The following is a 59,004-nucleotide window of genomic DNA, read 5'->3' as shown; positions in this document are numbered from 1 at the left end:
GGTGTTGCAGATATAATTTTAGGAATGAAGATTTCTATAAAATCTGATGAACTTGTCTTATCTTAATCACATTATGTTAAGAAAGTTCTTGAGAAATTCAAGAAATATGATGACAGTCCAATGAGAACACTTGTAGATGTAAATTTACATATAACTAAGAATAAAGGGTAAGGAATATTTCAATTGGAGTATTCAATAATAATAGGCAATTTTATGTATCTAATGAACTGTACAAGACCGGACATAGCATATTCTGTCAGCAAGTTGAGTATATACACTAGTAATCAAGGAGAAGACAACTAGAAGGCATTAGTTAGGGTTTTGAAGTATACCATAAACTATGGGTTGCACTACACTTGGTATCCAGCTGTACTAGAATAATATAGTGATGCTAATTAGATATCTAACACAAAAAACACCAAATCCACGAGTGGATATGTCTTCAACCTTGGTGGTGCAGCTATATCTTGGAAGTCTTTTAAACAAACATGCATTGCTAGATCCATAATAAAATAAGAATTTACTGCATTGGACAAAACAGAAGAAGAACCAAAGTGACTTCGTCATTTCCTGAAGGATATGCTAATGTGGATGAAACATGTGCCTTTTATTTGTGTACATTGTGATAGCAAATCAACTATTGGTAGGGCACAAAGTCATATGTACAACGGTAGGTCTTAACATATACGACGTAAACATAATACCATGAGGTAGTCGCTTTCTAATGGAATTATTTCCATTAACTTCATAATGTTGAAAGAGAATACAGCGGATCTGTTAACCAAAGGCTTAAGTAGAGAGCAAATAACTTCTTATCGAGGAGAATAGGGTTAAAGTCTATGGCCTAAAAGTCTCCAAGATGGCAACCCAACCTAACTGATTAAAGACCCCAAAATCTAGGTTCAAAGGGACAACCGAATCGTGGAGACTAGTTTTATCATTATGGAGATTACATTTCTCACACATTCCTATGATGAAATAATAATGCTTGTAGGTGATATTCAAGGTAAACTTTGCTTTTAATGATTCTTATATCTTGGAAAACCAAGTGGGGTATAGTAAGATATTCTTAATAAAAGTTATCTATATGAGTGTGAAGTAGGGATGGCAATGGGGCGGGGCCAAAGGATGGGGTTTTTGCCCCAGCCCAACATGGATTTTTCTTGCCCTATCCCCACCCCTTAAGGCCCCGCGAAACCCTGTCTCATCTCGTAAAACTCTATATCTTGTTAATTTTCCCTACAACTATTACCATTTTTTCAATAATGAAAATATACTTGAAATTATAAATAAATTTCTCCTATCAAATCAAACTAATTTTTATCAAAAATTGAATAATATTATCTAAATGTTTAACAAGACAATATCACAATAAAAATCTCATAGTATGACACAATAAAATAATCCAAACTCCTAATACATAACAAAATAAAAATTGTCTAGTTCTTCAAAAAGAATCTCTACTTTCTTTCATCATTGTGACACCACTTTCTTCTTCATCATCATAATCATTCAAGATATTTTGGAATGTATCTTCAATTCAATCTACGGTAGATGAAGAGCCTAAAAAAAAGGTAAAATAAATTCAATCAAACTATTGAAAAATATAATAAAGAATGCAGCAACAGAAATCATTGTAAAATTAAACTAATAAATTTAATTACCATTAATTTCAACCCATAACCAATTTTGAGCACACATTAATGCCTCCACAGTCTTTCGATGAAGTTTACTGCGATGTGGACTTAACAATCAACCACTTGTGCTAAATGATGACTCTGAGGCAATAGTTGACACTGGAATGGCAAGGATATCCCTTGCAGTACGTTGCAAAGTAGGATACTTTGGCCCGTTAGATTTTCATCATGCCAAAATATCAAAATCCACAATTCTTGGCATTAAATCATCCTCAAGGTAATGGTTCAACCCCAATTTAATAATCTCACCCCTTTTTTCTGATTAAGATATCTTTCAAAATCCATAAGGGAGTCATCAACTTGCGAATCCTCTCCCACACAAGGGTTACAAGTACCTTCCCTACCCATTCTCCCAAAACTGTAGTCACGAATTATTTCATAACAAATATCTCTAACCCTTTGAATTTCATTATCAGTTTCATCGTCATAAATTATTGGAAATTAATATTCTAACAATTCAATCTTATATCTTGGGTCTAAAATGGTTGTCATGGCCATAACACCATGAATCACATTCCAATAACAATCAAATTTTTCCAACATTTTAAATGCCATACTCCTAATCACATCACTTGTGATTGTAAACCAAGAATTCAAAGCTATTGTTTATTTCACACACCTTAGGAAAGAAAAGATTAGCTGTAGGGTATGAGGTACTTGAGAATAGCTCTGTAACCTTGTGTAACACTGCCAACCTCTCACATATATTACTTGCCATCTCTCATTCTTCCTCTGTTGGAATGCACTTATAAGATGACTCACATATGTTCAATTGATAAAAGACATTTTGATACTTTATATCAATAGAAAGCATGAGATAGGTAGAGTTCTAACGAGTTTTACAATCAAGGGCTAGTTCTTTGGTACATTCAACATGTGCTTGTCGGGCTGTCTCTTCAAACTTTTGCCTTCTCTTTGTTGATGCAGTCCAAAATCTCACACTTTCTCGAATCTTTTCAATGCACGATCCAATAACATCCTGAACAATCAAATTAAGAACATGTGCCGCACAACACATATTCAACATTGATCCACGCATAATAAGTACACCACATTGAAGCTTATCTAAGATAATTTTGATAACTACACCATTGGTACTACAATTGTCCATAGTCATAGTAGATAACTTCCTATCAATATTCCACTCCAACAAATTATCTAGAATGACACTAGAAAACACTTCTTTTGTATATGGAGATGGCATATAAATAAATCATAAATGAGAAATTAAAATAATTAGAACCAACAATGATATAAGTTCATAAAACATTTGAAAAGACTTTAATTAAAATAAGCTGATGATATTTTTGTTTAAATAGTAGTGTTTTACGGTATTAAAAAATTACAATTTAACCCTTATTAATGCAGAGTAGGGATGGAGTGAGGTGGGTCTAAAAAGTGTAAACCCATCCCCACCCTGCCCCATGGTGCGGGTCTAAAATCTCGCCCCATCCCCGCCCACCACCTTTGCGGAGCGGGAAAAACCCGCAAGGGGCAAAGCGGGGATTGTCGGGGCGAGCGAGGCAGGGCAAAATTGTCATCCCTAATGTGAAATAGGCCGCTTCCATGAGAGTTTTAAGGTTGAATTATCTAAAGCACTTCATGAATTTACCGGGATATGTTCAGGGCCGAAATGAACAAAACCATAAGAACGAAATATGTTCGAAAAATAAGCTGTGTGAATTCTATTGTCTTGGTATACACAAATGGCTGACAATTCAAAAACATTGTGTTCACTAATTAGCTAGTATATTCGATAGTCTTTCACAAAGGAAGGTTCAAAGCCAAAAGCCATTTCTTCCAATACAATAACTTTTCTTTTACTCTCTATGTGTCTGCATTCTCATTTGCATTGTGTTTTATCAATTTCTATTTGTTGGATATATTTCAACATTGTTAACGGTTATGTTAGGAGCAGTGCCCTTAAATCCTATTGTATGATGCTATGTATGTTATTATATATGACATTATGTATGACTTAATGTTGTGTTTAATAAATTTGTTTTATTATTATCTAAAAATAATGGCAACATGAATATTGAGATATTATCATATAGTCCATTAGATGCATATTATGTGATTTATGTGATTTAGTCACAAAAGATATAAATCACAAGTTCTTTGTAAACTCAGAATTTTAGTTCGTAGTCGGTGATGAAATTGGGTATTTCATCTGCGAAAACTATAACATATCAACTACGATGATTTGTCTTGATCATGAAAATTGAGATTTTTAGTTGGTATGTTGATATATTTTAAGAGTTAAAACATATTGAACTGGACCGCTGTGAGATTTATTATTATTCTAACGACTATCAAATGAATGATAAACTCACGACTTATATTTACATGAACTCTTAATCCTGAGAGGATAATGGACCTGATCATGAAGTGTAGGTTGTTTTGATATATCAGGAGTAAGATCTATAGTTACGGTCAAAACCTCAATATGTTGGGTAACCACATTTAGTGTTGATGGAACATATATTCTCAAGATGGAATTCATAGTCCCTTAACGGAGATACAAAATATTCTCTTGAGATAAGTTTAATGGGTTCAGTTATTCAGAGAGTTAAGCCTAACCACTTTAATAAGGAGTTACTAAAGTATATATTTATGGAATTGGATTTCATAAATATATGATGAATAATTTAAGGGATTAAACCGGGTACTCAAGGAATTAAGATGTAGTAATCTACAAAGTGGCAGTCTACATTCATGACTTTGTATTACTATGAATATTTTATGAAAGGGTTGCATGTATAATAAAGTTTTGGGATATAATTTATAAATAAGGCCTAGAGTGCAACTATATTTATATAGTAGTATTGGATATAGTTAATGGTAACTTTGGATTTGTCAAGAGTTGACAGAAAAGCCCAAGGCCCATTAGAGCTAGTGTCTTATTGGTCCATTTTTGGTCTCACTCCAATCCACACACTTAAGCTCAATTGGAAATGCCCAAAAGGCCAGCCCAATTAGATAATCAGTTAGATACAAATAAAGAAATATACAGAAATTTCTGAAGTGAACAACAAAAACACTATTGTGAAAAGGTGTGTAAGGAGTGTTAAACATTCTCCTTTTGAAAACTGATTGAGAGACCACACATCTTGGGTGTTAGTGGAATTGGAGTGAAGATTGAAAGTGTTCCCAAGTGCTTCTAATCTTCGGTTTTGAAATTCACCGCTCCAAGGTACGTTCTCTTATTCTTAAATTCTGAAACTTATATAATACATGTTAACATTTATGAATGAAGTAGATTCGTTATTTTTCCGCTATGTATGTTTTGTATGCGATATAAACATGTTATTATTATTAGTAGGCAAAATAGTAATTTTAGTAATAAGTTACTAACAACTTTATGGCCTATAATCAGATCCCTGTGAAACACAAGAATCCTAAGTTAAAATGGGACTGGCGGCGGGGCAATGTTTTGTGTATTTTCCAAACCAAGCCTAAATGCCAAAACTCTTCATAATGGGCTTTAGTAGTGAGTAGGCTCTCGAAGCCCATCTTAATAACGCAACCACTTTCCTCCTTCTTCTTCGTTTCGTCCGACCCCATCGAAAAAAAAAAAAACACAGACCAGTGTGCGTGTTTTTTAACAGAGAAGAGAAAAGAAGCCCTAGACGAGAACTGAACATAACAAAGTTCATACGTTTTTGAAATTGGATAGTTCGCTCGCTCTAGTAGATTGATTGTGTGTGTCACACTGTCTTGGCCTGTGATGGAGACCTCTAAAGAACAAGAACAAGAAGAAGAACAAGAAGAAGGACATGTATTCCTCGATCGCACCTCTCGACCAACGAGAGGGAAGAGAATGACGAAGCTGCTCGACGAGGAAATTGAAGAAGACGAGCTTTTCTGGAACCAAGAGGCTCTTAAAGATGTACTCTTCTCTCTCTCTCTCGCTCTCAATTTTGTTTCTAACATAGTTAACTTGGAAATTAACTACGTTATATATGTGATTTGCAGGAAGAGAATGATGTTAATTATGAAGAAGAGCAAGAGGTTGCTGATGAGTTTGATAGTGACTTTGATGAAGATGTGAGAGCTTCCTTATACTTTCTTTCTTAACAATTTTACTTTTTTTTTTTTTTTTTTTTTTTCTGTAATGCTAAATTAAGCTGTACATAACCCCAAATTTTAAGCTAATTAAACCAAAAATGAGCTTAGTTTAGTTTAACAGACTAGAATATAGCTTCTGGGCATGAGCATAAATTACTTAGAGGCGAGTCTAAAGGGCTCTTGTTTAGAAATTGAACAGTCTAAAATGTAGTCATCTTGCTAAAGATTTTTTTTTGCTATCATGTTATTTAGGAGCCTGAGCCAGATGAAGAAGTAGAAAACGATGCTGAGGACAGGTTTAGTTTCTATTGGCTAAAGCAAATGATGTTTTAAGATACTATCAATTTGGGAGTGTTTCTAAATGTTGGGTTTTCTTATAGGACGCGTCCAAAGAAGAGACTAATATTCCCCGGAAAGACTCTAGCGAAGAGGAAAAAGAAAAAGAAAGACCTCTCGAAGTTAGAAGCCGATCCCAATGATGAAAAACCAGCTCAAAAGTCTGGCTCCCGTGAACACCATGATGGCCCTGATGACAATGAAGGAGAGAGGACGATCAGGAAATCTACTAGAACTTCGGTCATTGTTAGGCAAGCTGAGAGAGATGCAATACGCGCAGCTCTGCAAGCAACAATGAAGGTCAGTTGTCTGTCCTATTATAGCATTCCTTGCTGGACATACTTCCGGCTATGATTGAAGACTTGCTTGTTGTTTAAATGGAGTGATGAATAAGAAGTTCACTTTAATTTTGAAGAAATAAAAGGCTGTTTGTGGAGACTTAAACTTATACTATCACCACTGGCATCTCATATTGATAAAATCATTTAAAAATTTATGATATAATGTATCTTGGGGATATCCTTTTTGAAGTTGAGCAAATTCAATTATTTAACTATCTCAAATGCATGTCTGAGAAAGAATTTTTTATTTATTTTTCCGTTCTCACTTTGCAAAAACCCTAATTGATTTTTAGTACTTGAATAGGTTTATTTTAAGATTCTCATGGAAGAGCTGGGCCATATTCTTGAATATGTTATTCTAACCCTTAGTGGCATTGCTCACTGCTTCCTTAGTTCATTTGATTTGTTAAGACTTTGCTACTTTTAAAATTTTCATGGGTAGCATTTTCAAATCTAAAGACATGCAATCATTTAAGTTGGAATGAATTTTCAGCCAATAAAAAGGAAAAAGGAAGGAGAGGAGAAGAAGATGACCCAAGAAGAGATGCTCTTGGAAGCAGCTCAAACAGGTTTTTACTCTTAATACTCAGTTTTAGGAGATGATTTGTGGATTGCTGGAAACTTTTTACTTATATGTTATGAATTTGTGAAGCTTTTACTTTCTGTATGATCTATACTTGAATGGTATTGGTTATAATTTTGCAGAAATCATGAACTTGAGGAATTTGGAGCGTGTTTTAGCAAGGGAGGAAGAAGTTAAGAAAAGAGCAATTGTGCATAAAGCTGTCTACAGTGGCCCACAGATACGATATTTTTCAAAGGATGGTAAGCTTTCCTTCATAATTTAATTTACATATTGGTTTAGACAACAAATTGAGTGCACAAAGTTTTAGTTTGCTGCAAAATTAATTCAAGTTGGATTAAATTAATGTTGATCTATAAATTCTGTACAGGTTCTTCATATTTAGAATTCAGTAAAGGATTGTCATTTCTGTCAGAGATTTCTACAACACCTGTTCCTTGTAAGTTACCTTTATGTGCTTGTCTTCATTTAACGTCATGGTGAAAACGCTTTCTTTTTATAAATATATTTATGCAAATGATTTTATACGCTCTCTTCCTTTTAGAGCCTAATTTTTTCTCTTTGTATTCTTTAGGTAAGTTTGTGTATGCATCTTGTGGTCATGACCTTTCCTTTTTTCAATAATACTGGTACCTCATTATTATTATTATTATTTTAAAAAGAGTATCTTTATGCAAAATTTGATTGTATACAAATCATTCCCATACAAGATTGCCAATGGTTGACAGTGCTGTTTTCTTTTTCTTTCTTTTTTCTCAAATATTAAGCCATTCAGTCTCTGCTATTTTTATGCATGTTAAGCTTTGTCCCTGCCACTAGCAATAAATTATCTCCTTGTGTCAGTCGCCTCCCTAAGCCAGGGATTGAAGATAAACCTTTAGACCCCTGTGCCATGATCTTAAAAGTGGATCTATTGTCCTGCTAAATTGCATAGTTAATCTTTAGACACCCTGCTCCTCATAATGATCCACAAGAGTGCACTTGCCAAATTCAGCTGTAGATCAGTCTTGTTTTTATGTAAATGATGCTACCTGAAGTTTCTATCGTCATTTGAGATACTGCTGCTATATTTCTGCCCAACTGTGTATTAGTACTACAAACGAAGTTTAGAACTTCTAAAGCTCTCTGATATGATTCACATATACCTTTGACTTTGCACCTGCTTTTTATTAAAGAAACAAAGTTGCATAGCTTACTGTAGTCTAAGTGAGTTGTCTATTAGGATGAAGATCACAAAGATTCAGTTCACAATGGCTCTTTAAGAGCTTTAATATTAATATATTATCTTTAAACCTGGAGTTTTAGAAAGGCCTTTGTTTAATGTTGTGCATATGGAGATAAAGGAATGTGCGTTGTTTTGAGGGGAAGGAGTTACCCTTATCAAAGTTGAAGTTCTCTTTTTTGAAGGCTTTATACAGATGGACTTTAGCTACGATTTCATTCTCCTCGAACTTGTTACAGTTCCTGGATAACAACAATTTTAGATCATTTTTTCAGTTTTTTCTTCATCATCTTTTTCGTTTGTCACTTCCTTTGTATACTTCCTGTGTTCAGGGGTATGCCCTTTCTTGCTCTTTTTTTGGCAAAACTCTGGCTTCTTAAGTTGCAGATACTTTGAAGGTAAAGATTTACCCTGATTTATCCCAAAAAAAGAAAAAGAAAAAGAAAGATAAACATTTACCCTGTTTTATGGTAACCTTACTATATTAAGGGTTCCAACTTTTCATCCTCCTTTTCTTTGTCCTTAGTTTCTCTCTCTTTCCTTCGCTTCCCCGTCCCCCCCCCCCCCCTCCCATCTCTTGCCTCATTGTCTTCTTCCTAAAAAAGTATTAATCCTCAAGCTTAAGTTTAATAAGGTGAAACGAAAAATAACTTGTGTCTTTGCGCTTAAAAGCACACTTAGATGCATTTCACATTCTTTGGTGGCAGTTAGGGACTTCTTGATCGTATTCTATGGCTATGCTTTTGATTTATGTATTCTAATTAAATTTCTTTCCAGATCCGGAGAAGGCTGTATGTGCAGTTACTGGTTTGCCTGCCAGGTAAGAGCTGAATTTCTGATAGGGTGGTCAGCGATTTCCTAAAGATATTTCTGTAGGAAATAACATTCAAATGCAAAGCCTAAAAATGTTGCTGATTTCTTTACAAGTACAACTGGAGAACATATGGTTTAGAATGATGTTCTATTGTGCATGGTTAACCCTTGAAATGGTAATATAGTTTTTACAAGAAAAAAATCATTAATAAAATGACTTGATAAGGGAGATTGTCAATTTTTGTCATTGGCAATTGACTTTCTGTTTTTCTCTCAAATATTTTTGCTAAATGACATGAACCTGCAGCTTTGATTGTCCATGGATTAAATGGTAAAAAATAATGAGGTTAGGACTAGATCAAAAGGAAATATTTTTGAGTTGTAGGGTTTGTTTGAGTATAGTGGAGAGGGATAGATTACAAAGCTGGGTGATAGCTTTGAAGTTGTGGATGATCAAGGTTGCTCAATGACATTAATTGTGAGGCATAGACATGGCATAGGTTTGTGGAAGACTATTTGAAGTGGGTGGCACGCTCTCAGAATTTTATTAATAGAAAGTCATTTGACATTGGGGATGTTAGTAAGGTTTTTCTTTGGAATGATGTATGGTGGACTAAGGTGCTACTTCAAACACTTTTTCTTAATATATTTTCCATATCTATAAACAAAGAAGAAGTGGTGTCTCATTCTTTGGGACTGATAAGTATGGTGTCACACTGGAACTAGAGGTTCTTTCTGATTGGTTCAGAAGTGGGAAGTAGAATTAGTAGATGCTCTTATTCAACCTGTAAATGAGCAAGTGAATAGAGTTAATATATATATGCGCACACGCGCATGTGTCTGTGTGTGTTAACTTGATGATGCCCTATTAAATTGATTACTTTTATTGATTTTGACCTTTGATACGGAAGTTGTTTGACAATGGTTCCTTAGTACTCTGCCACCGTACTTCTTAATGAATTGTCATTTCATGCTATAGGTATCGTGATCCAAAGACAGAGCTGCCTTATGCTACAAAAGAAGCATTCAAAATCATTCGTGAACGGTATGGCTTCCATTGCCTCCTTTAGTAGCCTTTGTTTACATTTTATTTAAGAAATTTGTCATACAGTTTCGGCCAAAAAGCTTGCACCTATGTGTTATTTACAATTTTTATTTCCCTCCATGTCTATCATCATATTGGGTACTAATATATATGCTAAATAGTAACAGCAGGGCCACCTTAGTATTCAATATTTTTTCACTAATATTTTGATAAGTAATTAATAGTACTTTCAAAGCACCCAATTAGTTGAGTTGGGTTGATTTAAGCTTAGCCAAGAACGAATAGCACTTCCAAAATGTAAATGGGAGAATGGAGACAGCTGATCAACCCTTGTGTCCTTTCCTATCAAGATGTGGTTAAAACTACACTGTTATTTCATGAATGTATATATATGTACTGCATGTTTTCCCAGACAGTTTGAAATATGACTAATGCATGCTATGGTGTTTGCAGAGTATTTTTCAATAGGGAAATGTTAATGGATACACCAAGGGCAATGGTTTAGAAAATATTTTTAGAAACTTTTTATAGGAAAAGAAAAAAGTAACTAACTTTTTTGACAGTTTTTTATATTTCTCATAAAAGTGGTATTAAAACTTTTCTAAAATGGTCCATTAACAGATGCCTTAAGGGCTCCGGGTTACCAGACCCTTTTTAATATTGACTTTGAACATCCCTCCCCCCTCCCTCCCAAAAATTTATTAAAAAAAAAAAAAAAAAAAAAAAACCCCAAAAAAGTGTTACTTTTATTATATGCATTTTTCTTTTCTTTTTCTTGTCTTAAAAAAAATTTATTATATAAAAAAATTATTTTACTGTCTTTTTTCATTGAATTCTTACCTGATTGATCCTTATTTTTTCTTGACTTCTTCAATGGGTGATTTTGTAGCTATGCTGATGAGAATAGTGGAGTCCAAAAGGAAATGGACATGGGAGATTTATTTGATTCACTTTCCGGGACAGGGTTTTCTGCTAAGCGTAAGAGATCAGTGACACCAAATAAAAGTGAAGTATCATATATGCGATACTTTGCTCGTTTCCGCAGAATTCCTGCCATTGAAAGCGAAGAAGATTCAGAATAGTTACTGTGGTAATTTAAAATGTTTCTTTTCTTATTTAATATTTTCATGTTCATTATAGAAGTATTACTCCACATGGTATGTAATTTTGTGAAAATAACTCCTGCAAGCTATAAGCTATTATAGAAGTACAACCCTTGAAGTTAAATTAATCTTTCACTTAGCTAGATGCAAATTGTTTTGGTATGCAAAATGGCCATGGAAAAATGTTATGTTGCTTACAAGATAAAAAAGGAGGTTTCCTAACCTTGTGTTTAGTAGGAGGTAAAGGTGAAGACATTTTTTTACCCTTGTTTGTTTGTTGAAATTGATTGCTATGGGGGCACCCCTCTTAACAGATTCCTTCCCCCAATCCACCCACTTTTAGACTGGCAGACAATGGTGGGCCTTGATACATTATCCTCTTGCTAATCCTACTTACAAAACCGTAGCATAAAAATATGCACATGTTATCTATAGCTGCTAGCATTTATAGAAGTTTCTTAGATATGTCATGTGAATCTTGAGAGGTTTGGAGTGAGTGCAGAGTTACCCTTAAAGTGTCGGTTACTGAGTTTACCTATTGGAAGGAGATTCCATAGAGCTCTCTTGCTTATAGTTGATAATTAATAGGTTCTAAGCTCTCCCAGTTTGATCTTGTTCATATAGTTCTTTCATTTTTGTTTTATGCACATTGTCCCCAAATACAAAAGAGAGGAAAACTGAATCAATTGCTTGTAATACTATCATTTCTGTAGACTGAGGCATAATTGATATGGTACCTTGATAATACGTGCCATCTGCAAGATCATGGTAGAGCTCTACAACAGAGTATGTGCCAAACTTCCCAATGAGTATCAGTTGTAAGTATTCTATTTTTTATTCAAAGTAAATGTGATTTATATCATACAGGAAGCTCGTAGTATGTTGTAATATACTGATACGCCCTTTCCCTGAACAGCTTTCTCTGCAGGAAGTTTGGCATTTATGGTGCTGTGCCACAAGTTTTTGATCAGATGAAATGAAGTTGTCACAGCAGGGAGAATTCTGCACCAGAATTGCAGTCACCTACAACAGGATTCATTTAATGTATAAGCTTTGGATATGACATCTTCCAAAGGACTCCGTTTCTTGAAACGCAGTGTTCAGTCACACCTGGATGAGTCTTGGCTTCACTTCCTTTTACCATGGTTTTTGAATCTTAGATATATTGGTTTTGTCAACAATTGGATATTGCTAAATGGTTCCCCGAGGGCCTGATTATGATAACTTGCACTAGGTGTGAAGCCAAGACTAAAACTCAGTACATTCCAAAATATACTAAAATTCTGTACATTATGATCTCTCCTTCTCCTTTCCTCTCTCCTCTCCCCCATTTCCTTTCATCCAAACTTATGGTAAGGGAAGGGTTTAAAATTTCTTTCCTCCAATGTAATATCTAGTTGCAGGCTTTGCCCAATTAGCAAGAAAATAGTACTATACTTCATGGTCCTTACTAATGGCCGAGTAATATAAATATGACAATGGGCCATGTGTATAACATTTCCTATGGTCAATCCTCTATATAGAGCAAAATGGCTTCACGCGTCCTACTGCTTAGTGCTTAAGGCTAACATGAATGCTCTAATATAAAGTATCTCATAACCATACTTTCCCATGTTGTAAGACTAGGCACGCAATTCCTATGAGAAAGCTGGCTGGTTTCTGTCTCCAGATCCAAATGGTCAGTTCTCAACATAACCAACTACAGAGCTGATCAAGTGGTTCTCTTCAATAATCCCTTTTATCAACAGCTATTTGGACTTTAAAGGACATGGAAATCCAGAATTGAAGAAAGATTTAAAAATATGTCCGATGAAAAATAGCCTGGAATTCTCTCCCTACCAGGTCAGTGGTCAATCAAAGATTCACCATAGAAGACATAAGCTTCCCCTTATGTCAAAAACATATAGAAACAACACTCCATCTTTTCAACTCCTGCCCAATTGCACAAATACTATCGTCCCAATTGCAATGGCTCATAGTATTACTCCATCTAGAAGGTCAATCTGCAAGTTCTGGGGCCAGTTTCATCCTCAGCTTCACAAAAAAAGCTTTCAATATTTCCATGGAGGAAGCTTAATTCTTTATCATCTTTGCCTATATTAGTGATATGAAATTAAAGAAAAAAGAAAAAGAAAGTATAGGCTATGGAAGCCAAAAAGGAAAAATGGAAAGAAAAAAAAAAGTGGCATTTATTACACACACCTTATATTACACACCCTCAAAATGCACACAAATAAGTGTATTGTGATTTCATCTCACGATTTGCATTTTGAGTGTTTTATGTGATAGTGTTTTCTGCAACTTTAAGTCATGATTTGCATTTTGAGTGTGTGTGAGTGTATATAATAACGTGAGTGAAATACAAAAAATGCTAAAGCCTAAATGTACAGCAAATTTTATTACATAAAACTTACAAATTGGTGTAATAGAGATTTTTCGTAATTGGTGACACATTAATTTATACTTATAGAGATTGAACTCTATAAAACCCTAAAATCCAAGTTTTATACCCTCAAATCCCAAAATTTTTAGTACGGGTTTTAATCAGGAAGAGGGGGGGACCCCAAATATAGCATCCTTTTTCAGGCTTCTCATCTGTAAAACATGCTTAATCGCTCTTTGATTGTTCTGGACTGTATGATTGAAGAACACCCTGGACTTTGTATTGTTGAGGCTCTGTCGAGACCAATTACAGTACTTTTGGATGCAGTTAATAATGGCAGTAGTGTTACTTCTCGTTGCTTTGGAGAATAGAATGATGTCGTCCGCATACATAACATGGGTGATGGGTGGTGCACAGACACTAGCTTTTTCAAGGAGCCTTGGCAAGACTTCCGGTCCGATGATGAATAGATAAGGTGATAGGGGGTCTCCTTGCCTAAGCCCTCTATTGGGCTTAAACTAGTCATATTTGCCCTTATTGACAAGCAGCTCAAAGGAAACTAGGGAGACACAGGACATAATCCAACCTATGAATGTTCTATTAAAGCCCATCTTACTAAGAACAGCCTAAAGGAAATCCCAATTTACTCAATCATATGCCTTTTGGAGATCAATTTTAATTGCCATCTACCCAGCTTTTATCTTCCTTACTTTGAAACCGTGGATCAGCTCTTAGACTATCACTTGATTTTTCGCAATCCAGCGGCTCGGGATAAAAGTTGATTGGCACGAAGATATGAACTTCGGGAGGATAGGCCTAATTCTAGTCACTAAGATCTTGAAAATAATCTCATAAATCACGTTACATAAACTAATAAGCCTATAATTGTTGAAAGAGGACAGATTAGGTACCTTTGGTATGAGGATGATAAGTGAGCTGTTAACCTCTTTTGGCATGGATCCGTTGGTAAAGAAGGAAGTAACTACTGCTATAACGTCCTCCCTTACAATAGGCCAGTAGCTTTTGTAGAAAGTGATTGGGAAGCCATCGGGCCCCGGTGCCTTTAGTTCTGGCATGTGAAACAATGTTGACTTGATCTCCTTAGGGGTAGGAATCTTACACAGAACTCTATTCTCTTCTTCCGAGACGATTGCTGATATTAGTCTTCCAATTGGGCCGGGAAGCTAACATCTACGATAGTGAAGAGATTCTTGAACTTCTCCTAGAAGTGTTGTTTGATTAGGCAAGTGTTTGTGATCCAACTTCCACCATTCGCTCTAATAGCATCAATGTTGTTCTGTTTTCTCCTAATAATTGTTGAAGGCTGGAAAAAATTTGTATTCTTATCCCTTTCCTTTAGTCAGAGTTCTCTAGATTTCTGATGCCAAAGGACCTTGCTTTGTAACAGCCATTCTCTCAATTCTGCTTGGAGCATAGCCTCGGTATTGCCATTCCACTCCGATAGCTCAGAATTTTGAAGGCCAGCAATCTTATGTATAAGGGAGTTGATTCTTGTTTGGCAGAGACCAAAAACTTCTTTGTTTCACTTGTGGAGAGCCTTCTAGGTTGCCTTTTGCTTTTTACACAACCTTGTGAAGTATGACCCCCCTAACATCCTCATTCTACGCATTATCAATGACAGAGTAGTATCTGGGATTAGGGATCCATGCTGCTTCGAAACGAAAGGGTCTATAAGTGAATGTATACTTAGGGCAGTATTATGGAGGAGTGGGGTGTGATATGAACATAAGGCACTGAGGTGTGAGATACAGGCCTTGGGGAAGGCTAGTCTCTAAGTAATGCTAGCTATACCCATATCCAGTCTCCTTTTGATTGCCGCACTTCCCCACTTACCTTTTGCCCATGTGAATTTGTTTCCTGAGATTAACCCTAAAACAATAGCATTGAATTCAAACATCAACTCTCTTAGATGATTGATTAAGAAGGGGGCACTTGGTAATCACTCCTCTCCTTTCTTCCTGGCTTAAAGTGTAATTAAAGTCGCCAAAGCAAACCTATGAGCATTGAACAAATTCCAGGAATGCTGATAGGTTCATCCAAGTTTTAGCTTTTTTGGGAGCATAAGATGGGTCACAAAAACCCACTAATACCCAATTGCACACGGGGTTTGAGACTTTGATGGCGATGAGGTTTTTATGTATTCCAAGACATTGACAATCCGATTAGACTTCCACATCACGTTTAGGCCGCTAGCAGCCCCTTTCACGCTAATCACGATTCTATTCGAAAACCTTAACTTTTCCATGACATCTTTCATCCTGCTATTAGTTGCTTTAGTTTCACAAAGGAAAATGATATCGGGCGTTGTGCCTTTTATTTGAGCCTTAAAGGCTTGGACTATCAAGGCGTTGCAGATGCTTCGACAATTCTAGTAAAGGGCCTTTAGCCTTACTTCCCCTGTCGAGCATTACCTTGTGCACGTCAAAACCCCTAATACGCACCGTGACAACTAGAGCATCAACATGAAGTTGGGCAATGCCAATTAGGTCTTCGTCAGAAAAACCCATGACCAGACTGGGTCTTGTCTTGGCCCTCTTGTAGAGGTCTTCTCGGCTGAAGTTGGTAATTGGGGGAGACACGGACATCACCCCTATTGATGTGGCTAACATCTGTTCAGGTTTGACGAGGATAACATGAATAGTCCCCAAGGGAGGCTGTGGTGCTTGCCCTCCCTAGTATCCCTGATGCGGGGCTTCTCTTTGTGCCGAGTTCTCGTTCGTGAACTCTCCCAGTTTTCCTTCCTTAAGTAGATGGTTCAAGTACAACCGTACGTTTTTGCACTCCTCAGTGGTATGGCCCTTATCCTGATGATATTGGCAATACACTGACTGATTTCTTCGGGTTGGGTCTCCACCCATCTTGTGTGGCCAAGTGAAGTAAGGCTCGTTCCGGATCTTTTGTAGTATTTGGTGGATTGGGACCCTAAACACAGAGTTGACCGATTGGACCTTGCTCGGCTGACCCTAATTACGAAAGTTTGCCTTGGGCCAATTTCCCAATGTCTTACTGAAGCGGTTATCCTTTCTGTCGTGGAAGCCCTTTGCCTTTTCCTTAATTTGTGCTCGGTCATCTTCCACCCTCTTATCCTCGTCTATTCGGTCCATCAACTGTTTCATGGTCTAAGCAGGTTTCAATGGTGAGGGACTCCTATAGATCGGACTCGGTGGGTAGCCCGCTCTTGAAGGTGCGTACAGTAACGTCCTCAAAGTCCCTGTCCAATTTGTTGTACAGTTCCCAATACCTATCCTAGTAGGTCTTTAAGGTTTCTCCCTCTCTCATCGACAGCGGTAGCAGGAAGTCTAATGTCCTCGGCACTCTATTGCATGTAACCTCGCACCAAAAGCTCTGGTGAGCTCTTCATAGGAATCAATGGACCTTTCATGTAGTCCATTGAACCATCTCATAGCCATAGGGCCGAGGCTGGAGTGGAACACCTTGCACATCAAAGCCTCGTTTCTAGTATATATGGCCATCTTCTGATTGAAGTGGCTAATGTGCTCTTTGGGGTTGGTCCTCTTGTTGTAAACAGTGAAGGCAGGTTGCGCGAAGCGTTTAGGCAGCTCGGCCCTCTCGACCCGCCTCGTGAAGGGCAACTTGGATATCTAGGAAAGGGCCTTGCTCATGGCATTCCTACCCCTTTCTCCCCGAGGGAGGGACCTATGCAAATCTTCGAGAGGATCAGTTTCCATTTCGCCGGGAGGCGTCCTACTTCTCCTACATCGACCCCGTTCTAGCTCCGAACTAGAGCCCGAGCTCGCAGTAAGGCTCCTACTTCATCAGTTTCTTTGGTTCTGCCTTACTCGCCTGCGTTGATGGTTCACCTCCCGTCTTAGGCTAACAGTCTCATTTGAGAGATGGCTCCGCGATCTCAAATGACTGTGGCTACGTTGACTAGAACAGGCTGGTCTCGAGCTCTTGGACTCAACCTAACTAACTCACGGTTTTGATGATTTTCCAAGTTTACGAACTAGTCTTGCCGCCCAGGATGAGAACTCACGGATCCTTCACTGTTGGACATCTTTTGGCGTTCTCCTTAAATGTGTGTAAATTAAGTGAAGTTTCCCATAGACAATGACAATTGTAAGTGCTTAAATGAGCTAACGTAATACAATGAATTTGTAGAGGCAGGAATTTGAATCAAATAACCTAGCAAAGTTGACACAACAAGAAAAAGACAAGAAACAATGCAGAATACTGGTCATCAGCTAAGGTCTGAGGACAAATACTTATATTAGATTAATCTCAAGGAAGATTTGTTACAGTATTTCTCTCTCTCCAGGATTCTCCATGATCGCCATTTTAGGAGGATCTCTTACATTATATAGCCTCCTTTAGCTGATCTTGGCCCTCCATTTGTTGATCATATATGCCACTATTCAAGTGCTTGTCACTTTAGACATCTTCCCAAATTTTTTGTGAGTTGCGGCAACCAACATAGATCTGTTCAGAGATCTTCTTCACATAAATGTGGCCAAGGGGTTTGGTGGGGTTCATTAATTGTGGTTGTAGTTACCATCCCTTCAGATGCATCAAAACTAACCCCCTCTTTGAATCTATTCCTCTACAGTGTGACCTCCTCTGGTAGTGTGCCATTGACGTGGCCAAGGCTCACCTCCCTGGCTTTGCCGTTCGAGAGTATGGTCCTCTTGAAAATATATCAACCTCCTCAACTTTGGATATGACATTATTATCTTATTAATTTTCTGTCCCCAAACCCCCCGGCCCCCCATATATATATATATATATATATATATATATATAGTAAAGAAGAATGTCCATAATAACAGAGGATATGACACGTGAGCATTGAAGTGGCAAACCGGAAAACTCTAAAACCCTAACAATAACCCCTGCCGCATTAAACAACAACAACAACAACAACCCAGTTCTCTGTCTCTCTGTCTCTCTCTCTCAAAAAATGGGAATACCTTCATTTTACAGATGGCTTTTGGACAGGTACCCCCGGACGGTGGTGGACGCCATCGAAGAAGAACCGCCGGACGCCACCAAGCGGAACCCAAACGGCAAGGAATTCGACAACCTCTACCTCGACATGAACGGCATCGTCCATCCCTGCTTCCACCCCGAAGGCCTGCCGCCTCCAAAAACCTATGACGACATTTTCGCCGCCATCTTCACCTACATCGACCGCGTCTTCTCCATCGTCAGGCCCCGCAAACTCCTCTTCCTAGCAATCGGTCACCACTCACAACTCAACCCCCCTATTAAAACTGATTTTTAATAACTCAATTTGGGTACTTAGTTATTATTGCAGCATGAAAACACAATTAAGCTATGGAAAATCGCTGTATGAAAACACAATTTTGTAGCAGTTTCAATAAAGACTCAATGGGCTGCCATTTCAAAAAAAAAAAAAAAACGCAAAGTCGAATGTTTAAAATCGTTCTTTTTCCTCCATGAAATCGGGTTGCCAAAGGGATATCTTTTTTATGTTATCTATAATTCGATAGTCGGGGGTGGGGTGATTTACATAACTTGTGTGATTATTATATGCAGATGGTGTAGCGCCGCGAGCTAAGATGAATCAACAACGTTCAAGGCGTTTTCGGGCAGCTAAGGATGCAGCCGCTGAAGTGAGTTTCTTCATAATTGATAATTAATTTTTACACTTTCTTAAGAGTTTTGTTGCCATTTTTTTGTTAGTTAGTTTCTTTATTGAATGGGCAAAAGTTAGTTACGATTCCCCAATTAAATTCAAATACATTGTTGCATTGATCAACGAAGCACAAACAATGTTTTTTTTCCCCCCAAGCAGAATTTAATTCAATAAAGCTATTGATTTTAGCCTTTTGTACTATTAGGCTGCTTCAAGAGAGAAGATATTTGAATCAGAAGAAGAAAAGGCAGCGTATTTGGAGCAGTGTAAGAAGATGGACTCAAATGTGATCACACCCGGAACCGAATTCATGGCATTGTTGTCATCGGCTCTTAGTTATTATATACATTTGCGGATGAATAAAGATCCCGGGTGGCGGGGAGTTAAGGTAAACGGGGGAGTGTATTGGAACGGTCTTTTACTCTTTTTGTTTCTCTATCTGTTTCTGTACTAACTTGCGTGTACATGAGTATTTATAGGTCATTCTTTCTGATGCAAATGTTCCCGGTGAAGGGGAGCATAAGATAATGTCTTACATTCGCTTACAAAGAAATCTTCCGGGATATGATGTAAACACCAGGCATTGTCTGTATGGATTGGTAAAGCTGTTGCTTATTAGTGTCCATATGTATTTGAGTTTTAATGTAGCTGGCATGTGGGCCTTGTAATATGTGACTGATGTTATGTTTTGTTTTTAGGATGCGGATCTTATCATGCTTGCACTAGCTACCCACGAATTACATTTCTTTATTCTGAGAGAGGTTTGTGTTTTCAGGGATACGTTCTGGTCTTATTTGCTGAGAATCTATTTGCTCTTTTCAGTCAGCTTATAAGAAAACCATGGTCTGCATCTTATTTTTTAGTTTTGTGACATAGGATGTCCGTGGAGCAAGATCAAATGATAAACATCAGCAAGACAATATGAACAAGTCAAAGACAATGGAAGTGGAGGGCGAAAATCTAGAAGGATTTATCTCAAGGCAGAAATTTCAGGTTTTTTTTTTTTTCTCAGTCTCTTCATGTTATGTCATTCCTTTTTGTTTTTTTTTGCAGTTTCCCTTGTTCACATGCTTGTTTGTTGTTTGAATGATAAACCTGATGCATTACTGTTCCAGTAGTACACATTACTGTTCCTGTGTGTGTGTATCATGCCCTTGCTTGCCTCTCTCAATATTTATTTATTTATATTGTTTGTGGAAATTCATGGCCATGAGAATGTGTAGATTCTAGTTGATTCATACACCATGAATTTTTGTTATCTACTTTTGTTTGGGTAAAACTTAATTGGATCTGCATGTGTCATAAACGAATATACAGATTGATATTTAAAATGTGACAGTTGAGGTTGTTCCATCCACATCAAGATCATCATTTTGAGGTTGAATTGCCAATTATTGCCGCTGCATGATGTTGATGATCAATTTTGTGCTTTGATTTTAAAATGTTTATGTTTAACATTTTCTTCTCTGGTATTTTGTTACAGTTTCTCAACATATTGATTCTCAGGGAGTATTTACAACTTGACATGACCATCAAGGCAAAAAAGAAGTCCTCAAAAAAGAAGTCCATATTTACCAAAAAAAAGAAGAAGAAGAAGTTGAAATTAGAACGCCTGATTGATGATTTTGTCTTCATGTGCTTGTTTGTTGGAAATGACTTTCTTCCCCACATTCCTTCATTGGAAATATCTGAGGTTGGACACTTGAGATTCTTATACTTTTATATTAATAAATTGTTGGACGTACTAGTTGTGTTCTTAGTATTCGTTTCTCCAGTTGTATTCTGATATGCATATATTTTTATTCTCCTGTAAGTGACTGGTTTCTTAAGATGCTTATCTACAAGATATTATCTACCTATATATAACGTATAGTTTATCTGTTTCTGTTTACTTTTGAGGATATGGTCTTTTCAGAGGTGGACCATGGCTGTGATCAGAAGTAATAGCAAACTAGATTATTTTTCTTGTTGGCTATCTAGAGTTCTTTCACCTCCTCCAACTCAGATAAAGATTAAATCTATGGATTTATTAGAGAAATCCGCATGTACAGATGATTTGTGATGATTATTTTGTTGGAAACCTTTCTCTTTCCCCTCTTATTTTGGTAATTTTGTTTGCCACTTTTATGTCATGTCAGAAAGTGAAACTTGTGCTTAAGTCTAGTTTGTGGGGTAACTATAGTTTGTTGGACACCTTGGTGTATCAAGATTCCAAAAAAGGACAGTCTGTGTGTGGACAGCAACATGGAAAAATTATTGACGTGATAATTTTATTAGGGGGCAAGTTATTGGTGGACTGGTGTTGCATTTGCAAATGCATCTGCAAAACTGTGGATCACTTGCTCGTACATTATGCCAATTGGGAAATATGGGTTTTATATATTAATTGTTTGGTGGTGTATTGATTGATGCCAGAAGAAGTGGTGGAGGTGCTATTTGGTTGGAATAATTGGTTTGGCAAACATTGTAGTTCTTTGGTATGGGCTATGGTTCCCCTATGCCTAATGTGGGTAACATGAAGGGAGAGGAACCATTTTACATTCGTGTGGAGGTCTCATTTAATGAGTTAAAATCCTTTTTCTTTAGAAATTCATTCAGTGGTCTTGCACACTTGGGTGTAGTAAATGAATTCATCTGTTGAGTTCTTAGATGCAGTCTTTCCGAATGTAAATATTGTTGAGTATACATCCTGTGCATTCAAACCTTATTCCTTTTCAAACTATTAAGTGTATTATTCATAATGTGACTAGTCATATATTTGTACCTGACCTAGACCTACTTTGCATAATTCTGCTTGTTGGTTGTAACTGATTCTTACATGTTTTGTATTGTTTCTGCAGGGGGCTATCGATCTGCTCATGATGGTTTACAAAAAGGAATTTCGCAAAATGGGAGGTTACCTCACGGATTCTTTTAAGGTGAATAACTATATTTTTTTCGTACTTTATGTCATATGTCCAGTATCTGATAACCCCAGAACTTGACATGTTCATGCTTTAGCATTCAACCTTTGAAATCCTGCCCCTTTTATTTATTTATGTATTTGTTTTTTAAATATTCCACTTGAAATTTCAGTATTCTGTTAAACCTTTTTGGTATATTTTATGTCCTCATTGTGTTAGGAACCTCCAATATTGAAGTGTTATTATTATGATCCTTCTCTCCAGTAAGTTGATAATGTTTTCATTATCTCAATCAATCATCATACTAGGTGTCACAGGTAGATTTGCACTCAAAATTTCTGCCTTGTCATGGCACTAAGTCCATCCTAATTAATCTCTGCTAAAATTTCAACTCACAAGAAAATTTTGAAAAAATTTGTGTGAATCAAACATGCACGGCATGGACAGAAATTACAGGAGAATTCTGTCAGGCTTTATTACTTTACTATAAATAAAGTACAGAGGACATTAAGGTTTCCTTTGTACAAGACACTCTCTTGGGGTATGCCGGAGTCAAATTGAACCATTGAGGCTTACAAAAATATACAAATAAACAGAAGACACTGTTTTTTTTCATTTTCCTCACACATGCTGTTGACAACCCCAACAATTTTAAGAACTATGTAGGAAATAAGTGTCAATGGCAGATGAAAAGTAGACACTAGTTGTAAACCTCCGAAGCTTCTTGACCCTTGGAATTGAGGCGATCACCACCATGGGTAAGGTATGACAAGCATGCGGTGTGGATCAACTTGTAGGGAGGAAGTCAATAATAGCTATTTGGATGGCGTAAATCCTATGCATCCAGTAGTAAAAAATTTGCTAAGGGAGTGGAAATGGGATGTAATTTGCTTACAGGAGATGAGGATAACTAATGTATCAACGGTTTGGAGATAGAAAAAGCCTTCGATCATGTGAATTGGAGATTCCTTAATTACTTGCTTGAGCGTTGCGGTTTTTCAGATAAGTGGAGACGTTGGATTTCCTTCTGTGTATCAACGGTTCGTTTCTCTATCCTTATTAATGGTACTCCTCATGGGTTTTTTGGAAGCTCAAGGGGGTTGCGGCAAGGTGATCCTTTGTCCCCCTTGTTATTTGTTTTGGTTATGGAAGCCATCAGTAGAATGTTGGATAAGGCTGCCCATGAAGGCCGTTTATCTGGCTTTAGAGTTGGTGTTTCTGATGGAAGACCTTTGATGGTTTCCCATCTCCTTTTCGCTGATGATACTCTTATTTTTTGTGATTCTAACATTGATCAGCTGCTGACTCTCCGTATGGTGCTCATTTGGTTTGAAGCTGTGTCGGGTCTGAAGGTTAATTTGGGTAAGTCTGAGCTGGTGGCAGTGGGGTCAGTTCAAGATATGGATCTTTTAGTGGCTGTCTTAGGTTGCAATCAAGGGTCCCTCCCTATGAAATACTTGGGTCTTCCTTTGGGGGCAAAATTTAAGGACAAGTCAATTTGGATTCCTATTCTTGAAAGAATGGAAAGAAAATTAGCAGGTTGGAAAAAATTATATTTATCCAAGGGAGGTAGAGTCACTTTAATTAAAAGCACTCTCTCTAATCTTCCTACTTATTTCCTTTCCTTATTCCCTATTCCTGCTTTTGTGGCCAACCGAATTGCTAGACTTCAACGAGACTTTCTTTGGGGTGGTCTAGGAGATGAGCCCAAATTTCATCTGGTTGATTGGTCTTCGGTGTGTACTCCTCTCTCTTCAGGTGGGTTAGGGATCAGGAACCTGAGAACCTTCAATGTTGCCTTATTAGGGAAGTGGTTATGGAGATTTGGGCAAGAAAGGGATGCTCTTTGGCGTCAAGTGATTGAGGTGAAGTATGGTTGTGATTGGGGTGGCTGGTGTTCTACCTCTTTCTCTGGTCCTTATGGTGTCAGTTTGTGGAAAAACATTAGACGGGGGTGGCACTCCTTATCTCGTTTTATTATGTATGATATTGGAGATGGATCAAAGGTGCTGTTCTGGCTAGATCATTGGTGTGGTTCTTCTTCTCTTGTCGTCCGCTATCTGGAATTATTTAGGATTTGTCGTAGAAAAGAGGCTACTGTGGCGGATCTTTTGAGGTACAACAATGGAGTCCTCCATTGGGAGTTTCAGTTTTGTAGGGATGTGCATAATCGTGAATTGGAAGCTTTTAGGAGCTTCATCAATTCCATTTATAGCACTCCCGTAAGGGGGATTGGGGAGGACAAGAGCTGTTGGCTGCCCTGTAAGAGTAAGGGGTTCACGGTTAGTACTTACTACCATCTTCTAGTTGGCCATAAGGAGCAAATTTTCCCTTGGAAAAGCATTTGGAAGCAGAAGATCCCCTCTAGAGTAGCTTTCCTTGTTTGGACTGCAGCTTTGGGGAAATGTCTGACTGTAGACAATTTAAGAAAAAGAAAGATTTGCATCCTGGATTGGTGTTATATGTGCAAGTGCAATTGTGAAAGTGTTGACCATCTTTTTCTTCATTGCCCGGTTGCCATGGAATTGTGGGACATGGTCTTCGGTTTATTTGGAGTTTACTGGGTTATGCCAAGGTTTGTTGTTGGGCTTTTGGCTTGCTGGCAAGGTCGTTTTGGTCGCCATCGTAATGGAGATATTTGGAAGGCCGTTCCTCATTGCTTGTTGTGGTGTATTTGGAAGGAGAGAAATAGTAGATGTTTTGAAGACATCGAGAGTTCCATGCCTGATCTTAAGTCTCTTTTTTTCCGAACCTTACTAGATTGGTTCTCTGTGTGGAGAAGCCTTCCTTTTCTTTCTATTTTGGATTTTCTTGATTTTTGTAATGTTCGTCTTTGATTTGTTCTCCCTTGTATACTTCCTGTATACTTGGGTGACTCTCTCTTTTTTCAATAAATTTCTTTATTACTTATAAAAAAAAAAGAGATTGTAAGGAGTTCATTTATTTATTAATTTTTTTATTTTGACTAGTAAGATAAGGAGTGTATAGGTGGAACTTTTTATAAGATTGGATTGCCCCCAACTATTGAATTATAAAAAAAAAATTGTGGCTATGGATAGCTTTTTGACCTATTTAATGACCTTGAATTTCTAGATTTTTCATTTGAAGGTGGCTTGTATACATGGGATAATAATCTAGATAAACGTAGATTTCTCTCTCGATGTTGTGAGAGAAATGTAACCTAGATGTATTTTAGAGTTTGTTACTATGATCGACATCAGGTCATGTTACTAGATTGTTGTGACTTTCAAAGAGGAAAATTTTATCCAAATTTGAAAATATGCGGCTTCAAGCACCAGGCTTTGTTGATAGGTGCAAGATGGTGAATAAAGATATAGATTGATGAGCTCAACTAGGTTTGTCTTGGTCAGGAAACTTCACCGATTGGTATGTGATCTGGAAATTTGGGAGGAGTTTTTTGGGATATTTAGGTAAAAAGACAATGCTTCAGGTTGAAAGGAAGCAATGAAGATTCTAAGGGCCTGTTTGGTAGGAGATTTCAAGTATTGTTGTTCAAAATGATGTGAAAATTGTGGTTTAAAAAGTGTTGTGAAAATATGTGTTTAAAGTATTCATAATGCAAAAAATGTGTTTGGTACCATGTTTCAAATAACATATTTTAAAATGTGAAAAAACATAATTGTGTGTTTGGTATATGTATGTTTTTTTTTTAAAGCTAACAAGTACAGTAAAAGTATTATTATTTTATTTGAAGAGAGAGAAAGTTCTCTCATGTGGTCTAATCAGGTGAGACCTACAATTTTAAACATATTTACAACTATGAAGCACGGGTGCGTTTCCGGATTCAGGTGTGGGTGCGGGTGCAGGACTCGGCAATTTTTGAAAAAATAGGGTGCGGGTGCAGCAATTAAAAAATTATTAAAAATATTTTTATTTATATATTTTTTTATATCTTCTAAAAATAAGATTTTGTTCTCAAAAAAAGATTCTGTGCCTGTGCTAGTGGCTTCGTTGCAAATTTAATAATTTCAATTTAACCTACAAATAATTTAACAAATATAAAAAAATTTTTAAATTTTTTTTATTCTCCATGGGTAGCTTGTATAATAACTAAAGAAACAATCAAAATTTTTTTATTCTCAACATTACAGGCAGCTGAGAAATGAGAATGAGAGCTTTGATACCTGAGAGTTGGGTCGGTGAGCTTGAGACTTGAAACCGAGTTTTGATCCTCCACGGGTTCTGGGATTTGAGACCAAGATATTGAGAGTGTGAGACTTGAAGTTGTTTTAGTTTAGAGAGTGAGTATGGGGAGACGGAGTGAGAGCCTAGAGTGAGACAGTGAGACCGAGAGGCGAGTGGGATAGAGAGGCGGAGAGTGTATAGAGATCAGAGAGTGTATTTTCTGTGTTAGAGAGTTAGGTTTTAAACTGGACTTGAAATGGTGTGTTTCACACCTCTTTTTTTTTTAGCTTGAATTTCGCCTGTATCGCCGTATCGGCTGTATCGGCGGCCTGACTCGGAAGTGGTTTCTACCAATACGACCCGGATTGGCGCGAGTTGGCCTGATTCCATGTGAGTCGGCGCGAGTCTGAAAAAAAAAAAACTGGACGCTTCACGGATGTGCAGGCAGCAGCGTCCCTTGCGCGTTGCCGCGTCGGGCTGCATCGAACATGGGTGCGGTGGCCATTTTGCCGCGTCCGTGCATCCCAGATTTACAAAAGTGCCATTGAGCAATGTTATTTGAAAATTGAAAACTGGTAGGAAGAATTCTCTAAATTCTATGTTCAAACACACTAAAATGAGAAACATAACTCAAACACTCCTAAAAGAAATCCCCTACCAAATGTGTTTTTTTTTTTTTTGGGTCCACAGTTTTTAGTGTTTAAACACTGAAAACTGTTGGTTGAACTACCTTACCAAACAGGCCCTAAATCTTAAATTCTAAACTCAAAGTGAGACTACTTAGGTATCATTGGGTGCTGTATGTTAAGAGTCCCTAATTAAATTCAACCATGTGACCTTAGAATTGTAACTATAAACAATGAATTATATTGGCTTATGAGGCAATAACCCAAATGGTTGTGCAGCATTGACTTATAATAATTTTCCTATATATAAAACAAAAGCATTGACTAATAAGATACATGGTTGAATTTAATTAAGGAACCTAAGGTACAACATCTAAGGAATTGTATCTTAGTTTTGCCCCTGAACTTAAATGGTAAGAGAACTGCTTACAAGATTCTCTTTTTTAATGATATGTAACTTCTTACAAGATTCTTGAGATGCTAAGTATTAGGAACCTGAGAACCTTCAATGTTGCCTTATTAGGGAAGTGGTTATGGAGATTTGGGCAAGAAAGGGATGCTTTATGGTGTCAAGTGATTGAGGTGAAGTTTGGTTGTGATTGGGGTGACTAGTGTTCTAGCTCTTTCTTTGGTCCTTATGGTGTCAGTTTGTGGAAAAATATTAGACGGGGGTGGCACTCTTTATCTCGTTTTATTATGTATGATATTGGAGATGGATCAAAGGTGCTGTTTTGGCTAGATCATTGGTGTGGAACTTCTTCTCTTGCAGACCGCTATCCTGAATTATATAGGATTTGTCGTAGAAAAGAGGCAACTGTGGCGGATCTTATGAGGTACACCAATGGAGTCCTCCATTGGGAGTTTTAGTTTTGTAGGGAAGTGCATAATCGTGAATTGGAAGCTTTCAAGAGCTTCATCAATTCCATTTATAGCACTCCCGTAAGGGGGATTGGGGAGGACAAGAGTTGTTGGCTGCCCTATAAGAGCAAGGAGTTCACGGTTAGTACTTACTACCATCTTCTAGTTGGCCATAGTGAGCAGTTTTTTCCTTGGAAAAGCATTTGGAAGCAAAAGATCCCCTCTAGAGTGGCTTTCCTTGTTTGGACCGTAGCTTTGGGGAAATGTCTGACTATTGACAATTTAAGAAAAAGAAAAGTTTGCATTTTGGATTGGTGTTATATGTGCAAGTGCAATTGTGAAAGTGTTGACCATCTTTTCCTTCATTGCCCGGTTGCCATGGAGTTGTGGGATATGGTCTTCGGTTTATTTGGAGTTTGTTGGGTTATGCCAAGGTCTGTTGTTGGGCTTTTGGCTTGCTGGCAAGGTCGTTTTGGTCGCCATCGTAATGGAGATATTTGAAAGGCCGTTCCTCATTGTTTGTTGTGGTGTATTTGGAAGGAGATAAATAGTAGATGTTTTGAAGATATCGAGAGTTCCATGCTTCATCTTAAGCTTCTTTTTTTCCGAACCTTACTTGATTGGTTCTCTGTGTGGAGAAGCCATTCTTTTCTTTCTATTTTGGATTTTCTTGACTTTTGTAATGTTCGTTTTTGATTTGTTCCCCCTTGTATACTCCCTGTGTACTTGGGTGACTCTCTCGTTTTAATATCAATGAAATTATCTTTATTACTTATCAAAAAAAAAAAAAAAATTATGTTATGCTCAAAGCAAGCCTATGAACCTAGCCTTTACTTTTTATTGCAATCTCATCAATTTTAGCACTTGAAGCTCACTAAAAGTCACTTTCTGTCTCTCGTCTTGTTAAACGGATTTGGAACATAGATATTATAAATAATCTAGAAGAAAACGAAATAAAGTGAATACAGATATAAAACTATAGAAGTAACAATTAAGGAATGACATCATGCTAACGAATGTTGATATCATTTTCTTTGTTGGCTAGTAGGCTAGTTGAGCCTTGGTAGGCTTGTATGTTCTTGCACCACTTTATAAGGTAATAGCTTATAATCTCCGTACAGCTGTTCAAACTTGCAGCAGAAGTGCAATAAATATTTAGTTATACAATCTGCCTTTGCTTTTGGCAGCATGTTCCTTTTATTTCTCTCTCTCTCTCTCTCTCTGTTTCTCTCTCTGAAAATTTGCATATAATTAGTGTTCCATCTCCACTTTCCAGCTAATTGATTTTTTTTTTAATCCCATTTTTCATTAATAGGTAAACTTGAAACGCGTGGAGCACTTTGTCCAGGTTTTGGCATCTCATGAATGTGCAATTTTTAGAAGACGATGCCAGGTATCTGTTCGAGATGCTTCATATGATGAACATGTATTTATATTTAATATTTTATGCTACCTTCCTTCATTGCAATGACGTTTGATGAGCAATAAATTTTTTATTGCAATCAAGATAACAGACCCAAGCACACAGGAAATGTACTATGGGTGCAATACAATTAAGATTCCAAAAAACAATGATCAAACAAAACAGGAAAAGAAGAAAAAGAAAAAAAAAATTGCAAAGCTAAGCTCCACTCGAGCAGAGAAAGGAAGAAGAAAGACTTAATCTTTAGAATAGAATGTTTGCATCCCCCAAAACATCTAGCATTCCATGCCTGCCAATTACACCACATAATGCAATGTGGCACAAAAACCCACAAAGCTATATTGCGATGCTGACTGAAATTTCCTTGCCAAGAAGCAAACAACTCAAAGACCTTTTGCGGCATAACCCAGTAAATACTAAACAAGCTAAACATCATTGTCCACAACTCATATGCTATTGGACAATGAAGAAGAAGGTGATCCATGGATTCCCCACACTGTTTGCACATACAACATCAGTCTATCACAATAATTTTCTGCTTCCGAAGATTATCGATAGTTAAGATCTTACCCAAGGCAGCAAACCGTGAAAAGAATGCCACCCGAGAAGGGACATTCATCTGCCACATCATTTTCAAAGGAAATGATATGGCATTAACAGGGGATAGGGAATGATAATAACCATGAACCTCAAAACCTCTAGTCTTAGTGGGCTTCCAACAACTTTGCTCTAAACCTTTGCCCTACACAAACATTGAATAAATTATGTCCATAAAAAAGGCTAAGGATTCTAATTCCCAATCTAGCACTAGACGAAAAAATAGATCATCCCAGTGAAGGCTACCATTAGAGAAAACCATAACATCTGCTACTGCGGACTCTTTAGACCGACTAATGCTGTGAAGTTACAGAAAGGCCTCCTTGAGGGGATAGTCCCCATACCACCCATTCTGCCAGAGCTTCACTCTAGTACCATCTCCCACATCAAACCGAATGAATATGGAAAAAGCCAACCAACCTCTCCAGATGGATTTCCAAAGAGAAACACCATAAGTGTTTGATACATCTTTAATACACCAACCCCCCCATTCACTCCCGTATTTTGCCTCAATATACCTCCTCCAAAGGACCAAAGAGCATCTCCTTCAGTCCCATATCTCCACAACCATTCCCCAAGAAAGGCTTGGTTAAATCTTCTCACACACCAAAAACCTACCCACCACTCTGCATTGGTTCACAAATCTGAGACCACTCCACTAAATGTGACTTAGATTAACCAATGCCTCTCTAAGGAAAATCTCTTTGTAGCTTCTCAATACGATTGGCCACCTTCACTAGAATAGAAAGGAGAGAGAGAAAATAAGTAGGCAAACTAGAAAGAGTACTCTTAATAAGAGTTACCTTGACCCCCTTAGATGGTACATTTTCTTTCAACCTGCTAATCTCTGCTTCATCTTCTCTAGAATTGGGTTCCAACTTCCAACTCATCTTATCCTTCACTGCATGACTTATTTTAGAAGCCTGGAGAACTCAACTCATATACATTTCTTTCCTTACATTTGTTTGTCCTGACAACTGCAAATTATCCTATGCTTAGCCACTGTTCATGTGATTTTTTTACGAAAATCATTAATTGATTGTATTGAGAAAATGCAGTGGCTATGTGCTATGAAATTATTTGCTCAATTAATTAACAAAGGATTGTACCGTAAATCAGAAGTCATTGTCGGTTTTTTTTTGAGAAGTAAGAAAAAAGCTTTTTTTAAAAGAAAGTACTACTTCATTAGAAAAAGATGAAGTAGCCTGAAAAACATATGTACAGGAAAACAACAAAAATGAAATTATGTTCAAAATAGGGAGTCTAGGAGCAAAAGAACGGAGTCACTAGATGTGAATCCTGAGCACAAGACCAGTCATACAAAGTCCCTTCAAACAGAGCTATGAGCTGATCCCCTGATCGTTCCAAATCCTCAAAAATACGATTCTTACCTCCCTTGTTTTCGGTCTTTCTTATGTTCTAGCCCAGTGGGAGGGTGGTTAGATGGTTGGCTTTAGGCTGTTGTATTAGGTCAACTATGTTGGTCCAGTTTGGTTTTAGTTTTAGGGTATGTTTGGATGTGCCGAGAGGAAATAGTTGCTCTCTCCCCATACAAACATAGTACAGGATTGGGAGTGTGTAAGCTAGGAAATTTCGATTAAGTCATGCTGGGCTACGGAGATATCTGGTAGAAACAAGTCATCTGTGGAGATCTGTTGTATCCTTCACATACAGGGGGGACTGGAAGGATGGTCAACGAGGGAGGTAAGAAGTACTCATTATTGTAGTTTATGGGGTTTAGGATAAATTTTGCAAGGAATGTCTAGTATAAGGTAGGCAAGATGTATGATGTGGAGATCAAGCCCTGAAAGAATTGTATCTTGAATTATATGTCATTACGGCTAACAAGGATGCTTCTGTTAGATCTTTTGCTTGAAGGCTTCCCCTTGGTTGGAGGGTATGGCCATGGAATATAAGATTTTCTCTTGATGTTAGTGATTGGGAACTAGAGCCAGTTGACTCTCTATTTAAGGATTATGTTCTAAATTTCCAAAGCAATGAGGTCCCGATCGAATGAAGCAGAGGTTAACTAGTTATAGTCAGTTTGATGTTTGCTCATACTACCAGGCTTTAAGAGGTGGAGTAACATTTCCTTGGAAAAGTATTTGGTTTATTAAGGATCCAAAAAGGGTATTTTTTTTTTCTTTCTGTGGACAGCAACACCAGGTAAAGATTCCATCCAGTGATAATCTTATCAAGAGAGGGATTATGCTTGTAAATAATTGTTGCATGTGTAGTAGTAGTGATTAAATTGTAGATTATTTGGTCCTGCATTATAACATTGTCTATGACTTGTAAAATTTTTATCTATTATGCTTTTCGGTTCAATGGGTAATGTAATGTCAAATAGTGTTGTTAAGCTACTTTGAAATGTAGGAATTGATATGGTAAATATTCTTCATTTGTTTGGAATTGAGCTTCGTTATGCCTTTTGTGAACTTTGTGGGGGGAGAGAAATCACTGTACTTTTGAAGGTGTAGATGTCTTTTTGATGATAGCTAGAATTGTCTTTGTTAGAACCTTGTTTGAAAGTTCTCATGTTTTGGGCCATAGTGACATATGTTCTATTATAGACTGCATTGGTTCTCTTTCTTTTAGATTGTAACTTCCATTTATTCTTTCTTGCTAGGACTATGTGTATATTAATATGTACATGATTTAGTTCCTTTTAGTTCCTTTCCTTCAAGAGAAATTTACAAGATAGAAATGAAGGCAAGCTGCGAAGCTGATAACAACAGCTCTGGGACAAGCGTCACATAGATTAAGTTTAATTTGAAAATGATTATTTTTAGGTGATGAAATAAATGTCAGCCGACCCTTTAATCGATCCTTGAAGGCTTGAGTATAGGAAAGCATTTGGGTTTTTCTTGGTTTTGTGGATGTTCTTGGAGTCATCTTTTGGTCTGAATTTTTTAAGTGTTTTATTCTGTGGATGATAAATTTTTGCTTGTCCGCTCCTCCTAACTACTTGTCTGGCCTCAAGAATGGGATAGAAAAAATTCAGTATGAAGATAGATGGGCCGGACACCTAGCAGGATCTTAGATTGGTCCTGTTTTTGGACAAAAGAAGACCTGATAATGTCCTGGTAATGGAAATTCTGAGTTTGCACCCTCCTATACTATGTTTTCTGAGATTTACTGGAAATGTATTTGGAATAAGTGCGGAATGCGTAAGTTGTAATCTATATTGTCTATATGTGGGAAGTGTGGAAGATTTTTGCTCATTGTCTGGTTGGATTCTTTAGTGATTCAAATCTACTGGTTAGGTGTAGATATTTTTGCTCTTGTATTCTTATGGGTTTTTCCAAGCTTTTTGAACTCAATTCTGGCTGGTTGGTGTCTTGAAGAAAGATTGATGCGGAAAACACAGGCAAACTTTTTTTTTTTGATAGGTAATCAGAAGAGATATTATTAATGAAATAAGTAGGAAAAATACCAGTTGTTCATGATGATGAACAACAGGAAAAAAAAAAAAACCAACTACAGCAAGAAAGAAATCATGAAAAACACAAAAAAAAAACTTTTATTTTATTATAGTACTATTTATGTTTGCAAGTCAATTTTATATATATGTTTTAAGTCATAGTAGTATATTAGGCTATTAGTATTTTAATATTTTGAAGTAAGGTTAGTAATAAGGCAATTAGGCTTCCCACGCCAATTAGAATTAGGGTTTAGCAATCCTTTATAAGCAAACTATTGTACTCTTTTCAAGGGAGATAATGGGATTACGATTTTGATGAATGAAAAAAATGGTCTTTTGGTTTCTTTGGTCTGGAACAGACTCTAGTTCCACCCTAGGTGCTGTTTTTTAGTGGTTTTCCTTGCTTTATGTTGACTCCTAGGTTGTATCCCTTTATTTTCTTGTCTTTTAATTTTACTATTTAATTGTTCTGGTTGTCTTGCGTCACTGATCTACCTGAAATGACCTCTGCAAGGTTTGGAATCTTTATATGGGCCTACGCATACCTTAAGTAGTCTCAGGCTACATACAACCCTTATTATTGTGCTTGGTATAGCATCCTGATTGAGCACCTTCATTTTTGTACTCGATTTGAGTGATAAATCCACTTTTTATTGTTTTTAGTATGGTAGAAAGATTTTCAATTAATATTTGACAAGATTTTCTAGAACCTGAGTATATTGTAAAAGGTAAAAAACAGTTATTTTCAATTCAGAAATTTCAGAATATTTCATATTTTTACTATCTGTGGACTGATAATGTCTATAAACAATGTCCATTATTCAGATGCAGAAGGAAAGAGGACTCCGCCATCGACGATTTTCAAATAAGAAGAATACCCGTTCTTCAAGTAACCTTATAAGTCAAAATCACCAAAACGTGAGTGTACTATATAATCAAACATTGAAATTATAAATAGATTTTTTTACTTGTGAAAACTGAGAATTTATGAAGATTTTAATGTCTTTGAACCAGTCAAATTCTGTTGAGACTCAAACACCAATCAACTTGTCATCCGTTGGCAAAAATGCAGTTGTGGATGAGGTTGACTGTTCATTTATACTTTAAGATACCTATAAATTTCAATGTGAGTGGTCTCTTGTATTCATTTAAGCTCTTGTTGCTTTGACAGATTAAGCTGGGAGAAACAAAGGGTTGGAAGGAAAGATTTTATGCTGAAAAGTTTGAGGCTGAAACTAAAGATGCCTGTGAGAAAATTCGGAGACATGCGGTTAGAAAATCTACATGAAATTTATCTTACTTGAATTCTATGTTTGAAGAATCTGTCCTGCCTTTGTTTTTCACTCTTTATGAGTATTTCAAAATTTTGAGCTCAATGCCTAGAAAAAAGTTATATCTGGAAATAAATTTTTTCTTTATCCCTGCTGGTTGGGTGTCACAAATGATGCATGTGCATAATTAATTATCCATTTAGTGCAAGAGAAAATTATATTTACTGCACATAATTATACTGTGTTTAAGTTATTTCGACTTTAATTTAAAACTGTGAATTTAGGAGTGGTTTGATATGACCATGATGTCCTTTTTATGAAATAAATCTTTAATTACCTATAAAAAAAGAGGGAGTGGTTTGATAAACATCCTCTGTATGTTAACCATATCTTCTTTTGAATACATTTATTTTCACTTAAAAAAAAAATTAAAATGTGAATTTAGAAAAATTATAGCATTTTTTTGCTTGATTTGTTTCTTTTATTGATTGATTTATTGGTTTTAATTTTTAGTTGAAGTGATTGTGTTGTATTGTGCTTTTTATATAGTTTTTCAACTTATATATATATATATATATGCGGGTTCATTTATGCTGCACATTCACGGTGATGTGTTTTACTTTTGTTTACCTTCACCTCTGCTTTAATCTGCTGGGCTTCTCTAGGAGCATTGACCATTGTTATTATCTTTTTTTAAAAAAAAAATATTGTTTTTATCATATACAATTTTCTGAAGTATTGCAATTGATGTAGGTTTCTAAATATATTGAAGGGATATGTTGGGTCATGCATTACTACTACGAAGGAGTATGCTCGTGGCAATGGTAAGTAGTGCTTTCTTATCTTTCATTTTAGAATTTTCTTTTAACTTCCTACTTAGTTGTCATATCACCATTCTTGGTTCTTTCTTCAACTTTGCTATGGCATTGCCTTAGCTGCTTGCAGAATCTCTCTCTCCTCCCTCCATTGAAAACCTGACTTCGTCAATACCTTATCATTGTGCAATGCTCAATGTATATTATGCAATGCTTATTTTGAATGTAGCAGACAATTTCAGTTCTTGATGACTTGTTCTCATTTTCGTAGAACAGCCTAATTTCCTTGCCTAATTATTCTTAGTTCTTGATTTACAGGTTTTACCCATATCATTATGCCCCGTTTGCTTCAGACTTTAGTGGTGTTGATCAATTAAAAATTGAATTCACATTAGGGAAACCTTTCAAGCCATTTGATCAGTTGTTGAGTGTATTGCCTGCTGCAAGGTTTTCAGTTTAATTGTTTATATATTATTATATTTATTTGTTTTGCCTAATTTATTTCTGTAATAAGATGTGACCAAATGGGTGCACATGCAGTGCACATGCTCTTCCTTTGTTTTACAGGAAGCTGATGACAGATACGTCATCACCTTTATCAGATTTTTACCCTACTGGTAGGATTTCTGCTGAGTAGTTTATCGTTTGCAGAGAAATTCTTATAAATTTTAATGCCTTTTAATATCTGATAATAATTTTTTTGGCAGATTTTGAGCTTGATATGAATGGGAAACACTTTTCCTGGCAGGTGATGGTTGATTCTATGTGTTAATACTCTGTCTAATAGTGTTGATGTAAACTAATTGTGTCTGAGTTGGAAAAAATTTTGATTATTTTTTTCATAGGTAAACCAAGTCATGCATGCGGAGTAATTGATTATATTTCCTGGCTGTCAAAACTTATGTCATAGATCAGTGTAGTCAAAGGCAAAAGCTGCTCAGCCTAGTAAAGCAAGGCGCAAATTCTAAATATAGTTATTAAATATATAATGAATTCAAATCGTATCATACGAATCTAATGCATTAGAATTTTATAATAAAGTGTCTCTTAATTGACATTTTGGATTTTTTCGTTATTTATCAAAAAAAAAAAAAACTTGACATTTGGATTCTTAAGCGGTTTCAACAACTGCAACAACAAAGTGTCAGTCTCAAATTTTTTGGGTCAGCTATGGATTTTCAACATATTAGTTGGGGTCAATCACATGTATTCTTATTCTCCATTCTATTCTAATCTAAAGTCATATTCTATGTTACTTCTCTAATTGGCATATCCTTTTATATTAATATAATTTCTACTCATGTTATTTTTGGTCTTCCTTTACCTTTTCTCATTCCCTCAACTTAGATCAGCTCACTTTTTCTTACCAGTGCATTCGCTCTGCTCTGAACATGACCAAACCATCATAAGCGACTCTTTCTCATCTTTTCATCAATGGCTATATTGGACTCCTAATGTTTGGACTAAAAATGAAAATTTTAGGGTTCTTTCCAAGGACCGCTTAATAATTTGATTTTAATTCACACTATGGGAGGTCAAAATGTAGCAGCTGAAAATTTTTGTGACTAAATAGCAATAGGGCCGAACTACAACTGGGTTAATTCTAATTGAAAGTTTGTCCCAGAAACGCAAAATCTGTCAATTTGAATCCTAATGATTTTATTTTTTTAAAACTTTAGGGAGTCACGTGTGGAAACTGAAAATTTGGATGTAACTTAACCCTAAAGATTTTATTTTAATCCAAACTTTAGGGTGTCAACTGTGACAATTGGTGGTTTGTGGACTAAGTTGTGATAGGACCAAATGACTATCCTACCTCCACCACCTCTTTCCCCACCTCCACTGCCTACATTACCATCTCAATTCCCAATACCAACACCTTTTAGCTATCCTACCACCTCCTTTTTCTTCAGGGGCCTCAACCTAACCAGCATTATACCCACACCCTACATGTCCAACAGTCAATTTCCTTTTTCCCAGTGCCACCCAAACTGTCTCAACAACACACCAATTCTTTGAATTTAGATGACTAAGCTAAATGACTAACTACATTTCTTGGCTTTTGTGAGTATGAATTTAGATGCCCTTTTTCTTAGCTTCTTTTAATTCTATTTTTGACAATCCAGCAGAGTTTCATACTTTTCTCTTTGGCCAATAATTTAATGTGCCTTGTTATTCTTTAGCTTTGCCAATGTTTGTAACTTTAATGGCATTTTTGTGAGTGTTCATTATTTTCTTAATATTACTTTTGATGGGCAGGCTGTTTGTAAGTTACCATTTATTGATGAGTCACGCCTTCTTTCGGAGATTTCAAAAGTGGAGCATACATTGACGGTAATAAGTGCAATCTATGTTACTTAGAATTTGGTTTGAAAGTTTAGTATGGGGTGTAGGGTTTTGGTATCATATCATATAATTCTTGAATTTCATGACATGAGAATATTGTTGAATAATTTGATCAACTGCACTATGCAAATTTAATTTAAGAGAAAATGCTATATACCTCCTGTAATGATGATGTTGTGCCCGACTTTTCAAATGTTACACCAAACCTACTTGATTGGACCAGCATGACACCATCGAATTTTCTGACGGAATTTCACACTTTGGATACACTACCTTTTTCTTCTTGGCTTCTCCATTTGGCTGACTCTCTCTCTCTCTAACTGTTCCAACTAACTGGAATGTGGCTCTTGAAGGTTTTTGATGTGTGGCCAGCGGCAGCTTCAAGAGAGGTTTTGGGTGGTATCAGTTTGGTTTGGAGAAGGGGTGTGGCAATTTTTCTAATGCTGTGGGTCTATGGAGTTTAGCAGCATGGTTCGATGGCGGCCAGTTTGGTGGGGGTTGGATGCCCCGGGGGGGGGGGGGGGGGGGGGGGAGCAGTCTGAGTTGGCAGGGCTTGATGGAATTTCTAGGTGGTGTCAATGGAGGATCATATTGTGATTTGTAGCCATGAGGGGTGGTTTATCAATTTTTATTGGATAAAGTTTCATTGATGTGTATTGGATGGCTAGATTTTGGGAGCATAGTTCTCTGGAGGTTTGGAAATGGTTTTGTGGCTTGTGGGCCATGGTTGACAGTGTGTGGGAAATCTGACCAGAGTTTGGCAACATGTGTGAAACTTTGTGAATAGAAATGGAAAAAATATTGGTGACAGCTTAGTCCAACGTATGGAGGGTTTAGTATAACATTAGAAAGGTCTAGGGGGTAAAGTGATTTTGACTCTAATCAAGTGAGGTTATATGGTATTTTTCCCTTCAATTATTGATTTTTTTTAGTCAGGAATTTGAGTAAGATCAGCTTGTTCCTATTTAATTTTCCACGATTTTCACCAATCGTTAATAATTTAAATGTTGGTGCTATAAGAATGCTCAAAATCTCTGTTAATTTATAGTGACTAAAATTGCTTCTACTTTCATTTCTGAACTTGTACATCAAAATAGTTATGTCAGATATAATCATACCCTTATTTTGACATGTCAAACAGAGGTACTTCTCATACATATGATTTGACATTTGAGAAACTTATTGTCTTATACTCATAATTCTACTGTCATTTTCTCCTCATTTATGGTTTCTTATATAGTATCTTTGTATAGGAAGAAGAAAGATGCAGAAATAGTTTCAGTCTGGATGTTCTGTTTGTTCATGCTTCACATCCTTTAACGGTGAAGATACTTGCTTTCTGTCAGAGAAAAGCTGTTCATCCAAAGTTTGCTGGCACTAAAGTTAAGCGAAAAATTAATCCAAAGTTCAGGTGTGTAATTCACAATGTCACAGAGTCTATATTGATTATTTCTATTGCTACTGTGATTATGGGAGTGGCTGAAACTGCTGTTATTGTCTCACTTCCTTGAAAATGAGCTCAATGTTCTCATCTTTCAAGTATTAGAGACTCAAGTTATTTAAAAGGAAAAATCTGACTCTATCAGGGTTTGTGTGGTAATGTGTTGGACAAGTATTATTCATTTCTAAATAAGTGGTTGACATATCTGCTGTTCTTTTGATGAATGAAATTTCTGCTACTCCACTTACTAGAGAATGGAACCTTTTAGGTTTTCAAAACATGCATGGGACTTGCTGGAATTTAAGATGTTCAGCTCTATAATTGGTCTCTGTACAAATAATGGAACTTGCATGGGGTTCAAGTTGGTTCAAGTTGTATTCTTTCTTGGGTAGGAGGGTTCCAATTGTAAACCAAAGACTGCCTGAATCTATATTTCACCTTTTTCTTTTAATATTAAAATTGAAAAATTGAGCTTGTGTGTTTCTTTTATTTTCTTCATGGCTTGTTGCTTCATGAACTTTATAGTTTAGCTTTTCCTATCAATTTCATGGTTTATTGGATGTTAACCTTTGCATGCAATGATGGGGCTATAATGGGATGGAGGGTGAGGTCTAGGGAAGGCCTGGCTACCTTGAATTAGCCACCTTGAATTAGGCCATAAACGAGGCCTGGTTACCATATATTAGCCATAAATTTCTTGGGTAAATTACAACTAACCCATTTGTGGTTTGAATGAAATTTAAGTTGTCTACCTGTGGTTTAAAATTTGACACTTTACCCACTTGAAGTTTGACTGAAATTTAAGTTGCTAACCTGTGGTTTGAAATCCCATGATGCAAGTGTTTTGCTGGATTCTTTTGATCTTATTTGATCTTGTATTTTTATGTTTTTTGTGTTTTTAGAGGAAAGAGACATAAAAGTTGAGCAAAATTACATATTTAGCCATGTTTTTAACTAAAATGGGTTATGGAACTCTAATTGAGCTAACCTCAGGTGGGTAAAGTGTCAAATTTCAAATCACAGGTAGACAACTAAAATTTCGGCCAAAACCACAGATGGGTAAATTGTAATTTGCCCAAATTTCTTTTTAGATTTTCTTCTTGCTTTCTGTGTTCATCATTTGTTATTTCTGTCTTATTTATTATGGGAGCTTCCTTTTTTTTCTTTGTTGAATTAAAAAATTTCGAGTTCTTGGTTGAAGAAGGCGACACATATCATGTATTATGAGAGAGGCCGAGATTCCTTAAGATCAGTATTCATGGGGAAAGAAAGGGCAAAGGGATTATTGATCAATGTGGAAGAACTAATCTCTAAACAATCCTCTGATCGGTTTGTGAAATTGTTTCGAGAGGGAGACAGTTTTCATTCTTCAACGACCCACTTTCAACTAAGCAACTTGTCCATCTTAACGTTTTCATTTCAGTTCTATGAACATGTTGCTTTTTAATGGCCCAACATTTTGTACCATGGAGCATAAATAGTCTTATAGTAGTCAAATCAATGTCACATCTTTTTATTTTGAAAACCTAGGTTATGATACAGCTGACCAAGTGACTAGTCTGCATGTACTAGCGTTAAAAAAAGGATAAGATCTCACCCCCTTCATTTGATTTGATCTCACCCCTTCATTTCACTTAACAACAATATAATGTTAAATATCTAGGTTCGTTAAAATTCACAATCTAGTCTCATGACTTACCAAAATACTAGGGATGTAACAAATTAACAATAGCTAGTTTTTTCTTCCCTATCAAAAATAGAATATAAAATAAAGACACGGCTCATGCTAGCTAGTGGGCAAGATCCAAGTAATTACTAATTAGTGACCTGGTTTGCTTTGGATGGATTATTGGATCCTCCTACATCAATATGATGAATATTCAGGAGAGAGTTGACAACTTCTAGTGTTCAAATCCCCACTTAATAATAATAATTTAAAAAAAAAAAAAAAACCCATCACTTCAGGAATTCTTCCTCTTATTGAAACACAAATAAATAAGGATGCCTGCCCAACGGTTTCAAGCTAGACGAGTTGTTCTGCTTTTTTCTGATAAGATATTTTTATAAAAAAGAGACGAACCTCAAGCCCTTGGGATACACAATAGAGTCCCCTTAGTGAAAATTTGTAAGATTTACAAAGTTGATAAAAGAACCAAAAAAAAAAAAAAAAAATCCCTGCTAATTGAAGTAGACTACTTGTAAGATTTACATTTATAAGAATTTTAAAAAATGTAAACTCAATTTTAGTGCTCATTTTTTACTTATATATTTACACATTAATGGAAATGTTTTTTTTTTTTAAATTTATTAATTAAAAATATAAAATTTTCAAAATTTTTCCTTATGTAAAATAAAAGCCATTCATTGTCCCTAATGGACCTCAAGTATCAATAATCTAATAAGATTTATTTTGACCTATTTTTTCTGATCAGTAAAGAGTAAATGTATTAGAATAAAAAATATGTAAAAGAAGTATTTATTTACTTGCACAATATATAAGTCTTTCAACTGAGGAGATAATAGGTGATTCTTTTTGGGCTTTTATGTGAAGTTTTTGCTAATCGGAAGGTACTTTCTCTAATTTTGCAGTGATGGAATGAATGGGTACATGTACATTTCCGATAAGCCTGTGCGGCCTGTGGAAATCTTTTCACCAATTGAGGACATGGAGATTATTTCTAATAATGAAGTATTGTATGTTTATGAATTTGCTTCACTTGTAGACTAATTCAACTGATATGGTACCATTTCTTTATAACTATTTGCAAATACTGTTCTGTCTTCTGCAGATCAGTCTTCTTCAAATGCCCACCGTTCCATTCTCACATCACTAGTCTGTCAACAGGAGTAAAAGTGCCTCGCATGGTATGTTTTGTCTCTTTTACTTTGGTCCCATTAAATTAATGTATTCATTCTCTGAAAACTTGGGGACCTCAAATAGGGCCTAGATATGCTGCTAAGTTGTTTAATATATAGCTCAAATATAACTTCGTCCTCTTATAAAAAGCAAGGTGGAGGGTGAGGTCATAGCTTCAAGCTGCATTGGCTGCAAGTTTGACTTACTAAAAAAGATTTCTGTGAGTAGCTAGCTGATTAGAATAATTTAAAATCTGCATTGGAATCTGAGTAACTTGTTAATATATTTTCAAAATCCCCTTTTGTCAATTCATATGTTGGATGTCCGGCACACAAAAATTGAACCTATGTATTGTCTTGGATTTATAAAAGAGAATCTTAGGTGCAAGAAGATATTGTTTATAATGCCTTAAGAATGGACAGAATTTTTTTTACCTCTTAAGTTGGTGAGATATCTTGTAAAGTATATCTAGGCGTAAAGTTAAAGAAAAATAATTTGAGAAAAACATCTCAAAAATACATTCAGAAGATAATAAATATTTATGCTATTTTAGGAAATTCTATATTGTATACTTTAGGAATGTGTATATTTTACAAAATTTTTGTTAATTTATTTTCTGCATCAAAATTCTTTTTCCATTGAATATAAGTCCTCATGTTTTTGTCATGCTTTTTGCATTTCCCAGTCTATCAGGAAGAAGGACATTTTACCTCCACCTGTTTTGTGGCATAAGAAGTCAGCTGTCCTTGGACGCATACATTCTGAAAGGTGAGTATTTCAACTGTTTCCCTTTTTCCGGTGAAGACAATTATATGTCCAATTAAATATCTTTCACTTAGCTTGTTTTGAACCATGCCTGAGCATAATGTAATTCACAGGATAGGAAGTAGTACATATCTACCTATTTAATAAGCATGGTTGTATCAGATGGCTTTACTTATTTCATGCTTCAGTGTTATCTGGCATGAAATAAAACTTGCAATTAAACTTTTAAAAAAAATTGTCAGATTGGAAAACTATCAATTAATCAATTGCTTCAAGGATACTATGGTAGTCATTAAAAAATCATGTGTGGCTGATTTCACTCAATTCATAGTCCTACACACTTGCCCAATTTTCATGTGGATCAGGTAAAAATTCTATATGACCCTACGTTAGAATGGGCAAAGGTTTTGGTGTCATGGATATTTTCCTGATAGTACTTGCTGTGTTTTTGTTCTAATTAAGTACCTGACTTGGATCAGTGCTTTGGTTTGAATACGCATCACTAATATGAGTTCAATCTTTTCCCAGGTCCATCCCTAAGTCAATCTCAGGTCATCTTCTAGCAAAATTAGCTCGTAAACTTCTATCTAAATGTTACCCTCAGAGAAAGAAGTGGGGGTCTATGGAACTGGGTGACAACATAGGTGTGGATGGATTCACATCCCATTTGAATTTGATTGATACTGTTCCACAGGGTGGGGCTGGATTTTATGAAAACTGCATTTATTGTGATAATGGAGCTCCAGATGAACAAGTTGGCAAGACTAGAGCAAATGTTTTGGAGTGTGGGAGAGTACCAATTACAAATCATGTTAATCGCAAAACACTGATTCCAAGTTTGAAACCGAAACGGAGCAAAGCCATACGTGCAATGGATTTGGAGCCATCAATTTTTGAGTTAGCAGCTGAAGCTGAAAAAAATTGGGTTAATCATGAAGTCCCAGATGCACATGTTGGTGAGACAGGCACAAATAGAGTGGTATGTGCACAGAATTTGGAGCCAACAATTTTTGAGTTAGGGGCTGCAACTGATAAAAATTGTGTTGATGGAGTCCCAGATAATGAAGTTGGTGCGAATGAGGCAAATGGATTGGTATGTGCTAGTGGAGTTCCAGATAATCGTGTTGATGTCAAATCTAAAAAAAAGAAACGGAAACAGAGCAAAGCCGGAGGTGCACAGAATTTGGGGCCAACAAGTTGTGAGGTAGGGACGGGAGCTGAAAAAAATTGTATTAATCATGAAGTCCCAGATACACATGTTGGTGAGACAGACACAAATAGAGTGGTATGTGCACAGAATTTGGAGCCAGCAATTTTTGAGTTAGCGGCTGTAGCTGATAAAAATTGTGTTGATGGAGTCCCAGATAATCATGTTGGTGCGAATGAGGCAAATGGATTGGTATGTGCTAGTGGAGTTCTAGATAATTGTGTTGACGTCAAATCTAAGAAAAAGAAACTTAAACGGAGCAAAGCCGGAGGTGCACAGAATTTGGGGCCAACAAGTTGCGAGGTAGAGATGGGAGCTGAAAAAAATTGTGTTAATCATGAAGTCCCAGATACACATGTCGGTGAGACAGGCACAAATAGAGTGGTATGTGCACAGAATTTGGAGCCAACAATTTTTGAGTTCGTGGCTGCAGCTGATAAAATTTGTGTTGATGGAGTCCCAGATAATCAAGTTGGTGTGAATGAGGCAAATGGATTGATATGTGCTAGTGGAGTTCCAGATAATTGTGTTGATGTCAAATCTAAGAAAAAGAAACGGAAACGGAGCAAAGCTGGACGTGCACAGAATTTGGGGCCAACAAGTTGTGAGGTAGGGACGGGAGCTGAAAATAATTGTATTAATCATGAAGTCCCAGATACACATGTTGGTGAGACATGCACAAATAAAGTGGTATGTGCACCGAATTTGGAGCTAACAATTTTTGAGTTAGTGGCTGCAGCTGATAAAAATTGTGTTGATGGAGTCCCAGATAGTCAAGTTGGTGTGAATGAGGCAAATGGATTGGTATGTGCTAGTGGAGTTCTAGATAATTGTGCTGATATCAAACGGAGCAAAGCTGGGGGTGCACAGAATTTGGGGCCAACAAGTTGCGAGGCAGGGATGGGAGCTGAAAAAAATTGTGTTAATCATGAAGTCCCAGATACACGTGTTGGTGAGACAGGCACAAATAGAGTGGTATGGGCACAGAATTTGGGGCCAACAAATTTTGAGGTAGGGACTGCAGCTGATAAAAATTGTGTTGATAACAGAGACCCAGATAAGCATGTTGGTGAGACTGGTGAGACTGGGGCAAATGGATTGGTACATGCTAGTGGAGTTCCAGATAAAAATTGTGTTAATGTTAAATCTAAGAAAAGAAAACGGAAAGGGAGCAAAGTGAGCGGTGCACAGAATTTGGAGCTAACAATTTGTGAGGCAGGTACTGGAGCCAATTTAAATTGTTTTGATAGAGTTCAAGATAAGCATGTTGGTGATAGCGTATCAAATGGATTGATATGTGCTAGTGGTGTTTTGGATAAAAATTGTGTTGATGGAAAATCTAAGAAAAAGAGACAGAAACGGTGCACAGTGGGGGGTGCAGAGAATTTGGAGCCAGCAATTTGCGAGTTAGAAACTGGAGTCGATGAAGTGTTTGTTGATAATGGTCTCCAAGATCACCATGTTGGTGAGACTGGAGCAAAAGCATTGGAATATTCTAAGGAAGTCCAAATTAACAATGTTGGTGAGAATGGAGCAAAAGCATTGGCCTTTGGTTAAAAATTGGAAGAAGTTTGTTGAGAGGCGTAGGAGAATTGAATTGGAAAAGGAGCTGAGATAATAGGGTCCCAGATAACCATTTAGGTGCAGTTAGATTGGCCTGCCATTCGAATATGGAATCGGACTTTGTGAATGGGATTGGTGGTGAAAAGAAAAGAAACTGCCGAGTTTGCTGATTGGAGACAAAAAGTGGGGTGGAAAATTAGTCAGAAACTACCATGATAATGGAGTCCCAGATTGCCAAGGCAAGAGATAGTAGATAGGACTGAAGTTCGGAGAGAGAGAGAGAGAGAAGATTAAGTTCCAGATAATGTGTTTGTGGCACAGCTATTCGGGAGCTAAACTTGTACTACAACATTTTTGGTGTCCTGTACAATTTTGAACCTAATTTAATTATAATTATTTGATAAACAAATACCCAAAGCTTCATGTTACCATTTCATGTACCGGTTTTTATTGTCATATATTGGCCAAAAATAGTATGCATATAAACTTCATATTTGTTGGCCGAATAGTATCATGCAAATAAATCCAATTTTGTTTTCTATTTGTAAAAACCGGAAGAGCATAAAAAAGCTGAGAGCCTTGATCTGAATGCAAGGGGCCAGATTTGGGCCGGGCTGAGGTAGAGTAAATGATTCCTAAAGTCATAATCGGCTTGGACACAGAGTTGATCTCGACAGTACTATCAGTTGGGATTTTTTTTTTTTTTATAATATTTTTAAAAAAGAGATTTAATTTATGGTGTCTGCTCTTGATAAATACTCTTTATCATTAGATTAAGACATCAATCAGTTTTTTCTGTACAGACGGAGATTTAATCCTAAATATTTTATTTAACATAAGAGACTTTATCAGTTGAGCTAACTGAATTAATGTTTGTTTATTATGTTGGACTAATATGTTTAAAAAAAAATTTGATAGTCGGGGGAGGAAGAATTTGAATCTAGCTATTAGCAATTAATAGAAAATTTATGTTTGTCTAAAAATTATATTGTTATAAATAATAGAATAATTGATTCTCAGAAAATGTAAAAACTAAAAAAAGATTAGGGTAAATTTCATTCACAACCCCTAAGGTTTGGGTTAATATCAACCAAATCCAAAACTTTTCAAAACTAACCAATTTGGTTCCTAAAACCAATTTATTTCCTAAAATAATTGAGAAAAAATAACTAATTGTTTAAGGACTAAGTTGGCTTTAGAGACTATATTGGCTAGTTTTGAAAAGTTTTGGACCTAGTTGGTATTAGCCTAAATCTCAGGTTATGTTAGTGAAATTTACCCAAAAGATTAATTATACAATAAGGTTGGGCTTGGGTACAAAATTGGCCAATTGGTTGCCTATGCTCTGTGTTGCTCGAGCATCCTATATGCACTTGCACAGTAAATTTCCCATCTGTTGCTCGAGCATGTGGTCTTCTAGGACTCAAAAGGAATCCTCCTAATAATGGCAGTTTCCTAAGGAAGAAAAAATCTATTCACAAGCTCCTCTTTCCATGTCATATTGTTCTCCTCTATTAGGTCTCAAACTACACCTGTGGGCAACTAATTTGAAGGAGATATCACCTTGAAAGTTGTAGGTGTAGGAAGCAAATGGGTCATTCCAAATATGAACTAGACGTCCATTCCCAATTCTCCATCTTCATCACTTCCCTAGCTTGCATAATACTTTTTATAGTATAAGAAACATTCGAGGTAAGTTCTTCGAGGTAAGTTCTGCTGGGATGAAAAGGTAGTATTTTGATTTCAATATCCGATATAGCAAGGAGTCTTGATGAGTCTGAAATTTCCATCATAGCCAATAGTGCTAAATTGAATTGGTGGTCTCTGAAACCAAGATCACCCCGCGACTTGTTTCAGTGTGCAAAGCTTTGTCCAACTCATCCAATGATTTTTTTTTTCTCACTCCCCTGATTTCCCCACCAAACTTTACTCATCATGGCATTGAGTTCTTCACAAATCCAATTTTGTAATAAGGAAACAACTCGTATCATATGTTGGGAGGGCTAGAGCTCTTCTGCCTTCAATAAAACTTCTCTTCGTGCTAGTGATAGTAATTGCTTCTTCCAGCCCTGCATCTTCTTCCCTATTCTCTCCTTCAATGCTGAAAAGGCCTGAGAACGTTTTTTTTTTTTTTTGGCGTATGATCGGTGGTAATCACCACATGAAATTCTGTTACAATATAACTCATCCTTGAGCTCCCATCCTAACCTTCCCAATGGAGATAATGAAGGTGAATATCGCACAACACTTTCATTTTACAGAAGAAAAATTACATCACTTTTATTTTTTCAATAATAATTTGATTTCTTATGTGATAAGCAAAAAGTAAACTTTAAGTTTTGTGTACGATAAGGGTCATGGGCTTATTCTAGGTGCACATTAACACTGGTTGTATGTTGATGTGAAAAATATAGCATTTGTCATTGTAGTTCAATATGTCTAATGGCAAATTAACACTGGTCATGAGCTCCTTCTTCTTCTTCTTCTTCAATTACTTCTGCTTGGCTGTGCGCCTTTTTAGTGCTTTAACAATAAAGCACTACAAAGGGGCACAGCCAAGCATGTACCTTTCCCCTGCTGTGTTATCGACTTATTGTGGTGGAGGCCGAGTTATTTTGATGTAAGTTGGGTTATGAACTAGAAATAAAGGATCATTAGGTGCCTTTGGATGGAGAATGGAACTTTTTTTATTGACCATATTGTCTTTGAGAAGGAAACTTTTTGTGCTGACCTATTGTCTTTGAGAAGGTGTCTATGAGAATGGTATCTTTATGTAGAGTGCATTTGGAATTCTTGATGCAGTTCATTTGGAAGGAGAGATGCTAGGACAACAGCAGCATTGACACACAAGAATTATTTTTTCTATTATTGACAACCTTGGTCTTAATTGAAGCTTCAAAATCTAAGAAAGGCAAATGGATTGGTGTATTATTTCAATGCAGGAATTGAAGAGGTTGCAATATATTCAGGGGCTGTTAGAGTTGGAAAGTGCAGAGGAAGGCTACTGTTATATTAGGATCTTTGAGGGTTCTCTCTATTAGGCTTTTGGACACGAAAGGGAGGTATTCAATCTGACTCAGGAGCATGCTATTGCTACACCAAGATGATAAGACAAGATGGAGCTGAAAAACCTTGAGAAAATATGTAAGAATCTACAACCTATTAATAATTTTTTGTGTAAGATCAATTTTTGACGGGTTAAAAAGTGTGCACCTATTACAAACAGTGTGGCCGATACCGTACCGGTACCGGCCGTACCGGCCGGTACATACCGTACCGGCCAATGCACCGGTACCGGTACACTTCTATATTGTACCGGAAAAAATACCGGCCGTATCGGCCGCGTACCGGCCATACCGGCCAATTTCGGGCAATACCGGCCGGTACCGGGCGTACCGGCCGGTACAGAAAAAAGCTTTTATTTTTTATTTTTTATTTTAGTTTTGTAATTTTTGAATTTTTGTAAAGGCATAATGGTAACTTATTTACATTAACTTCTTAGTATTATTTGTTTTCTTAGTATGCAATGAACAACTAAGTTTACTATTTTTTATATTGTGTTTTTTTTTTTCTTTTATTTGATACTAAAGTCTAAAACTATGAATAATTTGTTTTGAATTGAGGTAATGTTTTATAATAAACTTTTATATTTACTATAATATAAGTGAAATATTATATATTTATAAACATGGTTCTAGAGATTTTGGTATGTATGTGTGTGTGTGTATAAAATAGCGGTAAACCCGAAACGGTACACCGGTATTGACCGGTATCCGAAATATATCGTACCGGTGGCCAAACCGGTACAGCCTCCGGTACGGTATTGACTTCCTTGATTACAAAGCATAAATTTTTCATCTGGTGTAAAATCAATATTTTTCTTGAACACTATTTTCCAGTTAGATACCTACTTGACTCTTTTTTTTTTATTCTTGATTTAGTTTCGGTTGATTCGATGAGGTCTGATCCTTCAATAATTTGAGATTTTTGTTATCTTCTCCTGTGCATGCCTTGGTTGTGTTATTAGTACTTATAGTACTTTTGGGGTAAAATACTAAAATATAATAACCTTCTTAAATGTTTGTTATCTCCTCCCTCAAACAATTGCATGAACCAAAGTTTTTATCACAAAAACTAACCAAAGTATTCATGAACACAAGTGCACATATTTGCAAATATGCTACTTCAGTTGTCTAACTGCACTTTTTCTGAAGAAATACTTAATTCTGACAGTTTTAATTTAATTTGCAAATTGTGATCTAATATGATCTAATATAATTCCCTGTGATTTAATGTTTTAAACTTGCAAATTGTGATCTAATATAATTCCCTGTGATTTAATGTTTTAAACTTGCAAATTGTGATTTAACGTTTTAAACTTACCTCATGTGATCTAATATAATTCCACCATATATAACATTTTTACTTTTGCAATTGATAGATGCAACAAGTTCTCACGCGATTCTTTATTTATAGTTCCACTGTAACATTTTTTTTTTCTTTTGGAATTAATAGATGCGACAAAGTTTTAGCATTAACAAGCGTGAGGTACTACTTTCAAATGTAAATTTCAATTTTGTTTTTGTTTTAAATCACAATTGGTAAACAAACAATTTCATTACTTCAATTTATAAATTAAAAAAAAAATTATCAGCTATAGTATTTCACGCTATTAAATTCCTTATAAAACATTCACATTAGCGATCAACAATTTTTTTTCCCTTGAATAATAATAATTTAAAATTTACTAAATTCAAATTTCAGCAAAAAAAAGGTTTACAAAATTCAAATGAATACTCATAAAATTCTTCAACATGTTCGAGCATAGTACTAATGGAAAGCAATGTCACACTTCCTTGAAGGATTCACAGCCACCCTTTATTCACGCCTGAGACATTAAAACATCTAATGCATGTCATAATTACAAAGAATTTATATATAAGGGATAAGATTTGTGCACCATAATTTTTAAGCATCGACTTTATTATGAGTAAATAAACAACCACGTGTAACGAATCTTATAGTTTTATGTCCTTACTTGGTCTCCATTATAAAGAGAATCAATATTCAAATTCTCCTTTCCAATTTATTATGACAACTGAATTATCAAAAAATGAAAAAACAAATACATAGCTAAATAAAATGTCAGTTCCTTAGGATTGAAATCATGAAAAGGAACTTATGTAGTAAATTTTAATTACTTCCCCATATATGCAAATTTCTCTAATGTTTTGTAGTGCGGCTGTAGTTGCACCGGTGTCAGGGTCGGTTCAAGGTATTGTGAGGATTAAGGCGAGAACTTTAAGTGAAGTCTATTTTTGTATTTTGAATATTAATAGAATATTTATTTAACTTTTGGTTTTTTTTTCATTTAAAAACTATATTTTTAGGAAAAAAAATCACAAATTAAAACGAACTCATCGCATTACTCAATGGCTATACAACTAAAATAAACACTATTTATTAAATGAAGTAACCAAATACTAAAAAATTATGATTAAAAAGTTTAATAAAGTTATATATTCGATATTTCTAAATAGAATTTGAGTATAAATTTATTTACTAGTGTAAGATTAATGAGTTCTTTTAATATTTACGTGTGAGCTTAAATGATTAACCCATTCAATGAAAATATTTTTCTTTAATTGGTTTTTTTTCTTTTTGTTGATAAAATTAAAACAAATACTTTTTTATTTATTGGTGAATATTTAAGACTTAATTAATACTTCTATTGGTACAAGAATATCTCTATTGGTAAAAATTTAGAAGCGTTTTTTCATTGGGGGCTCAAACAGTTGACTATTTGGCTCACCCATTGAGCCGACGCTAATTGGTGTTGTCCAGTTTTGCGTTGAGGTTTTGAACTGATTTTATAGCTGTTCTTTTGAAATGAAATTGCTTATTCATCGAGTAAAAAAATTATCTATTGTAAAACAGGGATTAATCACTGTGCTTCTCAAAAAAAAGAAAAAAGAAAAGAAAAGAGATTTATACCCCATAATATACACCTATAATTATACTATATATGAAAATGGAAGCTTTATTATTTGATTATGCTCTTTTCCCGTTGTGCGATGTAGGATCTTACCACTAGCTCATTTTCCCCCATTTTTCTTCAATTGTTCTCACGTGATAGTTTCTTGAGTCAGATCCTAGTCACCAAATTAGTCATCATTTAAAAAATAAAAAATCTTTCACTTTCACCCTCACCCTCACTACCAATGGCTCCACCACCACTATGCTCAACTCATTAGGACTTGATTTGCCACCAAGGTGTCGTCCGTATAGGACCCATCAACCTCCACTTGTACCACCACCAATTTTCTTGTGATCGTCACCACTACCTCCTCTCTTCACTCACCCCATTCCACCAAATATTCAAACTCGTATACCTAAACCATGGCCAAACCAATCACCCTCCTTACTCTACCCAATCACCGTGCACCTCACTAGCATCACAACGATCTCCACAACTTACAACACAAACTCCTAATCCCCATCTTCTTTTTCCACATCCAACACAAATTCCCCTCTTAATTTTCCAATTTCTTTACTTTTACGTCAAAATCCATCCCTTTGAATCTCTCCAAAACTATAGCCCCCCTCAAGGGAAAATCAATCATTTAATGAGTGTGGATCGGAGGAGAAGCATTTGGGGAGGAGGGATAGGGTGTGGTTGGGGGGGGGGGGGAATGGGAGGAATTTATTGGGATTGTTCGGAGTTTGTGGGATCTAAGAAGCTATTATATTGATAAATGGTTATTAGTAAGTAAAAAAGTGATGTTATTGGTAGGCTCACATGATTTTGAACCAGTAAAAATTTGTTACTTCAACAATTTATAAAAATAAAAATATTATAAAATAGTTTGTGAACATAAACTCTTTGAATTATGCATATTCACAGAACATGAAGGCAGATCTTCCTACCAAGTTTAATGTCGGTTATGACGTTGCAGTCTTTTTTGTTCTCGGAAGCATGTCTCCAAGCATTTTTCAAAGCAATAATGCATGCGCTTGGGACGTGGGATTAAAATGTCTGCCACATTGAGCTTTACACTTAAAAAGACATGTTTCTACAATTTCCATGGTTTCATTGGGGCTGAATGGATCAAGCAAATCAAGTTCATCAGATTGAGCTTGTATTATTACTACAAGCATAAGAGAAGTCAAGCCCATCATTGCTACTAATCTCCACATATCATATTTTTTCATAGCTTCTTCCCTTTCACTCAGCTTAATTGTTATGTCATTTGGGCTCTGCATATATATAGTACTTTATATAGAAACATAAAATTGAAAGGTTGTAATTAAATACTTCATAATGCATAATAATTCATATAAATTTCAAAATAATGATATTTTTAGTTTTAACAAAGAAAACCCTTCCGTTATTTTTTATTTTATTTTTATAATTTTAAAGCAAATCAATATATATATGAAAGCAGAGACCTCATGCGAAAGTGCATGAGGTTTTGCCATGTGGCGCTTTGTATGAGTACTATTTTGTTTAGCCTTTGACCTCTCATCTTCTTATTAATGATTAGTTTAAGCCATAAATGCAGAAAATTAAAAGATTTGGTTCTACTCCATTTTCCAATTTCTTGAACTCTTTCACTTTTAATTTCATTAATTAAAAAAATGAAAGGTTCTCTTCATTTAATGTTAGTTTTCACGTTCTTTTATATATTCCAGTTTCACAAAATATCAAAAGGCCAAAAGAAAAATAAAATTGGAGAGATAGAGAGACAAAGAGTGAGAAATTAGTGTCGAAAAGAGTATAAAATTGACTTTGGTTTAAGGTGCATATAATCTAAACTTCTTAACAACACTATCAAAGCTTGATATAATTCTCTAACAACATATGGAGTTTCTAAAAGGTATGTGTTTTTTTTTTTTTCTTTATTTATATTTTTGGAAAGTGTTTAATCTTTGTAAGTGATTAAGGTACTCAAATGTAAATAAAATTAAACGTAAGATATGATAGTATAAATTTATATTTTCCTGTTCAATTATTGTTTTATTTTTAATCTCTTGGCATGTATATTTAGTTTTGTGAATTAGAAATTAGAAATCTTAAATCTTAGATGTTTAGCTTTCAAAAGTTCACATGTTTTTTTTAAAAAAATACTTCAAAAAAAAAAAAAAATTTATATTGGAAACGGTAAAATGTAAGAACTAAATATACATGTACACCTAATCAAACAAAAAAGGGCATATAGTGGCATGTTTAGAGTCTAATTAATTATGATTACTTATGGATATATTGTGTTACAATTTTTTTCATTCGTTATTTTAGTGACGTATAATACATAATCAAAATTAATTTTCCAAATATTATAACACATATGAGTATTATAAAAATAACTAATAACGAACACGCGCATCGCGCGGGACATCCACTAGTTAGAATTAATGCTTTTCACATTTTTTGCTACAACTTAATGACATGTGTGACTGTGATTGATAAACCTTCACTTTTCATGGATGCACAAATTTTTTTTTTTTTTTCATCATTCACAGTCACACATATCAGAGTTGTTACAAAAGTTGTGTTCATAAATTGTCTCTATAATTCCTTGTCCATTTGGTGTTTGGTCTGACTCGACATAATGGACTCATTATAGCTTCAACCAATTAGTCAACTTCTTGTTGAAGAATTATTAAATTTTTTCTTCCTTAAAGTAATCAAGAGACTTTGTTATCACTACCATGAATTAGAAAATCAAAACCATTATGTTCTTAGGCATGAGCATAAACTACTTAACTCGCCAAGGGTTAATACTTTTGGATTATCTAGAAACTAGTTTTGACAAGTGGGGTTAGTTGCCCATAAGTTTTATTGATTAGAGGCAAGTTCAAATGGCTCTTCTTTAGAAAGTTTCTCCAAGTTATCAAAAAGAAAAAAAAAAAAAAAAACCTTATAATTGAAGAGGTTTAAGGTTTAACTAGAAGGAGAGTAGGTAGTTAGAGAGTAGGGGTTTGGTGAAAAGGGATAAGTGGAGAGAAGAGGTTGACAACTCATGTACAAACGGTGACTTGGCTGCAAATTGAGTCCTAATGAGTTGCAAATGGTGGTGGTGGAGCTACTGACAATGAAGGTAAGGGTAAGGGTGAAGGTGAAGGTGAAAGATTTTTTTTTGTTATTATTATTATAATTTATGATTGGGTTAATGACCAATATTTGACTTAATAAATTGTCACACATGACATAATATTATTGAGTGGTAGGACCACTATTTTTTTTTTGAGGAAGTAGTATTGGGCTGCCAAACATTGCTAATGTGGTCCTCTCGATGGAGCAAATAATTTTTCATTGTTTCCTTTTTCTTTCCACAAATCTTTCGTCTCACTTTTATTTTCCTCTTACTAGCTTTTCAGTTTTCCCAATTAATAGTGATTAATTGATGCATAATTTTTTGGAAACCCTTTGATGCCTTCAACTATCCTCCCTCCTTCCCACATTCAGCTTCCTCCCTCCAAACAAATAGTCAAATACAATCAATTATTACATTTCAAGACATTATTTTCTTCTTACTTTCTTTCATTTACTCTTTTGGTTCAAACGGCTTCTCATGTTCCTTAACTCTTCTCATCACATTCACCTTTCTCAGCCCAAAAATACAAATGATATAGGGTTCGTTTGTTACCGTTGTTTAAACAATAGTTTTCAGTATTTAAATAACATTACACATATTTTTTCACACACTTTTTCACCCACATGTATTTCCAAAAAATACAAATAATGTTACCAGAACAACATTACTAACAACAATTCTAATGGCTGAAGATTTTTTTTTCCATACTTTATTTTTAGATTTGCATAAATTATCTCCCTATTTATTTATTACCTTAATTAGTAGGGAACATGAGAAGTTGTTTGAACCAAAAGAGCAAATCAAAGTGATGAAGATAATTTTTGACTGATCAATATGGGAGTGCCCAAAAGGGATGACTAACATCCCCAAAAGGGATGACCGACCCCTGAAAGGGATGACTAACCCTGAAAGGGATGATTGACTTGAAAGGAATGACCGGTCCCATAAGGGATGACTGACCCGTGGGCCAACGAATCAGGCAATCCCCGATCCTGACAACCCGTTCCCCTAGGGTTTCCATGGGGCTTACTTGGGGCCTACTCACGCATCCTTACATGGAAATTACTTGTATATCACGACCAAAGACCCTACCACGCAATCAGATCTTTTATATATAGAAAGGTGATCCCAAGTATCTTGGGACCCTTCTCTCTACAAGGAAATTCCTCCATATCAAAGGATTCAGGTAAGCTCTCTACCACTATATAAACCACAAACCTTACATTTCTTGAGGTACGTGAACCTCCCTAGCTCTTGTACTCTTAAGTTCTTAGAGAGTCTTCTATTACTAACTTAACCTTTGGAGGGTTTTTGGCCGGTACCTCACCGGTGCTCTTTGATTGGTTCTTCTCTTCTATTCTTCAAGTACATCCATTGGCATGTGTGTGGACGATCAACTCACTAACAATTTTTGTGCATCATCACAAAGAAAGTATGAAAAAAATATAGTAATGTCTTGAAATGTAAGAATTGAAAATACAAATGATATAAATTTAATAGAGCAATGGGTTCCAAAACAATTCTAATGGCTGAATTTCTTTTTTCGTACTCTATTTTTAGATTTGCATAAATTCTCTTCCTATTTCTTTATTGCTTAGTTTTTTTATTTTTATTTTCCTGCTTCTTGGCTCAAATATTTCTTTCTTATTTTTTTTTTTAATGAGTATAGATACATGGCAACAGATGCGTCCAGACCAATTCTACTACAAGAAAACGTTTTTTCTTTTTTCAAATTTCTTATTATTTCATCATATTGTTTGTATTTTTTCTGTTTCTCACAATGATTTTCATGTTCAACATGAATAGAAATAGAATAAAGTTTATTAGGAAAAAAGGTCATGTTCACAATGACTTTGGTTTTGATGTGATTTTTTTCTCTTGGTTTTGAATTGTGGTTTTATTGGGTTTTTTTTCCAATCTTTTTTATTTGATTGAAATTTTTGTATACATTTTATTTTATTTTTTTAAAAAAGAGAGCAAGTTTGGGTTAAAAAAAAAATTTATTTGGGAGATTAATTGCCAATTTTTAGCATATTTTGATGATGTACAAAATTTTGTAAGTAAATATTATTTAGGAATAGATATTTTCCTTACCTTACTTTTTGAGTAATTGAAAACGTATGTACTGTTTTTTTTTTTTTTTTTTTGATAATAGAGATTTAAAAAAAAATTATAAGTTGTTTATACATATCACTGTAAACTTTGCCATGCATGGATTAGAATAGCAACTAGTGTTTTTTTTTTTAATATTAATTTTTTTTTATACAAGATAGAAATTATACTTTAGTCTAATATAAAAGTATATGTGTGTGAAACTTTCTCTTCAAGACTTGAACTATGACCCTTGCTCTCCACACTCCACAAGCACTTATACTTGTGAAATAACCATTGTACCAAGAATGCACAGTGTAGTGTTTGTAATTATGCATATCTATAGAACAGGAAAGTGGGTCTTCTTAATTACCAAGTTTAATGTTGGTGCTTAATTAGTTAATTCTCAAAAAAAAAAAAAAAAGTTGGTGCTTAATTCATGGACATTGCAGTAATAGTTGTACTCTGAAGCTTGAGTTCAAGCATGGTTTAAATCAAAGCTCGTGCTTGGGACGTAAATATTGGAGAAAGCGAATGCAGGTCATTAGCTTGAGCTAGTTTCCACATATCATTTTTTTTTTCCATTGCTTCTTACCAAATAAAAGATTTTGCGTTCAAACTTCCTGCACACAACTTGATGACAGATATCAATTTTGAAATAGATGTCATAGGTTTATAAGTTAAGTATTAGTAATTATCTGGCGAACCCATGTTATAAAATCAAGGAGAAACGCATCTTTAGAACCAAGAATAATGTACGTTATCAAATCACAATTTATTGAGAACTTTTTACATATCGCAAAAAAATATATATACACATTTTCTCATTGAGTTTCTTCCAAACAATAATACTTTAGATTACCAATGGCTTAAATATGTTTTAATAAATACATTTTTAAATGCAATTCTTAAAAATCATTATGCTTTTTCCAAAAGGTATATTTTCAAATAACTAGCAAAAATAAAGAGTTCGTTACATGTATTTTTTTTTCTGAAAAAGTAGAATCAAACTCATGTAACCTTTTAATATATCTATAAAAATTCTTCACATCTGTCGCTCTCACATAGAGCTTCTGATGAATCCATTTACTGGAATGGCATGAATTACCTATATATCAAACTTTTATGTCAAATTTTTATCATACTTCAAACAAGTTTTGTAAAATTCTTTGTATTTAAAAGGATTGTACATGAATCTCAATTATTACATGTAGAATCATGGTTTGAATCCCCCACCCATTTGTTGTTATAATTAAATTATATAAATAATTACGATATAGTCTATACCATTATTACTATATAAGCCAACCTTTAAATCAAGGTATTCAATCAAGGAAACTTATTAGATACACCGGGAGTATACTACTTCCCTCTCATATGAGGGTATGCTCCATGGTGGGTGGGACTCACCTTTATGTGAGTGGGAGGGAGTATACTCATGAAGTATCCAATAATAACCTTTCAATTAGTACCAGCACTACTCTAAACCGTACCGAATTAATTATCTAAATGTGCCCAAGATATTTTGGGTAATTTGGCCTATATTAATGTTTTGGACCTTACAATAAAAAATAATTCTAAAACATATTATTTAGTTAATGTACTAAAACTAATATTTGCGCTTAAAAAATATGTGAATTTCAAAATATATATTTATAAATAAATACACACACACACACATATATATATATATATATATATATATATATATATATATATTGCCGAAACTCTTAAACGATAAACCGCTATTAATCAAAATCAAAATATTTCTTTTCTATGATCATATCGAAACAATTTCAGTTACAAAATTGATTTTTGCATCTTACATATATGGAAGGTTTGCACTAAGCAATTACATTTTTCCCATATTAGAAGATTGAACCAATCTCATTTTACGACATGAGGATATTCCAAATGAGATTCCATTATATTTGGTCTCTATCTGACCCTATAAATAAGCAAATAATCAATAATTATCTCAAAGTACCAAAAAGGAATTACAAACATCATGAGTCCACTCGGAAGAGTTTTATTACTGCTGACAACCCTTATGTTGCTAATGTCTCTCTGTGAATGTGATCCTCCAACAACAGTTCATAACACTGATTGTTTGAGTAACAAACAATGGCTTAACTTTCATTGTAAATCAAAGAATGATGATCTTGGGTCAAGAGTACTCGCCCCTACCAACTCATACCAATTCTCTTTCCATCCTAACCTTTGGGCTACCACACTATTCTACTGTAGCATGTATTGGCAAGGTGATAAGAAATTACATTGGTTTAATATTTTCGAAGCCCAAAGAGACATAACTTGCACAGATTGTTTTTAGAGTATCAAAGAC

The 59,004-nt window shown here is 35.5% G+C and overlaps 2 protein-coding genes across 2 annotated transcripts; both read left to right on the top strand.

The window, feature by feature from the left end:
• The first annotated feature begins 5,190 nt into the window (after window positions 1–5,190).
• On the top strand, window positions 5,191–12,657 carry LOC142621208 (SWR1 complex subunit 2). Its single transcript, XM_075794526.1, has 12 exons — window positions 5,191–5,589; window positions 5,676–5,747; window positions 6,021–6,064; window positions 6,149–6,404; window positions 6,939–7,014; window positions 7,151–7,270; window positions 7,399–7,467; window positions 9,028–9,070; window positions 10,043–10,108; window positions 10,998–11,198; window positions 11,925–12,029; window positions 12,128–12,657. The coding sequence occupies exons 1-10, from the start codon at window positions 5,428–5,430 to the stop codon at window positions 11,188–11,190; spliced, it is 1,101 nt and encodes a 366-aa protein (XP_075650641.1). The 5' UTR covers window positions 5,191–5,427; the 3' UTR covers window positions 11,191–11,198; window positions 11,925–12,029; window positions 12,128–12,657.
• Window positions 12,658–18,412: 5,755 nt separating this feature from the next.
• Window positions 18,413–45,883, top strand: LOC142619657 (5'-3' exoribonuclease 2-like). The gene is made up of 22 exons (XM_075792863.1): window positions 18,413–18,813; window positions 19,133–19,209; window positions 19,438–19,620; window positions 19,712–19,831; window positions 19,931–19,993; window positions 20,109–20,225; window positions 20,716–20,925; window positions 22,073–22,150; window positions 29,081–29,158; window positions 34,035–34,127; window positions 34,224–34,292; window positions 34,381–34,479; window positions 35,234–35,304; window positions 35,614–35,742; window positions 35,836–35,912; window positions 36,003–36,043; window positions 37,555–37,629; window positions 38,895–39,052; window positions 41,672–41,776; window positions 41,872–41,947; window positions 42,625–42,707; window positions 43,233–45,883. Exons 1-22 carry the CDS (start codon window positions 18,534–18,536, stop codon window positions 45,466–45,468), a joined length of 4,518 nt encoding a protein of 1,505 aa, XP_075648978.1. The 5' UTR covers window positions 18,413–18,533; the 3' UTR covers window positions 45,469–45,883.
• The last annotated feature ends 13,121 nt before the right edge of the window (window positions 45,884–59,004 follow it).

The sequence above is a fragment of the Castanea sativa genome, chromosome 12 (assembly GCF_040712315.1).
Source record: "Castanea sativa cultivar Marrone di Chiusa Pesio chromosome 12, ASM4071231v1".
Lineage (NCBI taxonomy): Eukaryota > Viridiplantae > Streptophyta > Magnoliopsida > Fagales > Fagaceae > Castanea > Castanea sativa.
The sequence above is the reverse complement of the archived record's forward strand: the minus strand, read 5'-3'. Positions and strand labels throughout refer to the sequence as shown.

Coding starts and splice junctions, on each gene's coding strand:
- LOC142621208 (XM_075794526.1), top strand. CDS start 5,428: ATGGAGACCTCTAAAGAACAAGAACAAGAAGAAGAACAAGAAGAAGGA. Junction 5,748..6,020: donor ATAGTGACTTTGATGAAGAT/GTGAGAGCTTCC, acceptor CATGTTATTTAG/GAGCCTGAGCCAGATGAAGA. Junction 6,405..6,938: donor CTCTGCAAGCAACAATGAAG/GTCAGTTGTCTG, acceptor ATGAATTTTCAG/CCAATAAAAAGGAAAAAGGA.
- LOC142619657 (XM_075792863.1), top strand. CDS start 18,534: ATGGGAATACCTTCATTTTACAGATGGCTTTTGGACAGGTACCCCCGG. Junction 18,814..19,132: donor ACTCCTCTTCCTAGCAATCG/GTCACCACTCAC, acceptor TATTATATGCAG/ATGGTGTAGCGCCGCGAGCT. Junction 34,128..34,223: donor TAAGTCAAAATCACCAAAAC/GTGAGTGTACTA, acceptor TCTTTGAACCAG/TCAAATTCTGTTGAGACTCA.